Consider the following 72,089-nt stretch of genomic DNA (forward strand, 5'->3'; position numbering starts at 1 on the left):
AATAAGGCTAGCGAAGACATCCACGAAATACAGATGTAAGTCCGTGAGATGAATTAACAGAACACTAAGTAGTTTCTCAGAGAGCTTCTTTCCAGATTTCATCTCAGGATATTTCCTTTTTCACCATAGCCCTCTAAGGGATTCCAAATATCAATCTGCAAATTCCACAAGAACTGTCTTAGCGAAAGGCTTCTTGAGGGGAAAGCTGTAACTCTGTGAGATGATTTCACAGAACACGAAGAAGTTTCTCAGAAAGCTTCTTTCTCTTTGTTATCGGAGGGTATTTCCTTTGGCCCTATAGTCTCCAAAGGGATCCGAAATATCAGTTCTCAGATTCCACAGAAATAAGGCAAGAAAAGAGATCCACGAAATATAGATGTAACTCTGTGAGATGAATTAACAGAACACTAAGCAGTTTACCAGAAAGCTTCTTTCCAGATTTCATCTGAGGATATTTCCTTTTTCACCATAGCCCTCTATGGGCTTCCAAATATCACTTTGCCAATTCCACAAGAACTGTCTTAGCGAAAGGCTTCTTGAGGGGAAAGCTGTAACTCTGTGAGATGATTTCAGAGAACACAAAGAAGTTTCTCAGAAAGCTTCTTTCTCTTTGTTATCGGAGGATATTTCCTTTGGCCCTATATAATCCAAAGGGGTCCGAAATATCTGTTCTCAGATTCCACAGAAATACGGCTAGCAAAGAGATCCATGAAATACAGATGTCACTCTGTGAGATGAATGAACAGAACACTAAGCAGTTTCTCAGAAAGATTCTTTCCAGATTTCATCTGAGGATATTTCCTTTTTCACCATAGCCCTCTATGGGCTTCCAAATATCACTTTGCCAATTCCACAAGAACTGTCTTAACGAAAGTCTTCTTGCGGGGAGAGCTGTAACTCTGTGAGATGATTTCACAGAACAAAAAGAAGTTTCTCAGAAAGCTTCTTTCTCTTTGTTATCAGAGGATATTTCCTTTGTCCCTATAGTCTCCAAAGGGATGCGAAATATCTGTTCTCAGATTCCACAGAAATAAGGCTAGCGAAGACATCCACGAAATACAGATGTAAGTCCGTGAGATGAATTAACAGAACACTAAGTAGTTTCTCAGAGAGATTCTTTCCAGATTTCATCTCAGGATATTTCCTTTTTCACCATAGCCCTCTAAGGGATTCCAAATATCAATCTGCAAATTCCACAAGAACTGTCTTAGCGAAAGGCTTCTTGAGGGGAAAGCTGTAACTCTGTGAGATGATTTCACAGAACACGAAGAAGTTTCTCAGAAAGCTTCTTTCTCTTTGTTATCGGAGGGTATTTCCTTTGGCCCTATAGTCTCCAAAGGGATCCGAAATATCAGTTCTCAGATTCCACAGAAATAAGGCAAGAAAAGAGATCCACGAAATATAGATGTAACTCTGTGAGATGAATTAACAGAACACTAAGCAGTTTACCAGAAAGCTTCTTTCCAGATTTCATCTGAGGATATTTCCTTTTTCACCATAGCCCTCTATGGGCTTCCAAATATCACTTTGCCAATTCCACAAGAACTGTCTTAGCGAAAGGCTTCTTGAGGGGAAAGCTGTAACTCTGTGAGATGATTTCAGAGAACACAAAGAAGTTTCTCAGAAAGCTTCTTTCTCTTTGTTATCGGAGGATATTTCCTTTGGCCCTATATAATCCAAAGGGGTCCGAAATATCTGTTCTCAGATTCCACAGAAATACGGCTAGCAAAGAGATCCATGAAATACAGATGTAACTCTGTGAGATGAATGAACAGAACACTAAGCAGTTTCTCAGAAAGATTCTTTCCAGATTTCATCTGAGGATATTTCCTTTTTCACCATAGCCCTCTATGGGCTTCCAAATATCACTTTGCCAATTCCACAAGAACTGTCTTAGAGAAAGGCTTCTTGAGGGGAAAGCTCTAAATCTGTGAGATGATTTCACAGAACACAAGAAGTTTCTCAGAAAGCTTCTTTCTCTTTGTTATCGGAGGATATTTCCTTTGGCCCTATAGTCTCCAAAGGGATCCGAAATACCTGTTCTCAGATTCCACAGAAATACGGCTAGCAAAGAGATCCACGAAATACAGATGTAACTCTGTGAGATGAATTAACATTACACCAAGCAGTTTCTCAGAAAGCTTCTTTCCAGATTTCATCTGAGGATATTTCCTTTCTCACCATAGCCCGCTATGGGCTTCGAAATATCACTTTGCCAATTCCTCAAGAACTGTGTTAGCGAAAGGCTTCTTGAGGGGAAAGCTGTAACTCTGTGAGATGATTTCAGAGAACACAAAGAAGTTTCTCAGAAAGCTTCTTTCTCTTTCTTATCGGAGGATATTTCCTTTGGCCCTATAGTCTCCAAAGGGATCCGAAATATCTGTTCTCAGATTCCACAATAATAAGGCTAGCAAAGAGATCCACGAAAAACAGATGTAACACTGTGAGATGAATGAACAGAACACTAAGCAGTTTCTCAGAAAGCTTCTTTCCAGATTTCATCTGAGGATATTTCCTTTTTCACCATATCCCTCTATGGGCTTCCAACTATCACCTTGCCAATTCCACAAGAACTGTCTTAGGGAAAGGATTCTTGAGGGGAAACCTGTAACTCTGTGAGATGATTTCACAGAACACAAAGAAGTTTCTCAGAAAGCTTCTTTCTCTTCGTTATCGGAGGGTATTTCCTTTGGCCCTATAGTCTCCAAAGGGATCCGAAATATCAGTTCTCAGATTCCACAGAAATAAGGCTAACAAAGACATCCACGAAATACAGATGTAACTCTGTGAGATGAATTAACAGAACACTAAGCAGTTTACCAGAAAGCTTCTTTCCAGATTTCATCTCAGGATATTTCCTTTTTCACCATAGCCCCCTATGGGCTTCCAAATATCACTTTGCCAATTCCACAAGAACTGTCTTAGCGAAAGGCTTCTTGAAGGGAAAGCTGTAACTCTGTGAGATGATTTCAGAGAACACAAAGAAGTTTCTCAGAAAGCTTCTTTCTCTTTGTTATCGGAGGATACTTCTTTGGCCCTATAGAATCCAAAGGGGTCCGAAATATCTGTTCTCTGATTCCACAGAAATACGGCTAGCAAAGAGATCCATGAAATACAGATGTAACTCTGTGAGATGAATGAACAGAACACTAAGCAGTTTCTCAGATAGATTCTTTCCAGATTTCATCTGAGGATATTTCCTATTTCACCATAGCCCTCTATGGGCTTCCAAATATCACTTTGCCAATTCCACAAGGACTGTCTTAGCGAAAGGCTTCTTGAGGGGAAAGCTCTAAATCTGTGAGATGAATTCACAGAACACAAGAAATTTCTCAGAAAGCTTCTTTCTCTTTGTTATCGGAGGATATATCCTTTGGCCCTATAGAATCCAAAGGGATCCGAAATATCTGTTCTCAGATTCCACAGAAATACGGCTAGCAAAGAGATCCATGAAATACAGATGTAACTCTGTGAGATGAATTAACAGAACACTAAGCAGTTTCTCAGAAAGCTTCTTTCCAGATTTCATCTGAGGATATTTCCTTTTTCACCATAGCCCCATATGGGCTTCCAAATATCACTTTGCCAATTCCACAAGAACTGTCTTAGCGAAAGACTTCTTGAGGGGAAAGCTGTAACTCTGTGAGATGATTTCACCGAACACAAAGAAGTTTCTCAGAAAGCTTCTTTCTCTTTGTTATCGGAGGATATTTCCTTTGGCCCTATAGTCTCCAAAGGGATCCGAAATATCTGTTCTCAGATTCCACAGAAATACGGCTAGCAAAGAGATCCATGAAATACAGATGTAAGTCCGTGAGATGAATTAACAGAACACTAAGTCGTTTCTCAGAGAGCTTCTTTCCAGATTTCATCTCAGGATATTTCCTTTTTCACCATAGCCCTCTATGGGATTCCAAATATCAATCTGCAAATTCCACAAGAACTGTCTTAGCGAAACGCTTCTTGAGGGGAAAGCTGTAACTCTGTGAGATGATTTCAGAGAACACAAAGAAGTTTCTCAGAAATCTTCTTTCTCTTTGTTATCGGAGGATATTTCCTTTGGCCCTATATAATCCATAGGGGACCGAAATATCTGTTCTCAGATTCCACAGAAATACGGCTAGCAAAGAGATTCACGAAATACAGATGTAACTCTGTGAGGTGAATGAACAGAACACTAAGCAGTTTCTCAGAAAGATTCTTTCCAGATTTCATCTGAGGATATTTCCTTTTTCACCATAGCCCTCTATGGGCTGCCAAATATCACTTTGCAAATTCCACAAGGACTGTCTTAGCGAAAGACTTCTTGAGAGGAAAGCTGTAACTCTGTGAGATGATTTCACAGAACACAAAGTAGTTTCTCAGAAAGCTTCTTTCTGTTTGTTATCGGAGGATATTTCCTTTGGCCCTATACTCTCCAAAGGGATCCGAAATATCTGTTCTCAGATTCCACAGAAATGAGGCTAGTAAAGAGATCCACGAAATACAGATGTAACTCTGTGAGATGAATTAACAGAACACTAAGCAGTTTCTCAAAAAACTTCCTTAAAAATTTCATCTGAGGATATTGCCTTTTTCACCAGAGGCTCTATGGGCTTCCAAATATCACTTTGCCAATTCCACAAGAACTGTCTTAGCGAAAGGCTTCTTGAGGGGAAAGCTGTAACTCTGTGAGATGATTTCACAGAACACAAAGAAGTTTCTCAGAAAGCTTCTTTCTCTTTGTTATCGGAGGATATTTCCTTTGGCCCTATAGTCTCCAAAGGGATCCGAAATATCTGTTCTCAGATTTCACAGATAAGGCTAGCAAAGAGATCCTCGAAATACAGATGTAACTCTGTGAGATGAATTAACAGAACACTAAGCAGTTTCTCAGAAAGCTTCTTTCCAGATTTCATCTGAGGATATTTCCTTTTTCACCATACCCCTCTACGGGCTTCCAAATAACACTTTCCCAATTTCACAAGAACTGTCTTACCGAAAGACTTCTTGCGGGGAAAGCTGTAACTGTGTGAGATGATTTCACAGAACACAAAGAAGTTTCTCAGAAAGCTTCTTTCTCTTTGTTATCAGAGGATATTTCCTTTGTCCCTATAGTCTCCAAAGGCCTGCGAAATATCTGTTCTCAGATTCCACAGAAATAAGGCTAGCAAAGAGATCCACGAAACACAGATGTAAGTCTGTGAGATGAAGTAAGAGAACAGTAAGCAGTTTCTCAGAGAACTTCTTTCCAGATTTCATCTGAGGATATTTCCTTTTCCACCCTAGCACTCTATGGGCTTCCAAATATCACTTTGCCAATTCCACAAGAACTGTCTCAGCGAAAGGCTTCTTGAGGGGAAAGCTGTAACTCTGTGAGATGATTTCACCGAACACAAACAAGTTTCTCAGAAAGCTTCTTTCTCTTTGTTATCGGAGGATATTTCCTTTGGCCCTATAGTCTCAAAAGGGATTCGAAATATCTCTTCTCAGATTCCACAGAAATAAGGCTAGCAAAGAGATCCATGAAATACAGATGTAACTCTGTGAGATGAATTAACAGAACACTAAGCAGTTTCTCAGAAAGCTTCTTTCCAAATTTCATCTGAGGATATTTCCTTTTTCACCATAGCCCTCTATGGGCTTCCAAATATCACTTTGCAAATTCCACAAGAACTGTCTTAATGAAAGGCATCTTGAGGGGAAAGCTGTACTCTGTGAGATGATTTCACCGAACACAAAGAAGTTTCTCAGAAAATTTCTTTCTCTTTGTTATCGGAGGATACTTCCTTTGTCCCTATAGTCTTCAAAGGGATACGAAATATCTGTTCCCATATTCCACAGAAATAAGGCTAGCAAAGAGATTCACTAAATACAGATGTAACTCTTTGAGATGAATTAACAGAACACTCAGCAGTTTCTCAGAAAGCTTCTTTCCAGATTTCATCTGAGGATATTTCCTTTTTCACCATAGCCCTCTATGGGCTTCCAAATATCACTTTGCCAATTCCACAAGAACTGTCTTAGCGAGAAGCTTCTTGAGGAGAAAGCTTTAACTCTGTGAGATGATTTCACAGAACACAAACTAGTTTCTCAGAAAGTTTTTCTCTTCGTTATCGGAGAATATTTCCTTTGGCCCTCTAGTCTCCAAAGGGATCCGAAATATCTGTTCTCAAATTCCACAGAAATAAGGTAGTAAAGAGATCCACGAAATACAGATGTAACTCCGTGAGATGAATAAACAGAACACTAAGCAGTTTCTCAGAAAGCTTCTTTCCAGATTTCATCTGAGGATATTTCCTTTCTCACCATAGCCCTCTATGGGCTTCCAAATATCACTTTTCCAATTCCACAAGAACTGTCTTAGCGAAAGGCTTCTTGAGGGGAAAGGTGTAACTCTGTGAGATGATTTCACCGAACACAAAGAAGTTTCTCAGAAAGCTTCCTTCTCTTTGTTATCAGAGGATATTTCCTTTGGCCCTATAGTCTCCAAAGGAATCCGAAATATCTGTTCTCAGATTCCACAGAAATAAGGCTAGCAAAGACATCCACGAAATACAGATGTAACTCTGTGAGATGAATTAACAGAACACTAAGCAGTTTCTCAGAAAGGTTCTTTCCAGATTTCATCTGAGGATATTTCCTTTTTCACCATAGCCCTCTATGGGTTTCCAATTATCACTTTGCCAATTCCACAAGAACTGTCTTAATGAAAGGCTTCTTGAGGGGAAAGCTGTAACTCTGTGAGATGATTTCACCGAACACAAAGAAGTTTCTCAGAAAGTTTCTTTCTCTTTGTTATCGGAGGATGCTTCCTTTGGCCCTATAGTCTCCAAAGGGATCCGAAATATCTGTTCCCATATTCCACAGAAATAAGGCTAGCAAAGAGATCCACGAAATACAGATGTAACTCTTTGAGATGAATTAACAGAACACTAAGCAGTTTCTCAGAAAGCTTCTTTCCAGATTTCATCTGAGGATATTTCCTTTTTCACCATAGCCCTCTATGGGTTTCCAAATATCACTTTGCCAATTCCACAAGAACTGTCTTAGCGAAAAGCTTCTTGAGGAGAAAGCTGTAACTCTGTGAGATGATTTTTCAGAACACAAAGTATTTTCTCAGAAGGTTTTTTTCTTTGTTATCGGAGGAGATTTCCTTTGGCCCTATAGTCTCCAAAGTGATCCGAAATATCTGTTCTCAGATTACACAGAAATAAGGCTAGCAAAGAGATCCAGGAAATACAGATGTAACTCTGTGAGATGAATTAACAGAACACTAAGCAGTTTCTCAGAAAGCTTCTTTCCAGATTTCTTCTCAGGATATTTCCTTTTTCACCATAGCCCTCTATGGGCTTCCAAATATCACTTTGCATATAATACAAAATCTGTCTTAGGGAAACGCTTCTTGAGGGGAAAGCTGTAACTCTGTGAGATGATTTCAGCGAACACAAAGAAGTTTCTCAGAAAGCTTCTTTCTCTTTGTTATCGGAGGATATTTCCTTTGGCCCTATAGTCTCCAAAGGGATCAGAAATATCTGTTCTCAGATTCCACCGAAATAAGGCTAGCAAAGAGATCCGCGAAATACCAATGGAACTCTGAGAGATGAATTAACAGAACACTAAGCAGTTTCTCAGAGAGCTTCTTTCCAGAATTCATCTGAGGATATTTTCTTTTTCACCATAGCCCTCTATGGGCTTCCAAATATCACTTTGCAATTTCCACAATATCTGTCTTAGCAAAGGCTTCTTCAGGGGAAAGCTGTAACTCTGTGAGATGATTTCACAAAACACAAAGAAGTTTCTCAGAAACCTTCTTTCTCTCTGTTATCGGAGGATATTTCCTTTGACCCTATAGTCTCCAAAGGATTCCCAAATATCTGTTCTAAGATTCCACATAAATAAGGCTGGCCAAGATATCCACGAAATACAGATGTAAGTCTCTGAGATGAATTAACAGAACACTAAGCAGTTTCTCAGAAAGCTTCTTTCCAGATTTCATCTGAGGATATTTCCGTTTTCACCTTAATCCTCCATGGGCTTCCAAATATCACATTGATAATTCCACAAGAACAGTCTTAGCGAAAGGCTTCTTGAGGGGAAAGCTGTAAATCTGTGAGGTGATTTCACAGAACAGAAAGGAGTTTCTCAGAAAGCTTCTTTTCTTTGTTATCGGAGGATATTTCCTTTGGCCCTATAGTCTTCAAAGGGATCTGAAATATCAGTTCTCAGATTCCAGTGAAATAAAGGTTGCAAAGAGATGCACGAAATAGAGCTGTAACTCTGTGAGTGGAAGTGACACATCACAAAGTAGTTTCCCTGAAAGCTTCTTTCCAGTGTTTCTCTGAGGATATTTTCTTTTCCATTATAGACCTCTAAGGGCTTCCAAATATCACTTTGCAAATTTCACAAGAACAGGCTTAGAAAACGGCTTTTTGAGGAGAAAGCTGTTATTCTGTGAGATTATTTCACAAAACACGAAGGAGTTTCTCAAAAAGCTTCTTTATCTTTGTTATGGAAGTATATTTCCTTTGGCCCTATAATCCTCAAAGGGACCCGAAACATCCGTTCTCAGATTCCACAGAAATAAGGCAAGCAAAGAGATCCAAGAAATACAGCTGTAACTCTGTGAGTGGAAGTCACACATCACAAAGCAGTTTCTCAGAAAACTTCTGTAAAGTTTTTCTCTGAGGATATTTTCTCTTTCACCATTGTCTTCCATATTCTTCCAAATATCACTTTGCAAATTCCACAAGAATAGGCTTAGCGAACGGCTTCCTGAGAGGAAACCTGTAACTCTGTGAGATGAATTAGCAGATCACTAAGCAGTTTCTCAAAAGCTTTTTTCCAGTTTTTATCTGAGGATATTTCCCTTCTCACCATAGCCTTCCATGGTCTTCCAAGTATCACTTTGCAAATTCCACAGGAACAGTCTTAGCAAAAGCCTTCTTGAACGGAAAGCTGTAACTCTGTGAGATTATTTCACAGATCACAAAGAAGTTTCTCGGAAAGCTATTTCTCATTTTGATGAGAGGATATTTCCTTTGGCCCTATACTCTTCAAAGACATCCAAAATATCCGTTCTCAGATTCCACAGAAATAAGACTAGCAAACAACTCCATGAAATACAGCTGTAACTCAGTGAGTGGAAGTCACATATCACAAAGCAGTTTCTCAGAACACTTCTTTCCAGTTTTCATCTGAGCATATTTACTTTTTCACCATAGGCCTCCTTTGGCTTCCACATATCCCTTTGCAAATTTCACAAGAACAGTCGTAGCGAACGGCTTCAGGAGGGGAAAGTTGTAACTTTGTGAGATGAATTCACAGAACACAGAACAGTTTCTCAGAAAGATTCTTTCCAGTTTTCATCTGAGGATATTTTCTTTTTCACCATAGGCCTCTATGGGCTTCTAAATATCCCCTTGTAAATTCCACAGGAACACTCTTAGCGAACGGCTTCTGGAGGGGAAGGCTGTAACTCTGTGAGATGAATTCACAGAACACAGAGCAGTTTCTCAGAAATCTTCTTTCCAGTTTTTATGTGAGGATATTTCCCTTTTCACCATAGCCCTCCATGGGCTTCCAAATATCACCTTGCACATTCCACAAGAACAGTCGTAGTGAAAGGCTTCTTGAGGGGAAAGCTGTAACTCTGTGAGATGAATTCACAGATCACAAAGAAGTTTCTCAGAAAGCTTCTTTCTCATTTTGATCACAGGATATTTCCTTTGTACCTATACTCTTCAAAGGGATGCGAAATATCAGTTCTCAGATACCACAGAAATAAGGCGAGCAAACAGCTCCACGAAATACTGCTGTAATTCAGTGACTGGAAGTCACACATCACAAAGCAGTTTCTCAGAAACCTTCTTTCCAGTTTTCATCTGAGGATATTTTCTTTGTCACCGTAGGTCTCTATGGGCTTCCAAATATCCCTTTGCAAATTCCACAAGAACACTCTTAGCCAAGGGCTTCTGGAGTGGAAAGCTGTAAGTATGTGAGATGAATTCACAGAACACAGAGCAGTTTCTCGGAAAGCTTCTTTCCAGTTTTTATCTGAGGATATTTCCCGTTTCACCGTAGCCTTCCATGGGTTTCCAAATATCACATTGTAGATTCCACAAGAACAGTCTTAGCCAAAGGCTTCCTGCGGGGAAAGCTCTAACTCTGTGAGATGAATTCACAGATCACAAAGAAGTTTCTCAGAAAGCTTCTTTCTCCTTTTGATAGGAGTATATTTCCTTTGGCTCTATAGTCTTCAAATGGATCCTAAATATCAGTGCTCAGATTTCAAAGAAATGAGGCTAGCAAAGAGCTCCAAAAAACAGAGCCGTAACTCAGTGAGTGGAATTCACACATCACAAGGCAGTTTCTCAGAAAGCTTCTTTCCAGTTTTCATCTGAGGATATTTTCTTTTTCACCATAGATTTCTATGGGCTTCCAAATATCCCTCTGCAAATTCCACAAGAACAGTCTTAGCCAACGGCTTCTGGAGGGGAAAGCTGTAAGTCTGTGACATGAAATCACAGAACACAGAGCTGCTTCTCAGAAAGCTTCTTTCCAGTTTTTATCTGAGCATATTTCCCTTTTCAACATAGCCCGCCATGGGCTTCCAAACATAACTTTGGAAATTCCACAAGAAGAGGCTTAGCGAAAGGGTTCTTGAGGGGAAAGCTGTAACACTGTGAGATGAATTCACAAATCACAAAGAAGTTTCTCAGAAAGCTTCTTTCTCATTTGGATCGGAGGATATTTCCTTTGGCCCTATAGTCTTCAAAGGGATCCGAAATATCAGTTCTCAGATTCTACAGAAATAAGACTAGCAAACAGCTCCACGAAATACAGCTATAACTCAGTGAGTGGAAATCACACATCACAAAGCATTTTCTCAGAAACTTTCTTTAAAGTTTTTATCTGAGGATATTTTCTTTTTCACCATAGGCCTCTAGGGGCTTCCATATATCAATTTGCAAATTCCACAAGAACAGTGTTAACGAACGGCTTCTGGAGTGGAAAGCTGTAATTCTGTGTGATGAATTTACAAAACACCGTGCAGTTTCTCAGGAAGCTTCTTTCCAGTTTTTATGTGAGGATATTTCCCTTTTCACCATAGCCGTCCTTGGGCTTCCAAATATCACTTTGCAAATTCCATAAGAAGAGTCGTAGCGAAAGCCTTCTTGAGGAGAAAGCTGTAACTCTTTCAAGTGAATTCACAGATCACAAAGAAGATTCTCAGAAAGCTTCTTTCTCATTTTGATCTGACGATATTACCTTTGGCGCTATAGTTTAAAAGGATGCGAAATATCAGTTCTCAGGTTCCACAGAAATAAGGCTAGCAAACAGCTGCAAGAAATACAGCTGTAACTCACTGAGTGGAAGTCACACATCACAAAGCAGTTTCTCAGAAAGCTTCTTTCTAGTTTTCATATGAGCATATTTTCTTTTTCACCATATTCCTCTATGGGCTTCCAAATATCCCTTTGCAAATTCCACAAGAACACTCTTAGCGAACGGCTTCTTGAGGGGAAAGCTGTACCTCTGTGAGATGAATTCACAGAACAGAGAGCAGTTTCTCAGAAAGTCTTTCCAGTTTTCATCTGAGGATATGTCCCTTTTTACCGTAGCCTTCCATGGGCTTCCTAATATCACTTTGCAAATTCCAGAAGAACAGTCCTAACAAAAGGCTTCTTGAGCGGAAAGCTGTAACTCTGTGAGATGAATTCACAGATCACAAAGAAGTTTCTCAGAATGCTTCTTTCTCTTTGTTATCGGAGGATATTTCCTTTGGCCCTATAGTCTTCAAAGGGATCCGAAATATCAGTTCTCAGTTTCCACAGAAATAAGACTAGCAAACAACTCCATGAAATACAGCTGTAACTCAGTGAGTGGAAGTCACACATCACAAAGCAGTTTCTCAGAAAGCTTCTTTCCAGTTTTCATCTGAGCATATTTTCTTTTTCACCATAGGCCTCTTTGGGCTACCAAATATCCCTTTGCAAATTCCACAACAACACTCTTAGCGAAGGGCTTCTGGAGTGGAACGCTGTAATTCTTTGTGATGAATTCACAGAACACAGAGCAGTTTCTCAGGAAGCTTCTTTCCAGTTTTTATCTGAGGATATTTCCCTTTTCAACATAGCCGTCCATGGGCTTCCAAATATCACTTTGCAAATACCACCAGAAGAGTTTTAGCAAAAGGCTTGTCGAGTAGAAAGCTGTAACTCTGTCAGATGAATTCACAGATCACAAAGAAGTTTCTCAGAAAGCTTCTTTCTCATTTTGATAGGAGGATAATACCTTTGGCGCTATAGTTTCAAAGGGATCCGAAATATCAATTCTCAGGTTCCACAGAAATAAGGCTAGCAATCACCTCCACGAAATACAGCTGTAACTCAGTGCGTGGAAGTCACACATCACAAAGTAGTTTCTCAGAAAGCTTCTTTCCGGTTTTCTTCTTTCCAGTTTTCTAAATTTTTCACCGTAGGCCTCTATGGGCTTCCAAATATCCCTTTGCAAATTCCACAACAACACTCTTAGCAAAGGGCTTCTGGAGTGGAAAGCTGTAACTATCTGAGATGAATTCACAGAACACAGAGCAGTTTCTCAGAAAGCTTCTTTCCAATTTTTATCTGAGGATATTTCCCTTTTCAACATAGCCCTCCATGGGCTTCCAAATATCACTCTGGAAATTCCACAAGAAGAGTCTTAGCAAAAGGCTTCTTGCGGGGAAAGCTGTAACTCTGTGAGATGAATTCATAGATCACAAAGAAGTTTCTCAGAAAGCTTCTTATTCATTTGGATTGGAGGATATTTTCTTTGGCCCTATAGTCTTCAAAGGGATCCGAAATGTAAGTTCTCAGATTCTACAGAAATAAGCCTAGCAAACAGCTCCACGAAATACAGCTGTAACTCAGTGAGTGGAAATCACACATCACAAAGCAGTTTCTCAGAAACTTTCTTTCCAGTTTTCATCTCAGGATATTTTCTTTTTCACCATAGGCCTCTAGGGGCTTCCATATATCAATTTGCAAATTCCACAAGAACAGTGTTAACGAACGGCTTCTGGAGTGGAAAGCTGTAATTCTGTGTGATGAATTTACAGAACACCGTGCAGTTTCTCAGGAAGCTTCTTTCCAGTTTTTATGTGAGGATATTTCCCTTTTCACCATAGCCGTCCATGGGCTTCCAAATATCACTTTGCAAATTCCATAAGAAGAGTCGTAACGAAAGCCTTCTTGAGGAGAGAGCTGTAACTCTTTCAAGTGAATTCACAGATCACAAAGAAGTTTCTCAGAAAGCTTCTTTCTCATTTTGATCTGACGATATTACCTTTGACGCTATAGTATAAAGGAATGCGAAATATCAGTTCTCAGGTTCCACAGAAATAAGGCTAGCAAACAGCTACAAGAAATACAGCTGTAACTCACTGAGTGGAAGTCACACATCACAAAGCAGTTTCTCAGAAAGCTTCTTTCTAGTTTTCATATGAGCATATTTTCTTTTTCACCATATTCCTCTATGGGCTTCCAAATATCCCTTTGCAAATTCCACAAGAACACTCTTAGCGAACGGCTTCTTGAGGGGAAAGCTGTACCTCTGTGAGATGAATTCACAGAACAGAGAGCAGTTTCTCAGAAAGTCTTTCCAGTTTTCATCTGAGGATATGTCCCTTTTCACCGTAGCCTTCCATGGGCTTCCAAATATCACTTTGCAAATTCCAGAAGAACAGTCCTAACAAAAGGCTTCTTGAGCGGAAAGCTGTAACTCTGTGAGATGAATTCACAGATCACAAAGAAGTTTCTCAGAATGCTTCTTTCTCCTCTTGATCGGAGAATATTCCCTTTGGTCCTATAGTCTTCAAAGGGATCCGAAATATCAGTTCTCAGATTCCACAGAAATAAGACTAGCAAACAGCTCCACAAAATACAGCTGTAACTCAGTGAGTGGAATTCACACATCACAAAGCAGTTCCTCAGAAAGATTCCTTCCAGTTTTCATCTGAGGATATTTTCTTTTTCACCATAGGCCTTTATGGGCTTCCAAATATCCCTTTGCAAATTCCACAAGAACATTCTTAGCGAACGGCTTCTGGGGGGGAAAGCTGTAACTCTGTGAGATGAATTCACAGAACACAGAGTAGTTTCTCAGAAATCTTCTTTCCAGTTTTTATGTGAGGATATTTCCCTTTTCCCCACAGCCCTCCATGGGCTTCCAAATATCACTTTTCACAATCCACAAGAACAGTCTCAGCGAACGGATTCTGGAGGGGAAAGCTGTAACTCTGTGAGATGAATTCACAGAACACAGAGCAGTTTCTCAGAAATCTTCTTTCCAGTTTCTATGTGAGAATATTTCCCTTTTCACCGTAGCCCTCCATGGGTATCCAAATATCACTTTGTAGATTCCACAAGAACCGTCTTAGCCAAAGGCTTCCTGCGGGGAAAGCTCTAACACTGTCAGTTGAATTCACAGATCACAAAGAAGTTTCTCGGAAAGCTATTTCTCATTTTGATCGGAGGATATTTCCTTTGGCTCTATAGTCTTCAAAGGGATCCGAAATATCAGTTCTCAGTTTCCACAGAAATAAGACTAGCAAACAACTCCATGAAATACAGCTGTAACTCAGTGAGTGGAAGTCACACATCAAAAAGCAGTTTCTCAGAAAGCTTCTTTCCAGTTTTCATCTGAGCATATTTTCTTTTTCACCATAGGCCTCTTTGGGTTTCCAAATATCCCTTTGCAAATTCCACAACAACACTCTTAGCGAAGGGCTTCTGGAGTGGAAAGCTGTAACTATGTGAGATGAAATCACAGAACACAGAGCAGTTTCTCAGAAAGCTTCTTTCCAGTTTTTATCTGAGGATATTTCCCTTTTCAACATAGCCCTCCATGGGCTTCCAAATATCACTCTGGAAATTCCACAAGAAGAGTCTTAGCGAAAGGCTTCTTGCGGGGAAAGCTGTAACTCTGTGAGATGAATTCATAGATCACAAAGAAGTTTCTCAGAAAGCTTCTTTCTCATTTGGATCGGAGGATATTTCCTTTGGCCCTATAGTCTTCAAAGGGATCCGAAATGTAAGTTCTCAGATTCTACAGAAATAAGCCTAGCAAACAGCTCCACGAAATACAGCTGTAACTCAGTGAGTGGAAATCACACATCACAAAGCAGTTTCTCAGAAACTTTCTTTCCAGTTTTCATCTCAGGATATTTTCTTTTTCACCATAGGCCTCTAGGGACTTCCATATATCAATTTGTAAATTCCACAAGAACAGTGTTAGCGAACGGCATCTGGATTCGAAGGCTGTAATTCTGTGTGATGAATTTACAGAACACCGTGCAGTTTCTCAGAAAGCTTCTTTCCAGTTTTTATGTGAGGATATTTCCCTTTTCAGCATAGCTGACCATGGGCTTCCAATTATCACTTTGCAAATTCCACAAGAAGAGTCATAGCGAAAGCCTTCTTGAGGAGAAGCTGTAACTCTGTCAGATGAATTCACAGATCACAAAGAAGTTTCTCAGAAAGCTTCTTTCTCATTTTGATCTGAGGATATTACCTTTGGCGCTATAGTTTGAAGGGATCCGAAATATCAGTTCTCAGGTACCACAGAAATAAGGCTAGAAAACAGCTCCATGAAATACCGCTGTAACTCAGTGAGTGGAATTCACACATCACAAAGCAGTTGCTCAGAAAGCTTCTTTCCAGATTTCATCTGAGGATATTTCCATTTTCACAATAACCCTCTATGGGCTCCAAATATCACTTTGCCAATTCCACAAGAACACTCTTAGTGAAAGGCTTCTGGAGGGGAAAGCTGTAACTCTGGGAGATGAATTCACAGATCACAAAGAAGTTTCTCAAAAAGCTTCTTTCTCACTTTGATCAGAGGATATTTCCTTTGGTCCAATACTCTTCAAAGGGATGCGAAATATCAGTTCTCAGATTCCACAGAAATAAGGCGTGCAAACAGCTCCAAGAAATACAGCTATAATTCAATGACTGGAAGTCACACATCACAAAGCAGTTTCTCAGAAAGCTTCTTTCCAGTTTTCATCTGAGGATATTTTCTTTTTCACCATAGGCCTCTATGGGCTTCCAAATATCTCTTTGCAAATTCCACAAGAACAGTCTTAGCGAAAGGCTTCTTCAGGGGAAAGCTGTAACTCTGTGAGATGATTTCATAGTACGCGGAGCAGTTTCTCAGAAATCTTCTTTCCAGTTTTTATGTGAGGATATTTCCCTTTTCACCATAGCCCTACATGGGCTTCCAAATGTCACTTTTCATATTCCACAAGAACAGTCATAGTGAAAGGCTTCTGGAGTGGAAAGGTGTACCTCTGTGAGGTGAATTCACAGAACACAGAGTAGTTTCTCAGAAAGCTTCTTTCCAGTTTTTATCTGAGGATATTTCCCTTTTCAACCTAGCCTTCCATGGGTTTCCAAATATCACTTTGTAGATTCCACAAGAACAGTCTTAGCCAAAGGCTTCCTGCGGGGAAAGCTCTAACCCTGTGAGATGAATTCACAGATCACAAAGAAGTTTCTCAGAAAGCTTCATTCTCATTTTCATAGGAGGATAATACCTTTGGCGCTATAGTTTCAAATGGATCAGAAATATCAGTTCTGAGATTCCACAGAAATAAGGCTAGCAAACACCTCCACGAAATACAGCTGTAACTCAGTGAATGGAAGTCACATATCACAAAGCAGTTTCTCAGAAACCTTCTTTCCAGTTTTCATCTGAGGATATTTTCTTTTACACCGTAGGCCTCTATAGGCTTCCAAATATCCCTTTGCAAATTCCACAAGAACACTCTTAGCGAAGGGCTTCTGGAGTGGAAAGCTGTAAGTATGTGAGATGAATTCACAGAACACAGAGCAGTTTCTCAGAAAGCTTCTTTCCAGTTTTTATCTGAGGATATTTCCCTTTTCACCATAGCCTTCCATTGGTTTCCAAATATCACTTTGTAGATTCCACAAGAACAGTCTTAGCCAAAGGCTTCCTGCGGGGAAAGCTCTAACTCTGTGAGATGAATTCACAGATCACAAAGAAGTTTCTCAGAAAGCTTCTTTCTCCTTTTGATAGGGGTATATTAAACATGAACAGGCTTAGCGAAAGGATTCTTGAGGAGAAAGCTGTAACTCTTTGACATGATTTCACAGAACACAAAGAAGTGTCTCAGAAAGCTTCTTTTTCTTTGTTATTAGGGGATATTTCCTTTGGCCCTATAGTCTTCCAAGGGATCTGAAATATCAGTTCTCAGATTCCACAGAAATAAGACTAGCGAACAGATACATGAAATACAGATGTAACTCTGTAACTGGAAGTGACACATCACAAAGCAGTTTATCAGAAAGCTTCTTTCCAGTTTTTCTCTGAGGATATTTTCTTTTTCACCATAGCCCTCTATGGCCTTCCAAATATCAATTTGCATATTCCACAAGAACAGGCTTTCTGAACGACTTCTTGAGGGGAAAGTTGTAACTCTGTGAGGTGAATTAACAGAACACTAAGCAGTTTCTCAGAAAGCTTCTTTCCAGATTTCATCTGAGGATATTTCCTTTTTCACCGTAGCCCTCTACGATCATCGAAATATCACTTTACAAAATCCACAAGAACAGGCTTAGCGAAAGGCTTCTTGAGGAGAAAGCTGTAACTCTGTGAGATGATTTCACAGAACACCAAGAAGTTTCTCAGAACGATTCTTTCTCTTTGTTATCAGAGGATATTTCCTTTGGCACTACAGTCTTCACAGGGATCTGAAATATCAGTTCTGAGATTCCACAGAAATAAGGCTAGCAAACAGAGCCACGAAATAGAGATGTAACTCTATGAGTGGAAGTCTCACATCACAAAGCAGTTGCTCAGAGAGCTTCTTTCCAGTTTTTCTCTGAGGATATTTTCCTTTTCACCATAGCCCTCTATGGGCTTCCAAATATCATTTTGCAAATTCCACAAGAACAGGCTTAGCGAACGGCTTCTTGAGGGGAAAGCTGTAACACTGTGAGATGATTTCACAGAACACAAAGTAGTTTCTCATAAAGTTTCTTTCTCTTTGTTATCGGAGGATATTTCCTTTGGCCCTATAGTCTTCAAAGGGATCCGAAATATCAGTTCTTAGATTCCACAGAAATGAGGCTAGCCAAGAGATCCAGGAAATACAGACGTAACTCTGTGAGTGGAAGTCACACATCACAAAGCAGTTTCTCAGAAAGCTTCTTTAAAGTTTTTCTCTGAGGATATTTTCTTTTTCACCATAGCCCTCTATGGGCTTCCAAATATCACTTTGAATATTCCACAAGTAGGCTTCTTGAGGGGAAAGCTGGAACTCTGTGAGATGAATTAACAGAACACTAAGCAGTTTGTCAGAAAGCTTCTTTCCAGATTTCATCTGAGGCTACTTCCTTTTTCACCGTAGCCCTATATTGGCATCTCAATATCACTTTACATAATCCACAAGAACAGGCTTAGCGAAAGGCTTCTTGAGGGGAAAGCTGTAACTCTGTGAGATGATTTCACAGAACACAAAGTAGTTTCGCAGAAAGCTTCTTTCTCTTTGTTATCAGAGGATATTTCCTTTCGCCCTATAGTCTTCAAAGGGATTCGAAATATCAGTTCTGACATTCCACAGAAATAAGGCTAGCAAAGGGAACCACGAAATACAGATGTTACTATTTGAGTGGAAGTCACACATCACAAAGCAGTTTCTCAGAAAGCTTCTTTCCAGTTTTTCTCTGAAGATATTTTCTTTTTTTCCATAGCACCCTAGGGGCTCCCAAATATCATTCTGCAAATTCCACAAGAACATGGTAAGCGACGGCTTCTTGAAGGGAAAGCTGTAACTCTGTGAGATGAATTAACAGAACACTAATCCGTTTCTCAAAAAGCTTCTTTCCAGATTTCATCTGAGGATATTTCCTTTTTCTCCGTAGCCCTCTATTGACATTGAAATTAAACTTTGCAAATTCCACTAGAACAGGCTTAGCGAAAGGCTTCTTGAGGGGAAAGCTGTAACTCTGTGAGATGATTTCACAGAACACAAAAAAGTTTCTCAGAAAGCTTCTTTCTCTTTTTTATAGGAGGATATTTTCTTTGGCCCTATAGTCTTCAAAGGGCTCTGAAATATCAGTTCTGAGATTCCAAAGAAATAAGGCTAGCAAACAGACCCACGAAATACAGATGTAACTCTACGAGTGGAAGTCACACATCACAAAGCAGTTGCTCAGAGAGCTTCTTTCCAGTTTTTCTCTGAGGATATTTTCCTTTTCACCATAGCCCTCTATGGGCTTCCAAATATCATTTTGCAAATTCCACAAGAACAGGCTTAGCGAACGGCTTCTTGTGGGGAAAGCTGTAACTCTGTGAGATGATTTCACAGAACACAAAGTAGTTTCTCAGAAAGCTTCTTTCTCTTTGTTATCGGAGGATATTTCCTTTGGCCATATAGTCTCCAAAGGGATCCGAAATATCTGTTCTCAGATTCCACAGAAATAAGGCTAGCAAAGAGATCCACGAAATACAGATGTAACTCTGTGAGTGGAAGTCACACATCACAATGCAGTTTCTCAGAAAGCTTCTTTCCAGATTACATCTCAGGATATTTCTTTTTTCACCGTAGCCCTCTATGGGCATCGAAATATCACTTTGGAAATTCCACAAGAACAGTCTTAGCGAAAAGGTTTTGAGGGGAAAGCTGTAACTCTGTGAGATGATTTCAAAGAACACAAAGAAGTTTCTCACAAAGCTTCTTTCTCTTTGTTATCGGAGGATATTTCCTTTGGCCCTGTATTCTTCAAAGCGATCCGAAATATCTGTTCTCAGATTCCACAGAAGTAAGGCTAGTATACAGATCCACGAAATACAGCTATAACTCTGTGAGTGGAAGTGACACATCACAAAGCAGTTTCTCAGAAAGCTTCTTTCCATTTTTTCTCAGAGGATATTTTCTTTTTCAGCATAGCGCTCTATGGGCTTCCTAATATCACTTTGCAAATTCCACAAGAACTGGCTTAGCGAACGGCTTCTTGAGGGGAATGCTATAACTCTGTGATATGATTTCACAGAACACAGGGAGTTTCTCAGAAAGTTTCTTTCTCTTTGTTATCAGCGGATATTTACTTTGGCCCTGTAGTCTTCAAAGGGATGCGAAATATCAGTTCTCAGATTCCACAGAAATAAGGCTTACAAACAGATCCATGAAAGACAGATGTAACTCTGTGAGTGGAAGTCACACATCACAAAGCAGTTGCTTAGAAAGCTTCTTTCCACTTTTTCTCTGAGGATATTTTCTTTTTCACCATAGCCGTCTATGGGCTTCCAAATATCACTTTGCAAATTCCACAAGTAGGCTTCTTGAGGGGAAAGCTGGAACTCTGTGAGATGAATTAACAGAACCCTAAGCAGTTTCTCAGAAAGTTTCTTTCCAGATTTCATCTGAGGATATTTCCTTTTTCACCATAGACCTCTAAGGTTTTCAAAATATCACCTTGCAAATTCCACAAGAACAGGCTTAGCGAACGGCTTCTTGAGGGGAAAGCTGTAACTCTGTGCGATGATTTCACAGAACACAAAGAAGTTTCTCAGAAAGCTTCTTTCTCTTTGTTATCGGGGGATATTTCCTTTGGTCCTATAGTCTTCAGAGGGATCCGAAATATCTGTTCTCAGATTCCACAGAATTATGCTAGCAAACAGATCCACGAAATACAGCTGTAACTCTGTGAGGGGAAGTGTCACATCACAAAACAGTTGCTCAGAAAGCTTCTTTCCAGTTTTTCTCAGAGGATATTTTCTTTTTCAGCATAGCGCTCTATGGGCTTCCAAATATCACTTTGCAAATTCCACAAGAACTGGCTTAGCGTACGGCTTCTTGAGGGGAAAGCTGTAACTCTGTGAGATGAATTAACAGAACAATAAGCAGTTTCTCAGAAAGATTCTTTCCAGTTTTCATCTGAGGATATTTCCGTTTTCACCTTAATCCTCCATGGGCTTCCAAATATCACATTGATAATTCCACAAGAACAGTCTTAGCGAAAGGCTTCTTGAGGGGAAAGCTGTAAATCTGTGAGGTGATTTCACAGAACAGAAAGGAGTTTCTCAGAAAGCTTCTTTTCTTTGTTATCGGAGGATATTTCCTTTGGCCCTATAGTCTTCAAAGGGATCTGAAATATCAGTTCTCAGATTCCAGTGAAATAAAGGTTGCAAAGAGATGCACGAAATAGAGCTGTAACTCTGTGAGTGGAAGTGACACATCACAAAGTAGTTTCCCTGAAAGCTTCTTTCCAGTTTTTCTCTGAGGATATTTTCTTTTCCATTATAGACCTCTAAGGGCTTCCAAATATCACTTTGCAAATTTCACAAGAACAGACTTAGAAAACGGCTTTTTGAGGAGAAAGCTGTTATTCTGTGAGATTATTTCACAAAACACGAAGGAGTTTCTCAAAAAGCTTCTTTATCTTTGTTATGGAAGTATATTTCCTTTGGCCCTATAATCCTCAAAGGGACCCGAAACATCCGTTCTCAGATTCCACAGAAATAAGGCAAGCAAAGAGATCCAAGAAATACAGCTGTAACTCTGTGAGTGGAAGTCACACATCACAAAGCAGTTTCTCAGAAAACTTCTGTAAAGTTTTTCTCTGAGGATATTTTCTCTTTCACCATTGTCTTCCATATTCTTCCAAATATCACTTTGCAAATTCCACAAGAACACTCTTAGCGAAAGGCTTCTTGAAGGGAAAGCTGTAATTCTGTGAGATGAATTCACAGATCACAAAGAAGTTTCTTAGAAAGCTTCTTTCTCATTTCTATCGGAGAATATTTCCTTTGGCCATATAGTGTTCCAAGGGATTCGAAATATCAGTTGTCAGATTCCACAGAAATAAGGCTAGCAAACAGCTCCCCAAAATACAGCTGTAACTCAGTGAATGGAAGTCATACAGCACAAAGCAGTATCTCAGAAAGCTTCTTTCCAGTTTTTATCTGAGGATATTTCCCTTTTCACCATAGCCCTCCAAGGGCTTCCAAATGTCACTTTGCAAATTCCACAAGAACAGTTTTAGCGAAAGGCTTCTGGAGGGGAAAGCTGTATCTCTGTGAGATGAATTCACAGAACGCAGAGCAGTTTCTCAGAAAGCTTCCTTCCAGTTTTAACTGAGGATATTTCCCTTTCCACCACAGTCCTCCATTGGCTTCCAAATATCACTTTGGAAATTCCAGAAGAACAGTCTTAGCAAAAGTCTTCTTGAGGGGAAATCTGTAACTCTGTGAGAAGAATTCACAGATCACAAAAAAAGTTTCTCAGAAAGCTTGTTTCTCATTTTTATGGAGGATATTTCCTTGGGCACTATAGTCTTCCAAGTGATCAGAAATATCAGTTCTCAGATTCCACAAATATAAGGCTACCAAACAGCTCCAGGAAATACAGCTGAAACTCAGTGAGTGGAAGTCACACATCACAAAGCAGTTTCTCAGAAAGCTTCTTTCCAGTTTTTGTCTGAGGACATTTTCTTTTTCACCATAGGCCTTTATGGGCCTCCAAATATCCCTTTGCAAATTCCACAAGAACAGTCTTAGCGAACGGTTTCTTGAGGGAAATGCTGTAACTCTGTTAGATGAATTCAAAGAACACAAAGCCATTTCTCAGAAAGCTTCTTACCAGTTTTTATCTGAGGATATTTTCTTGTTCCTCATAGAACTCCATGGGCTTCCAAATATCACTTTTCAAATTCAACAAGAACACCCTTAACGAAAGGCTTCTTTAAAGGAAAGCTGTAACTCTGTGAGATGAATTCAGAGATAACAAAGAAGTTACTCAGAAAGCTTCTTTCTCATTTCTATCGGAGGATATTCCTTTGCCTATTAGTCTTCCAAGGGATTCGAAATATCTGTTCTCAGATTCCAGAGAAATAAGTCTGGGAAACAGCTCCACAAAATACACCTGTAACTCAGTGAGTGGAAGTCACACATCACAAAGCAGTTACTCAGGTCGCTTCTTTCCACTTTTTTTGAGGATACTTTCTTTTTCACCATAGCCATCTATGGGCTTCCAAATAGCACTTTGGAAATATCACAAGAACTGTCTTAGCGAACTGCTTCTTGAGGGGAATGCTGTAAATCTGTTAGATGAATTCACAGATCACGAAGAAGTTTCTCAGAAAGCTTCTTTCTCATTTCTATCGGAGGATATTTCCTTTGCCCCTATAGTATTCCAAGGAATCCGAAATATCAGTTCTCAGATACCACAGAAATAAGGCTGGCAAACAGCTCCAGGAAATACAGCTGTAACTCAGTGAGTGGAAGTAACACATCACAAAGCAGTTTCTCAGAAAGCTTCTTTCCAGTTTTTATCTGAGAATATTTCTTTTTTCACCATAGCCCTCTAATGGCTTCCAAATATCACTTAGCAGATTCCGCAAGAACAGTCTTAGCTAACGGCTTGTTGAAGGAAAAGCTGTAACTCCGTGAGATGAATTCACAGAACACAAAGCCATTACTCAGAAAGCTTCTTACCAGTTTTTATCTGAGGATATTTTCTTTTTCACCAAAGCCCTCTATGGGCTACCAAATATCACTTTACAAATTCCACAAGAACCGTCTTAGTGAGCGGCCTCTTGAGGGGAAAGCTGTAACTCTGTGAGATGATTTCACAGAACACTAAGCAGTTTCTCAGAAAGCTTCTTTCCAGTTTTCATCTGAGGATATTTCCTTTTTCACCATAGCCCTCTATGGGCTTCCAAATATCACTTTGCAAATTCCACAAGAACTGTCTTAGCAAAAGGCTTATTGAGGCTAAAGCTGTAACTCTGTGAGATTATTTCACAGAACACAAAGAAGTTTCTCAGAAAGCTTCTTTCTCTTTGTTATCGGAGAATATTTCCTTTGGCCCTATAGCCTTCCAAGGGATTCGAAATATCAGTTCTCAGATTCCACAGAAATAAGGCTAGCAAACAGCTCCCCAAAATACAGCTGTAACTCAGTTTGTGTAAGTCACACATCACAAAGCAGTTGCTCAGAACGCTTCTTTCCAGTTTTTATTGAGGATATTTTATTTTTCACCATAGCCCTCTATGGGATTCCAAATATCACTTTTCAAATATCATGAGAACTGTCTTAGCGAACTGCTTCTTGAGGGGAAATATGTAACGTTGTGAGTTGAATTAACAGAACACAAAGCAGATTCTCAGAAAGCTTCTTTCCAGTTTTTATTTCAGGATGTTTTCTTTTTTACGGTAGCCCTCAATGGGCTTCCAAATACCACTTTGCAAATCCCTCAAGAACAGTCTTAGCGAAAGGCTTCTTGAGGCGAAAGCTGTTACTCTGTGAGAAGAATTCACAGATCACAAAGAACAGTCTTAGCGAATGGCTTCAGTAGGGGAAAGCTGTAACTCTGTGGGATGAATTCAAAGACAACAAAATAGTTTCTCAGAAAGCTTCTTTCCTCTTTTTATGTGAGGATATTTCCCTTTTCACCATAGCCCTCAAAGTGATTCCAAATATAAGTTTGAAACTTCCACAAGAAGAGTCTTAGCGAAAGGCTTCTTGAGGGGAAAGCTGTAACTCTGTGAGATGAATTCACAGATGACAAAGAAGTTTCTCAGAGAGCTTCTTTCTCATTTTGAGCGGAGGATATTTCCTGTGGCCCTATAGTCTTCAAAGAGATCCGAAATATCAGTTCTCAGATTCCACAGAAATAAGGCTAGCAAACAGCTCCACGAAATACAGCTGGAACTCAGTGAGTGGAAGTGTCACGTCACAAAGCATTTTCTGAGAAAGATTCTTTCCAGTTTTCATCTGAGGATATTAAGTTTTTCACCATAGACCTCTATGGGCTTCCAAAGAACCCTTTGCAAATTCCACAAGAACAGTCATAGCGAACAGCTTCTGGAGGGGAAAGCTGTAACTCTGTGAGAAGAATTCACAGAACACAGAACAATTTCTCCGAAAGCTTCTTTCCAGTTTTTGTCTAAGCATATTTCCCTTTTCACCATAGTTCTCCATGGGGTTATGGAAAACAAAATATCCTGATATAAAAACTGGAAAGAAGCTTTCTGAGAAACTGCTTTGTGATCTGTGAATTCATCTCACAGAGTTACAGCTTTCCCTTCAAGAAGCCTTTCGCTAAGACTGTTCTTGTGGAATTTGAAAAGTGATATTAGGAAGCCCATAAAGGGCTATGATGAAAAAGAAAATATGCTCAGATAAAAACTGGAAAGAAGCTCTCTGAGAAACTGCTTTGGGATGTGTGACTTCCACTCACTTAGTTACAGCTGTATTTCGTGGAGCGGTTTTCTTTCCTTATTTCTCTGGAATCTGAGAACTGATATTTCGGATCCCTTGGAAGAGTATAGGGTCAAAAGAAATATCCTCCAATAGAAAAGAGAAAGAAAATTTCTGAGAAAACTTATTTGTGATCTGTGAATTCATCTCACGTAGTTACAGCTTTCCCCTCAAGAAGCCTTTTGCTAATACTGTTCTTGTGGAAATGGCAAAGTGATATTTGGAAGCCCAAGGAGTTCTATGGGGAAAAAGAAATATCCTAAGATAAAAACTGGAAAGAAGCTTTCTGAGAAACTGATTTGTGTTCTGTGAATTCATCTCACAGAGTTACAGCTTTCCCCTAAAGAAGCCGTTTGTTAAGACTGTTCTTGTGCAATTTGCAAAGGGATATGGGGAAGCCAATAGAGGGCTAAGGTGAAAAAGAAAATATCCTCAGATAAAAAGTGGAAAGAAGCTTTCTGAGAAACTGCTTTGTGATGTCTGACTTCCACTCCCTGAGTTACAGCTGTGTTTCCTGGAGCTGTTTGCTAGCCTTATTTCTGTGGAATCGGAGAACTGATATTTCGGATCCCTTGGAAGACTATAGGACCAAAAGAAATATCCTCCGATAGAAATGACAAAGAAGCTTTCTGAGAAACTTCTTTGTGATCTGTGAATTCATCTCACAGAGTTAGAGCTTTCCCCTGAAGAAGCCTTTCCTTAAGACTGTTCTTGTGGAATTTGCAAAGTGATATTTGGAAGTCCATGGAGAGTTATGGGGAAAAAGAAAATATCATCAGATAAAAACTGGAAAGCAGATTTCTGAGAAAATGCTTTATGTTCTGTGAAATGGTCTGACAGAGTTACAGCTTTCCCCTCCAAAAGCCGTTCGCTAAGACTGTTCTTGCGGAGTTTGTAAAGTGATATTTGGAAGCCCATAGGGGGCCATGGTGAAAAAGAAGATGTCCTCAGAGAAAAACTGGAAAGAAGCTTTCTGAGAAACTGCTTTGTGATGTGTGACTTCCACTCACTGAGTTACAGCTGTATTTCGTGGAACTGTTTGCTTTCCTTATTTCTGTGGAATCAGAGAACTGATATTTCGGATCCCTTGGAATACTATAGGGCCAAAGGAAATATCCTCCGATAGCAATGAGAAAAAAGCTTTCAGAGAAATTTCTTTGTGATCTGTGAATTCATCTCACAGAGTTACAGTTTTCCCCTAAAGAAGCCTTTCGCTAAGACTCTTCCTGTGGAATTTCCAAATTGCTATTCGGAAGCCCATGGTGGGCTATGGGGAAAAAGAAAATATCCTCAGATAAAAACTGGAAAGGAGCTTTCTGAGAAACTGCTATGTTTTCTGTGAATTCATCTCACAGAGTTACAGCTTTCTTCTCAAGAACCCTATGGCTAAGACTGTTCTTGTGGAATTGGCAAAGTGATATTTGGAAGCCCATAGACGGCTATGGTGAAAAAGAAAATTTCCTCAGAATAAAAGTGGAAAGAAGCTTTCTGAGAAACTGCTTTGTGATGTGTGACTTCCACTCATGATTTACAACTGTATTTCATGGAGCTGTTTGCTAGCCTTATTTCAGTGGAATCTGGGAAGTGATATTTCGGATCCCTTGGAAGACTATAGGGCGTAAGTAAATATCCTCCAATAGAAATGAGAAGGAAGTTTTCTGAGAAACTGCTTTGTGTTCCGTGAATGCATCTCAAAGAATTACAGCTTTCCCCTCAAGAAGCCATTCGCTAAGACTGTTCTTGAGGAATTTGCAAAGTGATATTTGCAAGCCATAGAGGGCTATGGTGAAAAAGAAAATATTCTCAGATAAAAACTGTAAAGAAGTTTCTGAGAAACTGCTTTGTGATGTGTGAATTCCACTCTCTAAGTTACAGCTGTATATCATGGAGCTGTTTCCTAGTCTTATTTCTGTGGAATCTGAGAACTGATATTTCCGATCCCTTGTAAGTCTGTAGGGTCAAAGAAAATACCCTCCGATACAAATGAGAAAGAAGCATTCTGAGAAACATCTTTGTGATCTGTGAATTCACCTCACAGAATGACAGCTTTTCCTTCAAGAAGGTTATCGCTAAGACTGTTCTTGTGGAATTTACAAAGTTATATTTGGAAGCCCTGGAGGGCTACGTGGAAAAAGAAAATATCCTAAGATAAAAACTGGAAAGAAGCTTTCAGAGAAACTGCTTTGTGATGTGTGACTTCCACTCACTGAGATACAGCTGTATTTCGTGCAGCTGTTTGCTAGCCTTAATTCTGTGGAATCTGGGAACAGATATTTCGGATCCCTTGGAAGCCTATAGGGCCAAAGCAAATATCCTCTGATAGAAATGACAAAGAAGCTTTTTGAGAAACTTCTTTGAGATCTGTGATTTGATCTCACAGAGTTGCAGCTTTTCCCTCATGAAGCCTTTTTCTATGACTGTTCTTGTGGAATTTGCAAAGTGATATTTGGAAGCCCATAGAGAGCTATGCGGAAAAAGAAAATATCCTCAGATGAAAATTCAAAAGATGCTTTCTGAGAACCTGCTTTGTGTTCTTTGAATTCATCTCATAGAGTTACACCTTTCTCATCGAAAACCCATTCGGTAAGAATGTTCTTGTGGAATCTGTAAGGTGATATTTGGAAGCCCATAGAGGGCAATGGTGAAAAAGAAAACATTCTCAGATAAAAACTGGAAAGAAGGTTTCTGAGGAACTGCTTTGTGACGTGTGACTTCCAGTCACTGAGTTACAGCTTTATTTCATGGAGCTGTTTTCTAGCCTTATTTCTCTGGAATCTGGGAACTGATATTAGGATCCCTTCGAGGACTATAGGGCCAAGGGAAATATCCTCCGATAGAAATGAGAAAGAAGCTTTCTGAGAAGCTTCTTTGTGATCTTTGAATTCATCTCACAGGATTACAGCTTTCCCCTCAAGAAGCCTTTCGCTAAGACTGTTCTTGTGGAATTTGCAAAGCAATATTTGGAAGCCCATGGAGGGCCAAGGGGAGAAAGAAAATATCCTCAGATAAAAGCTGGAAAGAAGCTTTCGAAGAAAATGCTTTGTATTTTTTGAATTCATGTCACAGATTTACACTTTTCCCCTCAAGAATCCATTCGCTAAGATTGTTCTTGTGGCATCTGCAAAATGACATTTGGAAGCCCATAGAGTTCTATGGTGAAAAAGGATATATCCTCAGATAAAACCTGGAAAGAAGCTCTCTGTGAAACTCTTTTGTGATGAGTGACTTCCACTCATTGTGTTACAACTGTATTTCGTGGAGCTGTTTTCTAGCCTTATTTCTGTGGAATCTGAGAACTGATATTTCAGATCCCTTGTAAGACTATAGGGTCAAAGGAAATATCCTCTGATAGAAATGAGAAAGAATCTTTCTGAGAAACTTCTTTGTGAGCTGTGAATTCATCTCACAGAGGTACAACTTTCCCCTCAAGAATCCTTTCGCTAAGACAGTTCTTGTGGAATTTGCAAAGTGATATTTGGAAGCCTATGAAGGGCTGTGGGGAAACAGAAAATATCCTCAGATGGAAAGTGGAAAGAAATTTTCTGAGAATCTGCTTTGTGTTCCGTGAATTAATCTCACAGAGTTACACATTTCCAGTCAAGATGCCATTTGCTAAGCCTGTTGTTGTGGAATCTGCAATGTGATATTTGGAGGCCCATAGAGGGCTATGGTGAAAAAGATTATATCCTCAGATAAAAACTAGAAAGAAGCTTTCTGAGAAACTGCTTAGTGTTCTGAGAATTCATCCCACACAATTACAGCTTTCCCCTCAAGATGCCGTTCGCTAAGACTGTTCTTGTGGAATTTGCCAAGTTATATTTGGAAGCCCTCAGAGGGCTACGGTGAAAAAGAATATATCCTCAGATAAAAACTGGAAACACGCTTTCTGAAAAAATGCTTTGTGATGTGTGACTTCCACTCACTGAGTTACAGCTGTATTTCGTGCAGCTGTTTGCTAACCTTATTTCTGTGGAATCTGAGAACTGATATTCCGGTTCGCTTGGAAGACTATAGGGCCAAAGGAAATATCCTCCGATATAAATGAGAAAGAAGATTTCTAGGAAACTTCTTCCTGTTCTGCGAATTCATCTCACAAAGTTACGGCTTTCATCTCAAGAAGCCGTGTGCTAAAACTGTTCTTGTGGAGTTTGTAAATTGATATTTGGAAGCCCATGGAGGGCTATGATGAAAAAGAAAATATCCTCTGATAAACTGGATAGTATATTTCTGAGAAATTGACCTGTGATGTGTGACTTCCACACACTGTGTTATAGCCAATATTCATGCAGTTCTTTGCTAGCCTTATTTCTGTTGAATCTGAGAACTGATATTTCAGATACCTTGCAAGACTATAGGGCCAAAGGAAATATCCTCCGATAGAAAGGAGAAAGAAGATTTCTTAAAAACAGCTTTGTGATCTGTGAATTAATCTCACAGAGTTACAACTTTGGCCTTAGGAAGCCTTTCGCTAAGACTGTTCTTGTGGAATTTGAAAAGGGATATGTGGAAGCCCATAGAGGGTTTTGGTGAAAAAGAATATATCCTCAGATAAACACTGGAAAAAAGCTTTCTGAGAAACTGCTTTGTGATGTGTGACTTCCACTTACTGAGTAAGAGCTCTATTTCGTGGCGCTGTTTGCTAGCCTTATTTCTGTGGAATATGAGAGCTGATATTTCGAATCCCTTGGAAGACAATAGGGCCAACGGAAATATGCTCCGATAGAAATGAGAAAGAAGCTTTCTGAGGAAATACTTTGTGATCTGAGAATTCATTTCACAGAGTTACAGCTTTACCCGCTAGAAGCCTTTCGCTAAGACTGTTCTTGTGGAATTTGCAAAGTGATATTTGGAAGCCCATGGAAGGCTATGGGGAAAAAGAAAATATCCTCAGATAAAAACTGGAAAGAAGCTTTCTGAGAAACTGCTTTGTGTTCTCTGAATTCATCTCACAGAATTACAGCTGTCCCCTCAAGAAGCCGTTCGTTAAGATTGATCTTGTGGAATTTGCAAAGTGATATTTGGAAGCCCATAGAAGACTAAGGTGGAATAGAAAATATCCTCAGATAAAAACTGGAATGAAGCTTTCTGAGAAACTGCTTTGTGATGCGTGGCTTCCACTCACTGAGTTACAGCTGTTATTCTTGGAGCTGTTTGCTAGCCTCATTTTTGTGGAATCTGAGAACTGATATTTCGAATCCGTTGGAATGCTCTTGGGCCAAAGGAAATATCCTCCGATAGAAATGAGAAAGAAGCTTTCCGAGAAACTTCTTTGTGATCTGTGAATTCATCTCATAGTTAGAGCATTTCCCTCAAGAAGTCTTTCGCTTAGATTGTTCTTGTGGAATTTTCAATCTGATATATGCAAGCTCATGGAGGGGTATGGGGAAAAAGAAAATATCCTCAGATAAAAACTGGAAAGAAGCTTTCTGAGAAACAGCTTTGTGTTCTGTGAATTCATCTCAGAGAGTTACAGCATTTCCCTCAAGAAGCCGCTCGCTGTGAATGTTCTTGTGTTATTTGCAAAGTGATATTTGGAAGCCCACTGAGGGCTATGGCGAAAAACAAAATATCCTCAGATAAAAACTAGAAAGAAGTTTTGTGAGAAACTGCTTTGTGATGTGTGACTACCTCTCCCTGAGTTACACCTGTTATTCGTGGAGCTTTTAGCTAGCCTCATTTCTGTGGAATCTGACAACTGATATTTAGGATCCCTTGGAAGACCAGAGGGCCAAAGGAAATATGCTCCGAAAGAAATGAGAAAAAAGCTTTCTGAGAAACTTCTTAGTGATCTCTGAATTCATCTCACAGAGTTACAGCATTCCTCTCCAGAAGCCTTTCGCTAAGACTGTTCTTGTGGAATTTGGAAAGTGATATTTGGAAGCCAATGGAAGGCTATGGGGAAAAAATATATATATCCTTAGATAAAAAGTGGAAAGAGGCTCTCTGAGAAACTGCTTTGTGTGCTGTGAATTCTTCTCACAGACGTACACCTTTCCCCTCAAGAAGCCATTCGCTAAGACTGTTCTTGTGGAATCTGCAAAGTGATATTTGGAAGCCCTTAGAGGGCTATGGTGAAAAAGAAAATGTCCTCAGTGGAAAACTGGAAAGAAGCTTTCTGAGAAACTGCTTTGTGATGTGTGACTTCCACTCACTGAGTTACAGCTGTATTTGGTGGAGCTGTTTGCTCTCCTTATTTCTGTGGGATCTGAGAACTGATATTTCGGATCCCTTGGAAGACTATAGGGCCAAAGGAAATATGCTACGATAGAAATGAGAAAGAAGCTTTCTGAGAAACTTCTTGGTGATCTGTGAATTCATCTCACAGAGTTACAGCTTTCCCCTCAAGAAGCCTTTCGCTAAGCCTGTTCTTGTGGAATTCGCAAAGTGATATTTGGAAGACCATGGCGGCTACTTGGAAAAAGAAATATCGTCAGATAAAAAATGGAAAGAAACTTTCTGAAAACGTGCTTTGTGTTCTCTTATTTTATCTCACAGAGTTACAGCTTTCCCCTCAGGAAGCCATTCGTGAGGACTGTTCTTGTGTTATTTGCAAAATGATATTTGGAAGCCCATGGAGTGTTATGGGGAAAAAGAAATTATCTTCAGAGAAAAACTGGAAAGAACTTTCGGAGAAACTGCTTTGTGTTCTGTGAATTCATCTCAAAGAATTACAGCTTTCCCCTCAAGAGGCCGATCACTCTGACTGTTCTTGTGTTATTTGAAAAGTGATATTTGGAAGCCCATTGATGGCTATGGTGAAAAAGAAAATATCCTCAGATAAAAACTGGAAAGAAGTTTTCTGAGAAACTCCTTTGTGATGTGTGTCTTCCACTCAGAGAGTTACAGCTGTATTTCGTGGATCTGTTTGCTAGCCTGATTACTGTGGAATCTTAGAACTGATATTTCGTATCCATTTGAAGAATACAGGGCCAAAGGAAATATCCTCCGAAAACAAAGAGAAAGAAGCTTTATGAGAAACTTCTTTGTGTTCTGTGAAATCATCGCACAGAGTTACAGCTTTCCCATCAAGAAGCCTTTCGGGAAGACTGTTCTTGTGGAATTTGCAAAGGGATATTTGGATGCCCAAGGAGGGCTATGAGGAAAAAGAAAATATCCTCAGTTAAAAACTGGAAAGAAGCTTTCTGAGAAACTGGATTGTGCTCTGTGAATTCATCTCACAGAGTTACAGCTTTCCCCTAGAAGCCGTTTGCTGGGCCTGTTCTTGTGGGTTTGTAAAGTGATAGATGGAAGCCGATAGAGGGCTATGGTGAAAAAATATCCTCAGTAAAAAACTGGAAAGAAGCTCTCTGAGAAACTGCTTTGTGAAGTGCGACTTCCACTCACTGATTTACAGCTGTTATTCGTGCATCTGTCTGCTAGCCTGATTTCTGTGGTTTCTGAGAACTGATATTTTGGATCCCTTGGAAGATTATAGGGCCAAAAGAAATATCCTCCGATAGAAATGAAAAAGAAGCTGTCTGAGAAACTTCTTTGTGATCTGTGAATTCATCTCACAGAGTTACAGCTTTCCCCTCCAGAAGCCTTTCGCTAAGACTGTTCTTGTGGAATTTGCAAAGTGATATTTGGAAGCACATGGTGTGCTAAGGGAAAAAAGAAATTATCTTCAGATAAAAACTGGAAAGAAGCTTTCTGAGAAACTGCTTTGTGATGTGTGACTTCCACTCACAGAGTTACATCTGTATTTCGTGGATCTCTTTGCTAGCCTTATTTCTGTGGAATCTGAGAACAGATATTTCGGATCCCTTTGAAGACTATAGGGCCAAAGGAAATATCCTCCGATAGAAATGAGAAAGAAGCTTTCTAAGAAATCTCTTTGTGATCTGTGAATTCATCTCACAGAGATACAGCTTTCCCCTTGAGAACCCTTTCGCTTACTGTTCTTGTCGAATTTGCAAAGTTGTATTTGGAAGCCCAAGGAGGGATATGGGGAAAAAGAAAATATCCTCAGATACAAACTGGAAAGAAGCTTTCTCGGAAACTGTTTTGTGATGTGCGACTTCCACTCACTGAGATAGCTGTATTTCTGGAGCAGTTTGCTATCCTTGTTTCTGTGGAGTCTGGAAACTGATATTTCGGATCCCTTGGAAGACTATAGGGCCTAAGGAAATATCCTCCGATATAAATGAGAAGGAAGCTTTCTGAGAAAATTCTTTGTGATATGTGAATTCATCTAACGCAGTTACAGCTTTCCCCTCAAGAACCCTTTCGCTAAGACTGTTCTTGTGGAATTTGCAAAGTGATATTTGGAAGCCCATGGAGGGTTATGGGGAAAAAGAAAATTTCCTCAGATACAAACTTGAAAGAAGCTCTCTGAAAAACTGCTTTGTGTTCTGAGAATTCATCTCATAGAGTTACAGCTTTCCCCACAAGAAGCCGTTCGCTAACACTGTTCTTGTGGAATCTGCACATTGATAATTGGAAGCCCATAGAGGGCTATGGTGAAAAAGAAAATATCCTCAGATAACAACTGAAATCAAGCTTTCTGAGAAATTGCCTTGTGATGTGTCACTTCCACTCCCTTAGTTACAGATGTTATTCGTGGAGCTGTTTCCTAGCCTGATTTCTGTGGTATCTGAGAACTGATATTTTGTATCCCTTGGAAGACTATAGGGCCAAAGGAAATATCCTCTGATAGAAATGAGAAGGAAGCTTTCCTAGGAACTTCTTTGTGATCTATGAATTCATCTCACAGAGTTTCAGCTTTCCCCTCAAGAATCCTTTTGCTGAGACGCTTCTTGTGGAATTTGCAAAGTGTTATTTGGAAACCTATGGAGGGCTATGGGGAAAAAGAAACTATCCTCAGATAAAAACTGCAAAGAAGACTTCTGAGAAACTGCTTTGTGATGTGTGACTTCCACTCACTGATTTACAGCGGTATTTCATGGAGCTCTTTGCTAGCCTTATTTCTGCGGAATCCGAGAACTGATATTTCGGATCGCTTGCAAGACTACAGGGCCAAAGGAAATATCCTCTCATAGAATTGAGAAAGAAGGTTTCTGAGAAACTTCTTTGTGATCTGTGAATTCATCTCACAGATTTACAGCTTTCCACTCAAGAACCCTTTCGCTAAGACTGTTCTTGTGGAATATGCAAAGTGATATTTGGAAGCCCTTGGAGGGCTAGGAGGAAAAAGAAAATATCCTCAGATAATAACTCAAAAGCTTTCTGAGAAACTGCTTTGTTTTCTGTGAATTCATCTCACAGAGTTACAACTTTCCTCTCAAGAAGCCATTCGCTAAGTCTGTTCTTGTGGGATTTGTAAAATGATATACGGAAGCCCATAGAGCGCTATGGTGAAAAAGAAAATATCCTCAGATAAAAACTGGAAACAAGCTTTCTGAGAAACTGCTTTGTGATGTGTGACTTCCACTCACTAAGTTACAGCTGAATTTCGTGGAGCCCTTTGCTAGCCTTATTTCTGTGGAATCTGAGAACTGATAATTCGCATCGCTTGGAAGAATATAGGGCCAAAGGAAATATCCTCCAATAGAAATGAGAAAGAAGCTTTCTGAGAAACTTCTTTGTAATCTGTGAATTCATCTCACAGAGATACAGCTTTCCACACAAGAAGCCGTGGACTAAGACTGTTTTTTTGGAAGTTGCAAAGTGAAATGTGGAAGCCCATAGACGGCTATTGTGAAATAGTTAATATCCTCAGATAAACACCGGAAAGAAGCTTTCTGAGAAACTGCTTTGTGTTCTGTGAATTCATCTCACAGAGTTACAACTTTCCCATCAAGAAGCCATTCGCTAAGTCTGTTCTTGTGGGATTTGTAAAATGATATATGGAAGCCCATAGAGGGCTATGGTGAAAAAGAAAATATCCTCAGATAAAAACTGGAAACAAGCTTTCTGAGAAACTGCTTTGTGATGTGTGATTTCCACTCACTGAGTAACAGCTGTATGTCGTGGAGCAGTTTGCTAGTCTTTTTTCTGTGGAATCTGAGAACTGATATTTCGGATCCCTTTGAAGACTATAGAGCCAAAGGAAATATCCTCCGATAGAAATGAGAAAGAGGCTTTCTGAGAAACTTGTTTGTGATCTGTGAATTCATGAAAGAGAGTTACAGCTTTTCCCTCAAGAAGCCGTTCACTAAGACTGTTCTTGAGGAATTTGCTAAGTAATATTTGGAAGCCTATAGAGGGCTTCGGTGAAAAAGAAAATATCCTCAGATAAAAACTGGAAACAAGCTTTCTGAGAAACTGCTTTGTGATGTTTGACTTCCACTCACTAAGTTACAGCTGAATTTCGTGGAGCCCTTTGCTAGCCTTATTTCTGTGGAATCTGAGAACTGATAATTCGCATCGCTTGGAAGAATATAGGGCCAAAGGAAATATCCTCCAATAGAAATGAGAAAGAAACTTTCTGATGAACTTCTTTGTAATCTGTGAATTCATCTCACAGAGATTCAGCTTTCCACACAAGAAGCCGTGGACTAAGACTGTTTTTGTGGAATTTGCAAAGTGAAATGTGGAAGCCCTTAGACGGCTATGGTGAAATAGTTAATATCCTCAGATAAACACTGGAAAGAAGCTTTCTGAGAAACTGCTTTGTGATGTGTGACTTCCATTTACTGTGTTACAGCTCTAATTCGTGGAGCTCTTTGCTAGTCTTTTTTGTGTGGAATATGGGAACTAATATTTCGAATCCCTTGGTAGACTATAGGGCCAAAGGAAATATCCTCCGATAGAAAAGAGAAATAAAGTTTCTGAGGAACTTCTTTGTGATCTGTGAATTCATTTCACAGAGTTACAGCTTTCCCCCCAGAAGCCTTTCGCTAAGACTGTTCTTGTGGAATTTGCAAAGTGATATTTGGAATCCCATGGAGGTTTTAGAGGAAAAAGAAAGTATCCTCACATAAAAACTGGAAAGAAGATTTCTGAGAAACTGCTTTGTGTTCTGTGAATTCACCTCACAGAGTTACAGCTTTCCCCCTCAAGAAGCTGGTCGCTAAGACTGATCTTGGGGAATTTGTAAAGTGATGTTTGGAAGCCCATAGAGGGCTACGGTGAAAAAGAAAATATCCTCAGATAAAAACTGGAAAGAGCTTTCTGAGAAACTGCTTTGTGATGTGAGACTTCCACGCACTGAGTTACAGCTGTATTTCATGGAGCAGTTTGCTAGACTTATTTCTGTGGAATCTGAGAACTGATATTTTGGATCCCTTGGAAGACTATAGGACCAATTGAAATATCCTCTGATAGAAATGAGATAGAAGCTTTCTGAGAAACTTCTTTGTGATCTGTGAATTCATCTCACAGCGTTAGAGTTTACCCCTCAAGAAGCCTTTCACTAAGACTGTTCTTGTGGAATTTGCAAAGTGACATTTGGAAGCCATGCAGCTCTAAGGGGAAAAAGAACATATCCTCAGATATTAACTGGACAGACGCTTTCTGAGAAACTGCTTTGTGTTCTGTGAATTCATCTCCCAGAGTTACAGCTTTTCCCTAAAGAAGCCGTTGTTTAAGACTGTTCTTGTGGAATTTTCAAAGGGATATTTGGAAGCCCTCACAGGGCTATGGTGAAAAAGAAAACATACTCAGATAAAAACAGGAAAGAAGCTTTCTGAGAAACTGCTTTGTGATGTGTGACTTCCACTCACTGAGTTACAGCTGTATTTCGTGGAGCTGTTTCCTAGCTTTATATCTGTGGAATCTGGGCACTGATATTTAGTATCCCTTGGAAGACTCTAGGGTCAAAGGAAATATCCTCTGATAGAAATTAGAAAGAAGCTTTCTGAGAAACTTCTTTGTGATCTGTGAATTCATCTCTCATAGTTTCAGCTTTCCCCTCAAGAAGCCTTTCGCTAAGACTGTTCTTGTGGGATTTGCAAAGTGATATTTGGAAGCCCATGTAGGAATATGGGGAAAAAGAAAATATCCTCAGATAAAAAGTGGAAAGAAGCTCTCTGAGAAACTGCTTTGTGTTCTCGGAATTCATCACACAGAGTTACAGCTTTTCGCTCAAGAAGCCGTTCACTAAGACTTTCTTCTGGAATTTGCAAAGTGATATTTGGAAGCCAGTAGAGGGCTACGGTGAAAAAGAAAATATCCTCAGATAAAAACTGGAAAGAAGCTTTCTGAGAAACTTCTTTGTACTGTGTGACTTCCACTCACTGAGTTACAGCTGTATTTCGTGGAGCTGTTTGCTAGCCTTATTTCTGTGGAATCTGGGAACTGTAATTTCAGATCCCTTGGAAGACAATAGACCCAAAGGAAATGTCCTCTGATAGAAATAAGAAAGAAGCATTCTCAGAAACTTTTTTTTGATCTGTGAATTCATCTCACATAGTTGCAGCGTTCCCCTCAAGAAGCCTTTCGCTAAGAATGTTCTTGTGGGATTTCCAAAGTGATATTTGGAAGTCCATGGAGGGCTTTGTGGAAAAAGAAAATATCCTCAGATAAAAACTGGAAAGAAGATCTCGGAGAAACTGCTTTGTGTTCTCTGAATTTATCTCACAGATTAACAACTTTTCCCTCAAGAAGTCGTTCGCTAAGACTGTTCTTGTGAAATTTGCAAAGTGATATTTGGAAGCCAGGAGAGTGCTAAGGTGAAAAAGAAAATATCCTCAGAAAAAAACTGGAGAGAAGCTTTCTGAGAAACGGCTTTGTGATGTGTGACTTCCACTCACTGAGTTACAGCTGAATTTCGTGGAGCTCTTTGCTGGCCTTATTTCTGTTTAATCTGATAACTAATATTTCGGATCCCTTGGAAGACAATAGAACCAAAGGAAATATCCTCCAACAGAAATGAGAAAGAAGCATTCTGAGAAACTTCTTTGTGATCAGTGAATTCATCTCATAGAGTTAGAGCTTTCCCCTCAAGAAGCCTTTCGCTAAGACTTTTCTTGTGGAATTGCAAAGTGATATTTGGAATCTCATGGAGGGCTATGGGGAAAAAGAAAATATCCTCACATAAAACGTGGAAAGAAGCTTTCGGAGAAACTGCTTTGTGTTCTGTGAATTCAACTCACACAGTTACAGCCTTTTCCTCAAGAAGCCGTTCGCAAAGACTGTTCTTGTGGAATTTCCAATGTGATGTTTGGAAGCCAATAGAGGGATATGATGAATACGAAACTATCCTCAGATAAAAACTGAAAAGAAGCTCTCTGAGAAACTGCTTTGTGATGTGTGACTTCCACTCACTGAGTTACAGCTGTATTTCGTGGAGCAGTTTGCTAGCTTTATTTCTGTGGAATCTGAGAACGGATATTTCGGATCCGTTGGAAGACTACGGCCAAAGGAAATATCCTCCGATAGAAATGCAAAGAAGCTTTCTGAGAAACTTCTTTGTGATCTGTGAATTAATCTCACAGAGTTACAGCTTTCCTCTCAAGAAGCCTTTCGCCAACACTGTTCTTGTGGAATTTGCAAAGTGATATTTGGAAGCCCATGGAGGGCTATGGGAAATAAGAAAGTATCCTCAGATAAAAACTATAAAGAGGATTTTGGAGAAAATGCTTTGTGGTCTGTGAATTCATCTCACAGAGTTACAACTTTCCCCTCAAGAAGCCTTTTGCTAAGACTGTTCTTGTGGAAGTTGCAAAGTGATATTTGGAATCCCATGGAGGGCTAGGGGGAAAAAAATATCCTCAGACAAAAACTGCAAAGAAGCTCTGTGAGAAACTGCTTTGTGTTCTGTGAGTTCACCTCACAGAGTTTCAGCTTTCCCCTCAAAAAGCCATTCGCTAAGACTGTTGTTGTGGAATCTGCAAAGTGATATTTGGAAGCCCTTAGTGGACAATTGTGAAAAAGAAAATATCCTCAGATATACACTGGAAATAAGCTTTCTGTGAAATTGCTCTCGGATGTGTGACTTCCACTCACTTAGTTACAGCTGTATTTCGTGGAGCTGTGTACTCGCCTTATTTCTGTGGGATCTGAGAACTGAATTTCGGACAACTAGGAAGACTACAGGGCCAAAGGAAATATCCTACGATAGAAATGAAAAAGAAGCTTTCTGAGAAACTTCCTTGTGATCTGTGAATTCATCTCACTGAGTTAGAGCTTTCCCGTCAAGAAGCCTTTCGCTAAGACAGTTTTTGTGGAATTTGCAAAGTGATATTTGGAAGCCCATGGAGGGCTATGGGGAAAAGGAAAATATCTTAAGATAAAAACTGGAAAGAAACATTCAGAGAAACTGCTTTGTGTTGTGTGAATTCATCTCACAGATTTACACCTTTCCCCTCAAGAAGCCATTCCCTAAGACTGTTTTTGTGGAATCTGCAAAGTGATATTTGGAAGCACATAGAGGGCTATGGTGAAAAAGAAAGTATCCTCAGATAAAAACTGAAAAGAAGTTTTCTGAGAAACTGCTTTGTGATGTGTGACTTCCACTCACTTAGTTACAGCTGTATTTGCTGGAGCTGTTTGCTCTCCTTATTTCTGTGGGATCTGAGAACTGAATTTCGGATAACTTGGAAGACTATAGGGCCAAAAGAAATATCCTCCGAAAGAAATGAGAAAGAAGCTTTCTGAGAAACTTCTTTGTGATCTGTGAAATCATCTCACAGAGTTAGAGCTTTCCCCTCAAGAAGCCTTTCGCTAAGACTGTTCTTGGAGAATTTGCAAAGTGGTATTTGGAAGCCCATGGAGGGCTACGGGGAAAAAGCAAATATCTTCAGATAAAAATTGGAAAGAAACTTTCTTAGAAATTGCTTTGTGTTCTGTGAATTCATCTCACAGAGTTACACCTTTATGGTCAAGAAGCCATTCGCTAAGACTGTTCTTGTGTAATCTGCAAAGTGATATTTGGAAGCCTATAGAGGGCTATGGTTAAAAAGAAAATAGTCTAAGATAAAAACTGGAAAGAAGTTTCTGAGAAACTGCTTTGTGATGTGTGACTTCCACTCACTGAATTACAGCTGTATTTCGTGGAGCCGTTTGCTAGCCTTATTTCTGTGGAATCTGAGAACTGATATTTCGGATCCCTAGGAAGACAATAGGGCCAAAGCAAATATCCTCCAATAGAAATGAAATGAAGCTTTCTGAGAAAGTTCTTTGTGATCTGTGAATTCATCTCACGGAGTTACAGCAATCCCCTGAAGAAGCCTTTCGCTAACACTGTTCTTGTGGAATTTGCAAAGGGATATTTGGAAGCACATGGAGGGCTATGGGGAAACAGAAAATATCCTCACATAAAAACTGGAAAGAAGCCTTCTGAGAAACTGCTTTGTGTGCTTTGAATTCATCTCACACAGCTACACCTTTCCCCTCAAGAAGCCATTCTCTAGGACCGTTTTTGTGGAATCTGCATGGTGATATTTGGAAGCCCATAGAGGGCTATGGTGAAAAAGAAAATATCCTCAGATAGAAACTGGAAAGGAGGTTTCTGAGAAACTGCTTTGTGATGTGTGACTTCCACTCACTGAGTTACAGCTGTATTTCGTGGAGCAGTTAGGTGACTTATTTCAGTGGAATCTGAGAACTGATATTTCGGATCCTTTGGAAGACTATACGGCCAAAGGAATTAACCTCCAATAGAAATCAGAAAAAAGCTTTCTGGAAACTTCTTCGTGATCTGTGAATTCCTCTCACAGAGTTACAGCATTCCCCTGAAGAAGCCTTTCGCTAAAACTATTCTTGTGGAATTTGCAAAGTGATATTTGGAATCCCATGGAGGGCTAGGGGTTAAAGAAATATCCTCAGATAAAAACTGCAAAGAAGCTCTCAGAGAAACTGCTTTGTGTTCTGTGAATTCATCTCACAGAGTTACAGCTTTCCCCTCAAGAAGCCGTTCGCTAAGAATGTTCTTGTGGAATTTACAAAGTGATATTTGGATGCCCTTACTGGGCTATGGTGAAAAAGGAAATATCCTCTAAAAAACACTGCAAAGAAGATTTCTGAGAAACTGCTTTGTGATGTGTTACTTCCAGTCACTGAGTTACAGCTGTATTTCTTGGACATGCTTGTTAGCCTCATTTCTGTGGATCTGAGAACTTGTATTTCGGATCCCTTAGAAGACTTCAAAGCCAAAAGGAATATCCTATGATAGAAATATGAAAGATGCTTTCTGAGAAACTTCTTTGTGATCTGTGAATTCATCACACAGAGTTCCAGATTTCCCCTCAAGAAGCCTTTCACTAAGACGGTTCTTGTGGAATTTGCAAAGTGATATTTGGAAGCCCATGGAGGGCTACGGGGAAAAAGAAATATCCCCAGTTAAAAACTGGAAAAAAGATTTCTGAGAGACTGCTTTGTGTTCTGTGAATTCATCTCACGGAGTTACAGCTTTCCACTCAAGAAGCCGTTCGCTAAGACTGTTCTTGTGTTATTTACTAAGTCATATTTGGAAGCCCATAGAGGGCTAGGGTGAAAAAGAAAATTTCCTCAGATAAAAAATGGAAAGAAGCTTTCTGAAATACTGCATTTTGATTTATGAATTCCATTCACTGATTTACATCTGTCCTTCATGGAGATGTTAGCTAGCCTCATTTCTGTGGAATCTGAGAAGTGATATTTCGGATCCCTTTGAAGAGTATAGGGCCAAAGGAAATATCCTCGGATAGAAATGAAAAGAAGCTTTCTGAAAAAATTCTTTGTGATCTGTGAATCCATCTCTCGGAGTTACAGCATTCCCCGGAAGAATCCTTTTGCTAAGACTGTTGTTGTGGAATTTGCAAGGTGATATTTGGAAGCCCGTGGAGAGCAATGGGGAAAAAGAAAATATCCTCATATAAAAAATGGAAAGAAACTTTCTGAGAAACAGCTTTGTGATGTGTCACTTCCACTCACTGAGTTACAGGTGTATTTCGTGAAGCAGTTTGCTAGCCTTATTTCTGTTGAATATGAGAACAGATATTTCGGATCCCTTTGAAGACTATAGGGCCAAAGGAAATATCCTCCAATAGAAATGAGAAAGAAGCTTTCTGGGAAACTTCTTCGTGATCTGTGAATTCATCTCACAGTGTTACAGCTTTCACCTCAAGAACCTTTTCGCTAAGACTTTTCCTGTGGAATTTCCAAAGTGATATTTGGAAGCCCGTGGAGGGTTATGGGGAAAAACAAAATATCCTCAGATAAAATTTTGAAAGAAGCTTTCTGAGAAACTGCTTTGTGATCTGTGACTTCCACTCACTGAGTTACAGCTGTTATTCGTGGAGCTATTTTCTAGCCTTATTTCTGTGGAATCTGAGAACAGATATTTTGGATCCCTTTGAAGACTATCAGGCAAAAGGTAATATCCCCCGATAGAAATGAGAAAGAAGCATTCTGAGAAATTTCTTTGTGATCGGTGAATTCTTCCCACAGAGTTACAGCTTTCCTCTCAAGAAGGCTTTCGGTAACATTGTTCTTGTGGATTTTGCAAATTGATATTTGGAATCCCATGGAAGGCTATTGGGAAAAAGAAAATATCCTCAGATAAAAACTGGAAAGAAACATTCTGAGGAACTGCTTTGTGATATGTGAATTCACCTCAGACAGTTACACGTTCCCCCTCAAGAAGCCATTCGCTAAGACTGTTTTTGTGTTATTTGCAAAGTGATATTTGGAAGCCCTTAGAGGGCTATGGTGAAAAAAATATATACTCAGATAAAAACTGGAAAGAAGCTTTCTGAGAAACTGCTTTGAGATGTGTGATTTCCACTAATTGAGTTACATCTGTATGTCATGGAGCTGTTTGCTCGCCTTGTTTCTGTGGAATCTGAGAAGTGATATTTCGGATCCCTTGGAAGACTACAGGGCCAAAGCAAATATTCTCCCATAGAAATGAGAAAGAAGGTTTCTGAGAAACTTTTTTGTGATCTGTGGATTCATCTCACAGAGTTTCACCTTTCCCCTCAAGAAGCCATTCGATAAGACTGTTCTTGGGGAATCTGCAAGTGATATTTTGAAGCCCATAGAGCGCTATGGCGAAAAAGAAAATATACTCAGATAAAAACTGAAAAGAAGATTTCTGGGAAAGTACTTTGTGATGTGTGACTTCCACACACTGAGTTATGGTTGTTTTTCGTGGAGCAGTTTGCTAGCCTTATTTCTGTGGAACCTGAGAAATGATATTTCTGATCCCTTTTTAAGACTACAGGGCCAAGGGAAATATCCTCCGATACAAATGAGAAAAGCGTTCTGAGAAACTTCCTTGTGCTCTGTGAATTCATCTCACAGAGTTACAGCTTTCCCCCCAGAAGAATTTCGCTCAGACTCTTCTTGTGGAATCTGCAAAGTGATATTTGGAAGCCCATAGAGGGCTAAGGTGAAAAAGAAAATATCCTCAGATAAAAACTGGAAAGAAGCTTTCTTAGAAACTACTTTGTTTTCTGTGAATTCATCTCAGAGAGTTACAGCTTTCCCCTTAAGTAAAGTTTCGCTGAGACGTTTCTTGTGGAATTTGCAAAGTGATATTCAGAAGCCCATGGAGGGCTATGGGGAAAAAGAAATATTCTCAGAAAAAACTGGAAAGAAGCTGTATGAGAAACTTCTCTGTGTTCTGTGAATTCATCTCACAGAGCTACAGCTTTCCCCTCAAGAACCCTTTCGATAAGCTTGTTCTTGTGGAATTTGCAAAGTGATATTTCGATACACATAGAGGGCTACTGTGAAAAACGAAATATCCTCAGATGAAATCTGGAAAGAAGCTTTCTGAGAAACTTCTTAGTGTACTGTTAATTCATCTCACAGAGTTACATCTGTATTTCGTGGATCTCTTTGCTAGCCTTATTTCTGTGGAATCTGAGAACAGATATTTCGGATCCCTTTGGACACTATAGGGCCAAAGGAAATATCCTCTGATAACAAAGAGAAAGAAGCTTTCTGCGAAACTTCTTTGTGTTCTGTGAAATCATCTCACAGAGTTACAGCTTTCCACTCAAGAAGCCTTTCGCTAAGACAGTTCTTGTGGAATTTGCAAAGTGATATTTGGAAGCCCATAGAGGGCTATGGTGAAAAAGGAAATATCCTCAGATGAAATCTGGAAAGAAGCTTTCTGAGAAACTGCTTAGTGTTCTGTTAATTCATCTCACAGAGCTACAGCTTTCCCCTCAAGAAGCCGCTCGCTAAGCCTGTTCTTGTGAAATTCGCAAAGTGATATTTGGAAGCCCATAGAGGGCTACGGTAAAAAAGAAAATATCTTCATTGAAAAACTGGAAAGAAGCTTTCTGAGACACGGCTTTGTGATGCGTGACTCCCACTCACAGAGTTACATCTGTATTTCGTGGATCTCTTTGCTAGCCTTATTTCTGTGGAATCTGAGAACAGATATTTCGGATCCCTTTGGACACTATAGGGCCAAAGGAAATATCCTCCGATAACAAAGAGAAAGAAGCTTTCTGCGAAACTTCTTTGTGTTCTGTGAAATCATCTCACAGAGTTACAGCTTTCCACTCAAGAAGCCTTTCGGTAAGACTGTTATTGTGGAATTTGCAAAGTGATATTTGGAAACCCTTAGAAGGCTATGGTGAAAAAGGAAATATCCTCAGATGAAATCTGGAAAGAAGCTTTCTGAGAAACTGCTTAGTGTTCTGTTAATTCATCTCACAGAGCTACAGCTTTCCCCTCAAGAAGCCGCTCGCTAAGCCTGTTCTTGTGAAATTCGCAAAGTGATATTTGGAAGCCCATAGAGGGCTACGGTAAAAAAGAAAATATCTTCATTGAAAACCTGGAAAGAAGCTTTCTGAGGCACTGCTTTGTGATGCGTGACTCACACTCACAGAGTTACATCTGTATTTCGTGGATCTCTTTGCTAGCCTTATTTCTGTGGAATCTGAGAAGAGATATTTCGGATTCCTTTGAAGACTAAAAGGCCAAAGGAAATATCCTCCGATAACAAAGAGAAAGAAGCTTTCTGAGAAATTTCTTTGTGTTCTGTGAAATCATCTCACAAAGTTACAACTTTCCCCTCAAGAAGCCTTTTGCTAAGACAGTTCTTGTGGAATTTGCAAAGTGATATTTGGAAGCCCATAGAGGGCTACGGTGAAAAAGGAAATATCCTCACATGAAATCTGGAGAGAAGCTTTCTGACACACCGATTAGTGTTCTGTTAATTCATCTCACAGACTTGCAGCTTTCCCGTCAAGAAGCCACTCGCTAATCCTTTTCCTGTGTAATTCACAAAATGCTCTTTGGAAGCTCATAGAGGGCTATGGTGAAAAAGAAAATATCCTCAGAGAAAAACTGCAAAGAAGCTTTCTGAGAGACTGCTTTGTGATGTGTGACCTCCACTCACAGAGCTACATCTGTATTTCGTGGATCTCTTTGCTAGCCTTATCTCTGTGGAATCTGAGAACAGATATTTCGGATCCATTTGAAGTCTATACGGCCAAAGGATATATCCTCCGATAACAAAGAGAAAGAAGCTTTCTGAGAAACTTCTTTGTTTTCTGTGAAATCATCTCACAGAGTTACAGCTTTCCCCTGAGGAAGCCTTTCGGTAAGACTGTTATTGTGGAATTTGCAAAGTGATATTTGGAAAGCCATAGAGGGTTACGGTGAAAAAGGAAATATCCTCAGATGAAATCTGGAAAGAAGCTTTCTGAGAAACCGCTTAGTGTTCTGTTAATTCATCTCACAGAGCTACAGCCTTCCCCTAAAGAAGCAGCTCGCTAAGCCTGTTCTTGTGGAATTCGCAAAGTGATATTTGGAAGCCCAAAGAGGGCTATGGTGAAAAAGAAAATATCCTCAGAGATAAAATGGAAAGAAGCTTTCTGGGACACTGCTATGTGATGTGTGACTTCCACTCACAGTGTTACATCTCTTTCGCGTATCTCTTTGCTAGCCTTATTTCTGTGGAATGTGAGAACAGATATTTCGGATCCCTTTGAAGACATTAGGGCCAAAGGAAATATCCTCCGATAACAAAGAGAAAAGCGCCTTCTGAGAAACTTCTTTGTGTTCTGTGAAATCATCTCACAGAGTTACAGCTTTCCCCTCAAGAGGCCGCTCGCTAAGCCTATTCTTGTGGAAGTCGCAAAGTGATATTTGGAAACTCATAGAGGGCTACGATGAAAAAGAAAATATAATCAGAGAAAACTGGAAAGAAGCTTTCTGAGAAACTGCTTTGTGATGTGTGACTTCCAATCACAGAGTAACATCTGTATTTTGTGGATCCCTTTGCTAGCCTTATTTCTGTGGAATCTGAGAACGGATATTTCGGATCCCTTTGAAGACTATAGGGCCAAAGGAAATACCCTCCGATAACAAAGAGAAAGAATCTTTCTGAGAAACTTCTTTGTGTTCTGTGAAATCATCTCACAAAGTTACAGCTTTCCCCTCAAGAAGCCTTTCGCTAAGATTGTTAATGTGGAATTTGCAAAGTGATATTTGGAAGCCCATAGAGGGCTATGGTGAAAAAGGAAATATCCTCTGATGAAAACTCGAAAGAAGCTTTCTGAGAAACTGCTTAGTGTTCTGTTAATTCATCTCACTGAGTTACATCTATCCTCTCAAGAAGCCACTCGCTAAGCCTGTTCTTCTGGAATTTGTAAATTGATATTCAAAGCCTATAGAGGGCTATGGTGAAAAAGAAAATATCCTCAGAGAAAAACTGGAAAGAAGCTTTCTGAGAAACTGCTTTGTGAAGTGTGACTTCCACACAGAGAGTTACATCTGTATTTCGTGGATCTCTTTGCTAGCCTTATTTCTTTGGAATCGGAGAATAGATATTTCAGATCCCTTCGAGCACTATAGGGCCAAAGGAAATATCCTCAGATAACAAAGAGAAAGAAGCTTTCTGAGAAACTTCTTTGTGTTCTGTGAAATCATATCACAGAGTTACAGCTTTCCCCTCAAGAACCCTTTCGCTAAGTCGGTTCTTGTGGAATTTGCAAAGTGATATTTGGAAGCCCGTAGAGGGCTACGGTAAAAAAGAAAATATCTTGATTGAAAAACTGGAAAGAAGCTTTCTGAGACACTGCTTTGTGATGTGTGACTTCCACTCACAGAGCTACATCTGTATTTCGTCGATCTCTTTGCTAGCCTTATTTCTGTGGAATGTGAACACAGATATTTCGGATCCCTTTGAAGATTATAAGGCCAAAGGAAATATCCTCCGATATCAAAGAGAAAGAAGCTTTCTGAGAAATTTCTTTGTGTTCTTTGAAATCATCTCACAGAGTTACAGCTTTCCACTCAAGAAGCCTTTCGCTAAGACAGTTCTTGCGGAATTTGCAAAGTGATATTTGGAAACCCATAGAGGGCTATGGAGGAAAGGGAAATACCCTCAGATGAAAACTCGAAAGAAGCTTTCTGTCAAACTGCTTAGTGTTCTGTTAATTCATCTCACAGAGTTACAGCTTTCCCCTCAAGAAGCCGCTCGTTAAGCCTGTTCTTGTGGAATTTGCAAAGTGATATTAGGAAGCCCATAGAGGTCTACGGTGAAAAAGGAAACATCCTCAGAGAAAAACTGGAAAGAAGCTTTCAGGGAAACTGCTTTGTGATGTGTGACTTCCACTCAAAGAATTACGTCTGTATTTCGTGGATCTCTTTGCTAGCCTTATCTCTGTGGAATCTGAGAACAGATATTTCGAATCCATTTGAAGTCTATACGGCCAAAGGGTATATCCTCCCGTAACAAAGAGAAAGAAGCTTTCTGAGAAACTTCTTTGTTTTCTGTGATATCATCTGACAGAGTTACAGCTTGCCCCTGAGGAAGCCTTTCGGTAAGACTGTTATTGTGGAATTTGCAAAGTGATATTTGGAAGCCCATAGAGGGCTATGGTGAAAAAAGAAATATCCTGAGATGAAATCTGGAAAGAAGCTTTCTGAGAAACTGCTTAGTGTTCTGTTAATTCATCTCACAGAGTTACAGCTTTCCCCTCAAGAAGCAGCACGCTAAGCCTGTTCTTGTGGAAATCGCAAAGTGATATTTGGAAGCCCAAAGAGGGCTATGGTAAAAAAGAAAATATCCTCAGGGAAAAACTGGAAAGAAGCTTTCTGGGACACTGCTCTGTGATGTGTGACTTCCACTAACAGTGTTACATCTCTAATTCGTGTATCTCTTTGCTAGCCTTATTTCTGTGGAATCTGAGAACAGATATTTCGGATCCCTTTGAAGACTATAGGGCCAAAGAAAATAACCTCCGATAACAAAGAGAAAGAAGCTTTCTGAGAATCTTCTTTGTGTTCTGTGATATCATCTCACAGAGTTACAGCTTTCCCCTCAAGAAGCCTTTCGCTAAGACAGTTCGTGTGGAATTTGCAAAGTGATATTTGGAAGCTCATAGAGGGCTATTGTGAAAAAGGAAATATCCTCAGATGAAAACTCGAAAGAAGCTTTCTGAGAAACTGCTTAGTGTTCTGTTAATCACCCCACAGAGTTCCAGCTTTCCCCTCAAAAAGCCGCTCGCTAAGCCTGTTCTTGTGGAATTCGCAAAGTGATATTTGGAAGCCTATAGAGGGCTATGGTGAAAAAGAAAATATCCTCAGAGAAAAACTGGAAAGAAGCTTTCTGAGAAACTGCTTTGTGATGTGTGACTTCCACTCACAGAGTTACATCTGTATTTCGTGTATCTCTTTGCTAGCCTTCTTTCTGTGGAATCTGGGAATAGATATTTCGGATCCCTAGAGCACTATACGGCCAAAGGAAATATCCTCAGATAACAAAGAGAAAGAAGCTTTCTGAGAAACTTCTTTGTGTTCTGTGAAATCATCTCACAGAGTTACAGCTTTCCCCTCAAGAAGCCTTTCGCTAAGACAGTTCTTGTGGAATTTGCAAAATGATATTTGGAAGCCCATAGAGGCCTACCGTGAAAAAGGAAATATCCTGAGATGAAAAGTCGAAAGAAGCTTTCTGAGAAACTGCTTAGTGTTCCGTTAATTCATCTCTCAGAGTTACAGCTATCCCCTCAAGAAGTCGCTCGCTAAGCCTGTTCTTGTGGAATTCGCAAAATGCTATTTGGAAGCCCAGAGAGGGTTAAGGTGAAAATCAAAATATCCTCAGTGAAAAACTGCAAAGAAACTTTCTGAGAGACTGTTTTGTGATGTGTGACTTTCACTCACAGAGTTACATCTGTATTTCGTGGATCTCTTTGCTAGCCTTATTTCTGTGGAAACTGAGAACAGATAATTCGGATCCCTTTAAAGACTATAGGGCCAAAGGAAATATCCTCCGATAACAAAGAGAAAGAAGCTTTCTGAGAAACTTCTTTGTGTTCTGTGAAATCATCTCACACAGTTACAACTTTCCCCTGAAGAAGCCTTTCGCTAATTCAGTTCTTGTGGAATTTGCAAAGTGATATTTGGAAGCCCATAGAAGGCTACGGTGAAAAATCAAATATCCTCAGATGAAATCTGAAAAGAAAGTTTCTGAAAAACTGCTTAGTGTTCTGTTAATTCATCTCACTGAGTAACAGCTTTCCACTCAAGAAGCTGCTGGCTAAGCCTGTTCTTGTGGTATTCGCAAATTGATATTTGGAAGCCCTTAGAGGGCTATCGTTAGAAAGAAAATATCCTCAGAGAAAAACTGGAAAGAAGCTTTCTGAGAAACTCCTCTGTGATGTGTGAATTCCACTCACAGAGGTACATCCCTATTTCGTGGATCTCTTTGCTAGCCTTTTTTCTGTGGAATCTGAGAACAGATATTTCGGATCCCTTTGAAGACTATAGGGCTAAAGGACATATCCTCAGATAATAAAGAGAAAGAAGCTGTCTGACAATCTTCTTTGTGTTCTTTGAAATCATCTCACAGAGTTAAAGCTTTCCCCTCAAGAAGCCTTTCCCTAAGACAGTTCTTGTGGAATTTGTAAGGTGATATTTGGAAACCCAAAGAGGGCTATGGAGGAAAGGGAAATATCCTCAGATGAAAACTCGAAAGAAGCTTTCTGTCAAACTGCTTAGTGTTCTGTTAATTCATGTCACAGAGTTACAGCTTTCCTCTCAAGAAGCCTTTCGCTAAGACAGTTCTTGTGGAATAGGCAAAGTAATATTCGGAAGCCCATAGAAGGCTATGGTGAAAAAGAAAATATCCTCAGACAAAACCTGGAAAAAAGCTTTTTGGGAAACTGCTTTGTGATGTGTGACTTCCACTCACAGATTTACCGCTGTATTTCGTAGATCTCTTTGCTAGCCTTATTCTGTGGAATCTGAGAACAGATATTTCGGATCCCTTTAAAGTCTATAGGGCCAAAGGAAATAGCGTGCGATAACAAAGAGAAAGAAGCTTTGTGAGAAACTTCTTTGTGTTCTGTGAAATCATCTCACAAAGTCACAGCTTTCCTCTCAGAAGCCTTTCGCTAAGACAGTTCTTCTGTAATTTGCATTGTGATATTTGGAAGCCCATTGAGGGCTATGGTGAAAAAGGAAATATCCTCAGATGAAAACTCGAAAGAAGCTTTCTGAGAAACTGCTTAGTGTTCCGTTAATTCATCTCACAGAGTTACAGCTATCCCCTCAAGATGCCGCTCGATAAGCCTGTTCTTGTGGAATTCGCAAAGTGTTATTTGGAAGCCCATAGATGGCTATGGTGAGAAAGAAAATATTCTTAGAGAAAAAGTGGAAAGAAGCTTTCTGAGAAACTGCTTTGTGATGTGTGACTTCCACTCACACATTTTCCTCTGTTTTTCGTGGATCTCTTTGCTATCCATATTTCTGTGGAATCTGAGAACAGATATTTCGGATCCCTTTGAAGACTATAGGGCCAAAGGAAATATTCTCTGATAACAAAGATAAAGAAGTTTCCTGAGAAACGTCTTGGTGTTCTGTGAAATCATCTCACAGAGTTACAGCTTTCCCCTCAAGAAGCCTTTCGTTAAGACAGTTCTTGCGGAATTTGCAAAGTGATATTTGCAAGCCCATAGAGGGCTATGGTGAAAAACGAAATATCCTCAGATGAAAACTCGAAAGAAGCTTTCTGAGAAACTGCTTAGTGTTCTGTTACTTCATCTCACAGAGTTACAGCTTTCCCCTCAAGAAGCCGATCGCTAAGCCTCTTTTTCTGGAATTCGCAAAGTGGTATTTGGAAGCCCTTACATGGCTATGGTGAGAAAGAAAATATCCTCAGAGAAAAACTGGAAAGAAACTTTCTGAGAAACTGCTTTGTGATGTGTGACTTCCACTCACAGAGTTACATCTGTATATCGTGGATCTCTTTGGTAGCCTTATTTCTGTGGAAGCTGAGAACAGGTATTTCGGATCCCTTTAAAGACTGTAGGGCCAAAGGAAATATCCTCCAATAACAAAGAGAAAGAAGCTCTCTGAGAAACTACTTTGTATTCTGAGAAATCATCTCTCAGAGCTACAGCTTTCCCCTCAAAAGCCTTTCGCTAAGACAGTTCCTGTGGAATTTACAATGTGATATTTGGAAGCACATAGAGGGCTATGGTGAAAAAGGAAATATCCTCCGATGAAAACTCGAAAGAAGCTTTCTGAGAAACTGCTTAGTGTTCTGTTAATACCTCTCACAGAGTTACATCTGTATTTCGTGGATCTCTTTGCTAGTCTTATTTCTGTGGAATCTGAGAACAGATATTTCGGATCCCTTTGGAGACTATAGGGCAAAAGGAAATATTCTCCGATAACAAAGAGAAAGAAGCTTTCTGAGAAACTTCTTTGTGTTCTGTGAAATCATCTCACAGAGATACAGCTTTCCCCTCAAGAAGCCTTTCGCTAAGACAGTTCTTGTGCAATTTGCAAAGTGATATTTGGAAGCCCATAGAGGGCTATGGTGAAAAAGCTCAGATGACATGTGGAAAAAGCTTTCTGAGAAACTGCTTAGTGTTCTGTTAATTCATCTCACAGAGTTACAGCATTCCCCTCAAGAAGCCGCTCGCTAAGCCTGTTCTTGTGGAATTCACAAACTGATATTTGGAAGCCCAGATATGGCTATGGTGAGAAAGAAAATATCCTCCAAGAAAAAATGGAAAGAAGCTTTCTGAGAAACTGCTTTGTGTTGTGTGACTTCCACTTGCAGAGTTACAACTGTATTTCGTGGATCTCTTTGCTACCCTTGTTTCTGTATAATCTGTGAACAGATATTTCGGATCCCTTCGAAGACTATAGGGCCAAAGGGAATATCCTCAGATAACAAAGAGAAAGAAGCTTTCTGAGAATCTTCTTTGTGTTCTGTGAAAACACCTCACAGAGTTACAGCTTTCCCCTCAAGAAGCCTTTCGCTAAGACAGTTCTTGTGAAATTGCAAAGTGATATTTGGAAGCCCATACAGGGCTATGGTGAAAAAGAAAGTATCCTCAGATGAAAACTCGAAAGAAGCTTTCTGAGAAACTGCTTAGTGTTCTGTTAATTCATCTCACAGAGTTACACCTTTCCCCTCAAGTAGTCGTTCGCTAAGCCTGTTCTTGTGGAATTCGTAAAGTGATATTTGGAAGCCCAGAGAGGGCTATGGTGAAAAAGAAAATATCCGCAGAGAAAAACTGGAGAGAAGCTATCTGAGAAAATGCTTTGTGATGTGTGAATTCCCCTCACAGAGTTACATCGGTATTTCGTGGATCTCCTTCCTAGCAATATTTCTGAGGAATCTGAGAACAGATATTTCGGATCCCTTTCAAGACTATAGGGCCAAAGGAAATATCCTCTGATAACAAAGAGAAAGAAGCTTTCTGAGAAAATTCTTTGTGTTCTGTGAAATCATCTCACAGAGTTACAGCTTCCCCCTTAAGAAGCCTTTTGCTAAGACAGTTCTTGTGGAATATGCAAACTGACATTTGGAAGCCCATAGAGGGCTATGTTGAAAAAGGAAATATCCTCAGATGAAAACTCGAAAGAAGCTTTCTGAGAAACTACTTAGTGTTCTGTTAATTCATCTCACAGAGTTACAGCTTTTCCCTCAAGAATCCGCTCGCTAAGCCTGTTTTTGTGGAATTCGCAAAGTGATATTTAGAAGCCCATAGATGGCTATGGTGAAAAATAATATATAATCAGAGAAAAACTGGAAAGAATCTTTCTGAGACAATGCTTTGTGATGTCTGATTTCCACTCACAGAGTTACATCTGTGTTTCGTGGATCTCTTTGCAAGCCTTATTTCTGTGGAATCTGAGAACAGATATTTCGGATCCCTTTGAGGTCTATAGGGCCAAAGGAAATATCCTCCGATAACAAAGAGAAAGAAGCTTTCTGAGAAATTTCTTTGTGTTCTGTGAAATCATCTCACAAAGTTACAACTTTCCCCTCAAGAAGCCTTTTGCTAAGACAGTTCTTGTGGAATTTGCAAAGTGATATTTGGAAGCCCATAGAGGGCTACGGTGAAAAAGGAAATATCCTCACATGAAATCTGGAGAGAAGCTTTCTGACACACCGATTAGTGTTCTGTTAATTCATCTCACAGACTTGCAGCTTTCCCGTCAAGAAGCCACTCGCTAATCCTTTTCCTGTGTAATTCACAAAATGCTCTTTGGAAGCTCATAGAGGGCTATGGTGAAAAAGAAAATATCCTCAGAGAAAAACTGCAAAGAAGCTTTCTGAGAGACTGCTTTGTGATGTGTGACCTCCACTCACAGAGCTACATCTGTATTTCGTGGATCTCTTTGCTAGCCTTATCTCTGTGGAATCTGAGAACAGATATTTCGGATCCATTTGAAGTCTATACGGCCAAAGGATATATCCTCCGATAACAAAGAGAAAGAAGCTTTCTGAGAAACTTCTTTGTTTTCTGTGAAATCATCTCACAGAGTTACAGCTTTCCCCTGAGGAAGCCTTTCGGTAAGACTGTTATTGTGGAATTTGCAAAGTGATATTTGGAAAGCCATAGAGGGTTACGGTGAAAAAGGAAATATCCTCAGATGAAATCTGGAAAGAAGCTTTCTGAGAAACCGCTTAGTGTTCTGTTAATTCATCTCACAGAGCTACAGCCTTCCCCTAAAGAAGCAGCTCGCTAAGCCTGTTCTTGTGGAATTCGCAAAGTGATATTTGGAAGCCCAAAGAGGGCTATGGTGAAAAAGAAAATATCCTCAGAGATAAAATGGAAAGAAGCTTTCTGGGACACTGCTATGTGATGTGTGACTTCCACTCACAGTGTTACATCTCTTTCGCGTATCTCTTTGCTAGCCTTATTTCTGTGGAATGTGAGAACAGATATTTCGGATCCCTTTGAAGACATTAGGGCCAAAGGAAATATCCTCCGATAACAAAGAGAAAAGCGCCTTCTGAGAAACTTCTTTGTGTTCTGTGAAATCATCTCACAGAGTTACAGCTTTCCCCTCAAGAGGCCGCTCGCTAAGCCTATTCTTGTGGAAGTCGCAAAGTGATATTTGGAAACTCATAGAGGGCTACGATGAAAAAGAAAATATAATCAGAGAAAACTGGAAAGAAGCTTTCTGAGAAACTGCTTTGTGATGTGTGACTTCCAATCACAGAGTAACATCTGTATTTTGTGGATCCCTTTGCTAGCCTTATTTCTGTGGAATCTGAGAACGGATATTTCGGATCCCTTTGAAGACTATAGGGCCAAAGGAAATACCCTCCGATAACAAAGAGAAAGAATCTTTCTGAGAAACTTCTTTGTGTTCTGTGAAATCATCTCACAAAGTTACAGCTTTCCCCTCAAGAAGCCTTTCGCTAAGATTGTTAATGTGGAATTTGCAAAGTGATATTTGGAAGCCCATAGAGGGCTATGGTGAAAAAGGAAATATCCTCTGATGAAAACTCGAAAGAAGCTTTCTGAGAAACTGCTTAGTGTTCTGTTAATTCATCTCACAGAGTTACATCTATCCTCTCAAGAAGCCACTCGCTAAGCCTGTTCTTCTGGAATTTGTAAATTGATATTCAAAGCCTATAGAGGGCTATGGTGAAAAAGAAAATATCCTCAGAGAAAAACTGGAAAGAAGCTTTCTGAGAAACTGCTTTGTGAAGTGTGACTTCCACACAGAGAGTTACATCTGTATTTCGTGGATCTCTTTGCTAGCCTTATTTCTTTGGAATCGGAGAATAGATATTTCAGATCCCTTCGAGCACTATAGGGCCAAAGGAAATATCCTCAGATAACAAAGAGAAAGAAGCTTTCTGAGAAACTTCTTTGTGTTCTGTGAAATCATATCACAGAGTTACAGCTTTCCCCTCAAGAACCCTTTCGCTAAGTCGGTTCTTGTGGAATTTGCAAAGTGATATTTGGAAGCCCGTAGAGGGCTACGGTAAAAAAGAAAATATCTTGATTGAAAAACTGGAAAGAAGCTTTCTGAGACACTGCTTTGTGATGTGTGACTTCCACTCACAGAGCTACATCTGTATTTCGTCGATCTCTTTGCTAGCCTTATTTCTGTGGAATGTGAACACAGATATTTCGGATCCCTTTGAAGATTATAAGGCCAAAGGAAATATCCTCCGATATCAAAGAGAAAGAAGCTTTCTGAGAAATTTATTTGTGTTCTTTGAAATCATCTCACAGAGTTACAGCTTTCCACTCAAGAAGCCTTTCGCTAAGACAGTTCTTGCGGAATTTGCAAAGTGATATTTGGAAACCCATAGAGGGCTATGGAGGAAAGGGAAATACCCTCAGATGAAAACTCGAAAGAAGCTTTCTGTCAAACTGCTTAGTGTTCTGTTAATTCATCTCACAGAGTTACAGCTTTCCCCTCAAGAAGCCGCTCGTTAAGCCTGTTCTTGTGGAATTTGCAAAGTGATATTAGGAAGCCCATAGAGGTCTACGGTGAAAAAGGAAACATCCTCAGAGAAAAACTGGAAAGAAGCTTTCAGGGAAACTGCTTTGTGATGTGTGACTTCCACTCAAAGAATTACGTCTGTATTTCGTGGATCTCTTTGCTAGCCTTATCTCTGTGGAATCTGAGAACAGATATTTCGAATCCATTTGAAGTCTATACGGCCAAAGGGTATATCCTCCCGTAACAAAGAGAAAGAAGCTTTCTGAGAAACTTCTTTGTTTTCTGTGATATCATCTGACAGAGTTACAGCTTGCCCCTGAGGAAGCCTTTCGGTAAGACTGTTATTGTGGAATTTGCAAAGTGATATTTGGAAGCCCATAGAGGGCTATGGTGAAAAAAGAAATATCCTGAGATGAAATCTGGAAAGAAGCTTTCTGAGAAACTGCTTAGTGTTCTGTTAATTCATCTCACAGAGTTACAGCTTTCCCCTCAAGAAGCAGCACGCTAAGCCTGTTCTTGTGGAAATCGCAAAGTGATATTTGGAAGCCCAAAGAGGGCTATGGTAAAAAAGAAAATATCCTCAGGGAAAAACTGGAAAGAAGCTTTCTGGGACACTGCTCTGTGATGTGTGACTTCCACTAACAGTGTTACATCTCTAATTCGTGTATCTCTTTGCTAGCCTTATTTCTGTGGAATCTGAGAACAGATATTTCGGATCCCTTTGAAGACTATAGGGCCAAAGAAAATAACCTCCGATAACAAAGAGAAAGAAGCTTTCTGAGAATCTTCTTTGTGTTCTGTGATATCATCTCACAGAGTTACAGCTTTCCCCTCAAGAAGCCTTTCGCTAAGATTGTTAATGTGGAATTTGCAAAGTGATATTTGGAAGCCCATAGAGGGCTATGGTGAAAAAGGAAATATCCTCTGATGAAAACTCGAAAGAAGCTTTCTGAGAAACTGCTTAGTGTTCTGTTAATTCATCTCACAGAGTTACATCTATCCTCTCAAGAAGCCACTCGCTAAGCCTGTTCTTCTGGAATTTGTAAATTGATATTCAAAGCCTATAGAGGGCTATGGTGAAAAAGAAAATATCCTCAGAGAAAAACTGGAAAGAAGCTTTCTGAGAAACTGCTTTGTGAAGTGTGACTTCCACACAGAGAGTTACATCTGTATTTCGTGGATCTCTTTGCTAGCCTTATTTCTTTGGAATCGGAGAATAGATATTTCAGATCCCTTCGAGCACTATAGGGCCAAAGGAAATATCCTCAGATAACAAAGAGAAAGAAGCTTTCTGAGAAACTTCTTTGTGTTCTGTGAAATCATATCACAGAGTTACAGCTTTCCCCTCAAGAACCCTTTCGCTAAGTCGGTTCTTGTGGAATTTGCAAAGTGATATTTGGAAGCCCGTAGAGGGCTACGGTAAAAAAGAAAATATCTTGATTGAAAAACTGGAAAGAAGCTTTCTGAGACACTGCTTTGTGATGTGTGACTTCCACTCACAGAGCTACATCTGTATTTCGTCGATCTCTTTGCTAGCCTTATTTCTGTGGAATGTGAACACAGATATTTCGGATCCCTTTGAAGATTATAAGGCCAAAGGAAATATCCTCCGATATCAAAGAGAAAGAAGCTTTCTGAGAAATTTCTTTGTGTTCTTTGAAATCATCTCACAGAGTTACAGCTTTCCACTCAAGAAGCCTTTCGCTAAGACAGTTCTTGCGGAATTTGCAAAGTGATATTTGGAAACCCATAGAGGGCTATGGAGGAAAGGGAAATACCCTCAGATGAAAACTCGAAAGAAGCTTTCTGTCAAACTGCTTAGTGTTCTGTTAATTCATCTCACAGAGTTACAGCTTTCCCCTCAAGAAGCCGCTCGTTAAGCCTGTTCTTGTGGAATTTGCAAAGTGATATTAGGAAGCCCATAGAGGTCTACGGTGAAAAAGGAAACATCCTCAGAGAAAAACTGGAAAGAAGCTTTCAGGGAAACTGCTTTGTGATGTGTGACTTCCACTCAAAGAATTACGTCTGTATTTCGTGGATCTCTTTGCTAGCCTTATCTCTGTGGAATCTGAGAACAGATATTTCGAATCCATTTGAAGTCTATACGGCCAAAGGGTATATCCTCCCGTAACAAAGAGAAAGAAGCTTTCTGAGAAACTTCTTTGTTTTCTGTGATATCATCTGACAGAGTTACAGCTTGCCCCTGAGGAAGCCTTTCGGTAAGACTGTTATTGTGGAATTTGCAAAGTGATATTTGGAAGCCCATAGAGGGCTATGGTGAAAAAAGAAATATCCTGAGATGAAATCTGGAAAGAAGCTTTCTGAGAAACTGCTTAGTGTTCTGTTAATTCATCTCACAGAGTTACAGCTTTCCCCTCAAGAAGCAGCACGCTAAGCCTGTTCTTGTGGAAATCGTAAAGTGATATTTGGAAGCCCAAAGAGGGCTATGGTAAAAAAGAAAATATCCTCAGGGAAAAACTGGAAAGAAGCTTTCTGGGACACTGCTCTGTGATGTGTGACTTCCACTAACAGTGTTACATCTCTAATTCGTGTATCTCTTTGCTAGCCTTATTTCTGTGGAATCTGAGAACAGATATTTCGGATCCCTTTGAAGACTATAGGGCCAAAGAAAATAACCTCCGATAACAAAGAGAAAGAAGCTTTCTGAGAATCTTCTTTGTGTTCTGTGATATCATCTCACAGAGTTACAGCTTTCCCCTCAAGAAGCCTTTCGCTAAGACAGTTCGTGTGGAATTTGCAAAGTGATATTTGGAAGCTCATAGAGGGCTATTGTGAAAAAGGAAATATCCTCAGATGAAAACTCGAAAGAAGCTTTCTGAGAAACTGCTTAGTGTTCTGTTAATCACCCCACAGAGTTCCAGCTTTCCCCTCAAAAAGCCGCTCGCTAAGCCTGTTCTTGTGGAATTCGCAAAGTGATATTTGGAAGCCTATAGAGGGCTATGGTGAAAAAGAAAATATCCTCAGAGAAAAACTGGAAAGAAGCTTTCTGAGAAACTGCTTTGTGATGTGTGACTTCCACTCACAGAGTTACATCTGTATTTCGTGTATCTCTTTGCTAGCCTTCTTTCTGTGGAATCTGGGAATAGATATTTCGGATCCCTAGAGCACTATACGGCCAAAGGAAATATCCTCAGATAACAAAGAGAAAGAAGCTTTCTGAGAAACTTCTTTGTGTTCTGTGAAATCATCTCACAGAGTTACAGCTTTCCCCTCAAGAAGCCTTTCGCTAAGACAGTTCTTGTGGAATTTGCAAAATGATATTTGGAAGCCCATAGAGGCCTACCGTGAAAAAGGAAATATCCTGAGATGAAAAGTCGAAAGAAGCTTTCTGAGAAACTGCTTAGTGTTCCGTTAATTCATCTCTCAGAGTTACAGCTATCCCCTCAAGAAGTCGCTCGCTAAGCCTGTTCTTGTGGAATTCGCAAAATGCTATTTGGAAGCCCAGAGAGGGTTAAGGTGAAAATCAAAATATCCTCAGTGAAAAACTGCAAAGAAACTTTCTGAGAGACTGTTTTGTGATGTGTGACTTTCACTCACAGAGTTACATCTGTATTTCGTGGATCTCTTTGCTAGCCTTATTTCTGTGGAAACTGAGAACAGATAATTCGGATCCCTTTAAAGACTATAGGGCCAAAGGAAATATCCTCCGATAACAAAGAGAAAGAAGCTTTCTGAGAAACTTCTTTGTGTTCTGTGAAATCATCTCACACAGTTACAACTTTCCCCTGAAGAAGCCTTTCGCTAATTCAGTTCTTGTGGAATTTGCAAAGTGATATTTGGAAGCCCATAGAAGGCTACGGTGAAAAATCAAATATCCTCAGATGAAATCTGAAAAGAAAGTTTCTGAAAAACTGCTTAGTGTTCTGTTAATTCATCTCACTGAGTAACAGCTTTCCACTCAAGAAGCTGCTGGCTAAGCCTGTTCTTGTGGTATTCGCAAATTGATATTTGGAAGCCCTTAGAGGGCTATCGTTAGAAAGAAAATATCCTCAGAGAAAAACTGGAAAGAAGCTTTCTGAGAAACTCCTCTGTGATGTGTGAATTCCACTCACAGAGGTACATCCCTATTTCGTGGATCTCTTTGCTAGCCTTTTTTCTGTGGAATCTGAGAACAGATATTTCGGATCCCTTTGAAGACTATAGGGCTAAAGGACATATCCTCAGATAATAAAGAGAAAGAAGCTGTCTGACAATCTTCTTTGTGTTCTTTGAAATCATCTCACAGAGTTAAAGCTTTCCCCTCAAGAAGCCTTTCCCTAAGACAGTTCTTGTGGAATTTGTAAGGTGATATTTGGAAACCCAAAGAGGGCTATGGAGGAAAGGGAAATATCCTCAGATGAAAACTCGAAAGAAGCTTTCTGTCAAACTGCTTAGTGTTCTGTTAATTCATGTCACAGAGTTACAGCTTTCCTCTCAAGAAGCCTTTCGCTAAGACAGTTCTTGTGGAATAGGCAAAGTAATATTCGGAAGCCCATAGAAGGCTATGGTGAAAAAGAAAATATCCTCAGACAAAACCTGGAAAAAAGCTTTTTGGGAAACTGCTTTGTGATGTGTGACTTCCACTCACAGATTTACCGCTGTATTTCGTAGATCTCTTTGCTAGCCTTATTCTGTGGAATCTGAGAACAGATATTTCGGATCCCTTTAAAGTCTATAGGGCCAAAGGAAATAGCGTGCGATAACAAAGAGAAAGAAGCTTTGTGAGAAACTTCTTTGTGTTCTGTGAAATCATCTCACAAAGTCACAGCTTTCCTCTCAGAAGCCTTTCGCTAAGACAGTTCTTCTGTAATTTGCATTGTGATATTTGGAAGCCCATTGAGGGCTATGGTGAAAAAGGAAATATCCTCAGATGAAAACTCGAAAGAAGCTTTCTGAGAAACTGCTTAGTGTTCCGTTAATTCATCTCACAGAGTTACAGCTATCCCCTCAAGATGCCGCTCGATAAGCCTGTTCTTGTGGAATTCGCAAAGTGTTATTTGGAAGCCCATAGATGGCTATGGTGAGAAAGAAAATATTCTTAGAGAAAAAGTGGAAAGAAGCTTTCTGAGAAACTGCTTTGTGATGTGTGACTTCCACTCACACATTTTCCTCTGTTTTTCGTGGATCTCTTTGCTATCCATATTTCTGTGGAATCTGAGAACAGATATTTCGGATCCCTTTGAAGACTATAGGGCCAAAGGAAATATTCTCTGATAACAAAGATAAAGAAGTTTCCTGAGAAACGTCTTGGTGTTCTGTGAAATCATCTCACAGAGTTACAGCTTTCCCCTCAAGAAGCCTTTCGTTAAGACAGTTCTTGCGGAATTTGCAAAGTGATATTTGCAAGCCCATAGAGGGCTATGGTGAAAAAGGAAATATACTCAGATGAAATCTGGAATGAAGCTTTCTGATAAACTGCTCAGTGTTCTGTTAATTTATCTCACAGATTTACATCTGTAGTTCGTGGATCTCTTTGCTAGTCTTCTTTCTGGGGAATCTGAGAACAGATATTTCGGATCCCTTTGGCGACTCTAGGGCCAAAGGAAATATCCTCCGATAACAAAGAGAAAGAAGCTTTCTGAGAAACCTCTTTGTGTTCTGTGAAATCAACTCACAGAGTTAGAGCTGTCCCCTCAAGAAGCCTTTCGCTAAGACAGTTCTTGTGCAATTGGCAAAGTGATATTTTGAAGCCCATAGAGGGCTATGGTGAAAAAGTAAATATCCTCAGATGAAATCTGGAAAGAACCTTTCTGAGAAACTGCTTAGTGTTCTGTTAATTCATCTCACAGAGTTAAATCTGTATTTCGTGGATCTCTTTGCTAGCCTTCTTTCTGTGGAATCTGAGAACAGATATTTCGGATCCCTTTGGAGACTATAGGGCCAAAGGAAATATCCTCCGATAAAAAAGAGAAAGAAGCTTTCTGAGAAACTTCTTTGAGTTCTGTGAAATCATCTCAAAGAGTTACAGCTTTCCCCTCAAGAATACTTTCGCTAAGACAGTTCTTGTGGAATTTGCAAATTGATATTTGGAAGCCCATAGAGGGCTACGGTGAAAAAGGAAATATCCTCAGATGAAATCTGGGAAGAAGCTTTCTGAGAAACTGCTTAGTGTTCTGTTAATTCATCTCACAGAGTTACATCTGTATTTCGTGGATCTCCTTGCTAGCCTTATTTCTGTGGAATCTGAGAACACATATTTCGGATCCCTTTGAAGACTATAGGGCCAAAGGAAATATCCTCCGATAACAGAGAGAAAAAAGCTTTCTGAGAAACTTCTTTGTGTTCTGTGAAATCATCTCACAGAGTTACACCTTTCCCATCAAGAAGCCTTTCGCTAAGACAGTTTTTGTGGAATTGGCAAAGTGATATTTGGAAACCCGTAGAAGGCTATGGTGAAAAAGGAAATATCCTCAGATGAAATCTGGAAAGATGTTTCTGAGAAACTGCTCTGTGATGTATGACTTCCACTCACAGGGTTACATCTGTATTTCGTGGATCTCTTTGCTAGCCTTATTTCTGTGGAATCTGAGAACAGATATTTCGGATACCTTTGAAGACTATAGGGCCTAAGGAAAGATCCTCCGATAACAAAGAGAAAGAAGCATTCTGAGAAACTTCTTTGTGTTCTGTGAAATGATCTCACAGAGTTACAGCTTTCCCTTCAAGAAGCCTTTCGCCAAGATAGTTCTTGTGGAATTGGCAAAGTGATATTTGGAATCCCAAAGAGGGCTATGGTGAAAAAGGAAATATCCTCAGATGAAATCTGGAAATAATCTTTCTGAGAAACTGCTTAGTGTTCTGATAATTCATCTCACACAGTTTCATCTGTATTTCGTGGATCTCTTTGCTAGCCTTATTTCTGTGGAATCTGAGAACACATATGTCGGATCCCTTTGAAGACTATAGGGCCAAAGGAAATATCCTCCGATAACAAAGAGAAAGAAGCTTTCTGAGAAACTTCTTTGTGTTCTCTGAAATCATCTCACAGAGTTACAGCTTTCCCCTCAAGAAGCCTTTCGCTAAGACAGTTCTTGTGGAATTGGCAAAGTGATATTTGGAAGCCCATAGAAGGCTATGGTGAAAAAGGAAATATCCTCAGATGAAATCTGGAAAGAAGCTTTCTGAGAAACTTCTTAGTGTTCTGTTAATTCATCTCAGAGAGTTACATCTGTATTTTGTGGATCTCTTTGCTAGCCTTATTTCTGTTGAATCTGAGAGCAGATATTTCGGATCCCTTTGGAGACTATAGGGCCAAAGGAAATATCCTCCGATAACAAAGAGAAAGAAAGTTTCTGAGAAACTTCTTTGTGTTCTGTGAAATCATCTCACAGAGTTACAGCTTTCCCCTCAGGAAGCCTTTCGCTAAGACAGTTCTTGTGGAATTGGCAAGATGATATTTGGAAGCCCATAGAGGGCTATGGTGGAAAAGGAAATATTCTCAGATGAAATCTGTAAAGAAGCTTTCTGAGAGACTGCTCTGTGATGTGTGAGTTCCACTCACAGAGTTACATCTGTATTTCTTGGATCTCTGCTAGCCTTATTTCTGTTGAATCTGAGAACAGATATTTCGGATCCCTTTGAAGACTATAGGGGCAAAAGAAATATCCTCCGATAACAAAGAGAAAGAAGCTTTCTGAGAAGCTTCTTTGTGTTCTGTGAAATCATCTCACAGAGTTACAGCTTTCCCCTCAAGAAGCCTTTCTCTAAGACAGTTCTTGTGGAATTGGCAAAGTGATATTTGGAAGCTCATAGAGGGATATGGTGAAAAAGGAAATATTCTCAGATGAAATCTGGAAATAAGTTTTCTGAGAAACTGCTTAGTGTTGTGTTTATTCATTGCCCAGAGATACATCTGTATTTCTTGGATTTCGTTGCTAGCCTTATTTCTGTGGAATCTGAGAACAGATATTTCGGATCCCTTTGGAGACTATAGGGCCAAAGGAAATATCCTCCGATAACAAAGAGAAAGAATCTTTCTGAGAAACTTCTTTGAGTTCTGTGAAATCATCTCACAGAATTACAGCTTTCCCCTCAAGAAGCCTTTCGCTAAGACACTTCTTCTGGAATTGGCAAAGTCATATTTGGAAGCCCATAGAGGGCTATGGTGAAAAAGGAAATATCCTCAGATGAAATCTGGAAAGAAGATTTCTGAGAAACTGCTTAGTGTTCTGTTAATTCATCTCACAGAGTTACATCTGTATTTCGTGGATCTCTTTGCTAGCCTTATTTCTGTGGAATCTGAGAACAGATATTTCGGATCCATTTGAAGTCTATACGGCCAAAGGATATATCCTCCGATAACAAAGAGAAAGAAGCTTTCTGAGAAACTTCTTTGTTTTCTGTGAAATCATCTCACAGAGTTACAGCTTTCCCCTGAGGAAGCCTTTCGGTAAGACTGTTATTGTGGAATTTGCAAAGTGATATTTGGAAAGCCATAGAGGGTTACGGTGAAAAAGGAAATATCCTCAGATGAAATCTGGAAAGAAGCTTTCTGAGAAACCGCTTAGTGTTCTGTTAATTCATCTCACAGAGCTACAGCCTTCCCCTAAAGAAGCAGCTCGCTAAGCCTGTTCTTGTGGAATTCGCAAAGTGATATTTGGAAGCCCAAAGAGGGCTATGGTGAAAAAGAAAATATCCTCAGAGATAAAATGGAAAGAAGCTTTCTGGGACACTGCTATGTGATGTGTGACTTCCACTCACAGTGTTACATCTCTATTTCGTGTATCTCTTTGCTAGCCTTATTTCTGTGGAATGTGAGAACAGATATTTCGGATCCCTTTGAAGACATTAGGGCCAAAGGAAATATCCTCCGATAACAAAGAGAAAAGCGCCTTCTGAGAAACTTCTTTGTGTTCTGTGAAATCATCTCACAGAGTTACAGCTTTCCCCTCAAGAGGCCGCTCGCTAAGCCTATTCTTGTGGAAGTCGCAAAGTGATATTTGGAAACTCATAGAGGGCTACGATGAAAAAGAAAATATAATCAGAGAAAACTGGAAAGAAGCTTTCTGAGAAACTGCTTTGTGATGTGTGACTTCCAATCACAGAGTAACATCTGTATTTTGTGGATCCCTTTGCTAGCCTTATTTCTGTGGAATCTGAGAACGGATATTTCGGATCCCTTTGAAGACTATAGGGCCAAAGGAAATACCCTCCGATAACAAAGAGAAAGAATCTTTCTGAGAAACTTCTTTGTGTTCTGTGAAATCATCTCACAAAGTTACAGCTTTCCCCTCAAGAAGCCTTTCGCTAAGATTGTTAATGTGGAATTTGCAAAGTGATATTTGGAAGCCCATAGAGGGCTATGGTGAAAAAGGAAATATTCTCTGATGAAAACTCGAAAGAAGCTTTCTGAGAAACTGCTTAGTGTTCTGTTAATTCATCTCACTGAGTTACATCTATCCTCTCAAGAAGCCACTCGCTAAGCCTGTTCTTCTGGAATTTGTAAATTGATATTCAAAGCCTATAGAGGGCTATGGTGAAAAAGAAAATATCCTCAGAGAAAAACTGGAAAGAAGCTTTCTGAGAAACTGCTTTGTGAAGTGTGACTTCCACACAGAGAGTTACATCTGTATTTCGTGGATCTCTTTGCTAGCCTTATTTCTTTGGAATCGGAGAATAGATATTTCAGATCCCTTCGAGCACTATAGGGCCAAAGGAAATATCCTCAGATAACAAAGAGAAAGAAGCTTTCTGAGAAACTTCTTTGTGTTCTGTGAAATCATATCACAGAGTTACAGCTTTCCCCTCAAGAACCCTTTCGCTAAGTCGGTTCTTGTGGAATTTGCAAAGTGATATTTGGAAGCCCGTAGAGGGCTACGGTAAAAAAGAAAATATCTTGATTGAAAAACTGGAAAGAAGCTTTCTGAGACACTGCTTTGTGATGTGTGACTTCCACTCACAGAGCTACATCTGTATTTCGTCGATCTCTTTGCTAGCCTTATTTCTGTGGAATGTGAACACAGATATTTCGGATCCCTTTGAAGATTATAAGGCCAAAGGAAATATCCTCCGATATCAAAGAGAAAGAAGCTTTCTGAGAAATTTCTTTGTGTTCTTTGAAATCATCTCACAGAGTTACAGCTTTCCACTCAAGAAGCCTTTCGCTAAGACAGTTCTTGCGGAATTTGCAAAGTGATATTTGGAAACCCATAGAGGGCTATGGAGGAAAGGGAAATACCCTCAGATGAAAACTCGAAAGAAGCTTTCTGTCAAACTGCTTAGTGTTCTGTTAATTCATCTCACAGAGTTACAGCTTTCCCCTCAAGAAGCCGCTCGTTAAGCCTGTTCTTGTGGAATTTGCAAAGTGATATTAGGAAGCCCATAGAGGTCTACGGTGAAAAAGGAAACATCCTCAGAGAAAAACTGGAAAGAAGCTTTCAGGGAAACTGCTTTGTGATGTGTGACTTCCACTCAAAGAATTACGTCTGTATTTCGTGGATCTCTTTGCTAGCCTTATCTCTGTGGAATCTGAGAACAGATATTTCGAATCCATTTGAAGTCTATACGGCCAAAGGGTATATCCTCCCGTAACAAAGAGAAAGAAGCTTTCTGAGAAACTTCTTTGTTTTCTGTGATATCATCTGACAGAGTTACAGCTTGCCCCTGAGGAAGCCTTTCGGTAAGACTGTTATTGTGGAATTTGCAAAGTGATATTTGGAAGCCCATAGAGGGCTATGGTGAAAAAAGAAATATCCTGAGATGAAATCTGGAAAGAAGCTTTCTGAGAAACTGCTTAGTGTTCTGTTAATTCATCTCACAGAGTTACAGCTTTCCCCTCAAGAAGCAGCACGCTAAGCCTGTTCTTGTGGAAATCGCAAAGTGATATTTGGAAGCCCAAAGAGGGCTATGGTAAAAAAGAAAATATCCTCAGGGAAAAACTGGAAAGAAGCTTTCTGGGACACTGCTCTGTGATGTGTGACTTCCACTAACAGTGTTACATCTCTAATTCGTGTATCTCTTTGCTAGCCTTATTTCTGTGGAATCTGAGAACAGATATTTCGGATCCCTTTGAAGACTATAGGGCCAAAGAAAATAACCTCCGATAACAAAGAGAAAGAAGCTTTCTGAGAATCTTCTTTGTGTTCTGTGATATCATCTCACAGAGTTACAGCTTTCCCCTCAAGAAGCCTTTCGCTAAGACAGTTCGTGTGGAATTTGCAAAGTGATATTTGGAAGCTCATAGAGGGCTATTGTGAAAAAGGAAATATCCTCAGATGAAAACTCGAAAGAAGCTTTCTGAGAAACTGCTTAGTGTTCTGTTAATCACCCCACAGAGTTCCAGCTTTCCCCTCAAAAAGCCGCTCGCTAAGCCTGTTCTTGTGGAATTCGCAAAGTGATATTTGGAAGCCTATAGAGGGCTATGGTGAAAAAGAAAATATCCTCAGAGAAAAACTGGAAAGAAGCTTTCTGAGAAACTGCTTTGTGATGTGTGACTTCCACTCACAGAGTTACATCTGTATTTCGTGTATCTCTTTGCTAGCCTTCTTTCTGTGGAATCTGGGAATAGATATTTCGGATCCCTAGAGCACTATACGGCCAAAGGAAATATCCTCAGATAACAAAGAGAAAGAAGCTTTCTGAGAAACTTCTTTGTGTTCTGTGAAATCATCTCACAGAGTTACAGCTTTCCCCTCAAGAAGCCTTTCGCTAAGACAGTTCTTGTGGAATTTGCAAAATGATATTTGGAAGCCCATAGAGGCCTACCGTGAAAAAGGAAATATCCTGAGATGAAAAGTCGAAAGAAGCTTTCTGAGAAACTGCTTAGTGTTCCGTTAATTCATCTCTCAGAGTTACAGCTATCCCCTCAAGAAGTCGCTCGCTAAGCCTGTTCTTGTGGAATTCGCAAAATGCTATTTGGAAGCCCAGAGAGGGTTAAGGTGAAAATCAAAATATCCTCAGTGAAAAACTGCAAAGAAACTTTCTGAGAGACTGTTTTGTGATGTGTGACTTTCACTCACAGAGTTACATCTGTATTTCGTGGATCTCTTTGCTAGCCTTATTTCTGTGGAAACTGAGAACAGATAATTCGGATCCCTTTAAAGACTATAGGGCCAAAGGAAATATCCTCCGATAACAAAGAGAAAGAAGCTTTCTGAGAAACTTCTTTGTGTTCTGTGAAATCATCTCACACAGTTACAACTTTCCCCTGAAGAAGCCTTTCGCTAATTCAGTTCTTGTGGAATTTGCAAAGTGATATTTGGAAGCCCATAGAAGGCTACGGTGAAAAATCAAATATCCTCAGATGAAATCTGAAAAGAAAGTTTCTGAAAAACTGCTTAGGGTTCTGTTAATTCATCTCACTGAGTAACAGCTTTCCACTCAAGAAGCTGCTGGCTAAGCCTGTTCTTGTGGTATTCGCAAATTGATATTTGGAAGCCCTTAGAGGGCTATGGTTAGAAAGAAAATATCCTCAGAGAAAAACTGGAAAGAAGCTTTCTGAGAAACTCCTCTGTGATGTGTGAATTCCACTCACAGAGGTACATCCCTATTTCGTGGATCTCTTTGCTAGCCTTTTTTCTGTGGAATCTGAGAACAGATATTTCGGATCCCTTTGAAGACTATAGGGCTAAAGGACATATCCTCAGATAATAAAGAGAAAGAAGCTGTCTGACAATCTTCTTTGTGTTCTTTGAAATCATCTCACAGAGTTAAAGCTTTCCCCTCAAGAAGCCTTTCCCTAAGACAGTTCTTGTGGAATTTGTAAGGTGATATTTGGAAACCCAAAGAGGGCTATGGAGGAAAGGGAAATATCCTCAGATGAAAACTCGAAAGAAGCTTTCTGTCAAACTGCTTAGTGTTCTGTTAATTCATGTCACAGAGTTACAGCTTTCCTCTCAAGAAGCCTTTCGCTAAGACAGTTCTTGTGGAATAGGCAAAGTAATATTCGGAAGCCCATAGAAGGCTATGGTGAAAAAGAAAATATCCTCAGACAAAACCTGGAAAAAAGCTTTTTGGGAAACTGCTTTGTGATGTGTGACTTCCACTCACAGATTTACCGCTGTATTTCGTAGATCTCTTTGCTAGCCTTATTCTGTGGAATCTGAGAACAGATATTTCGGATCCCTTTAAAGTCTATAGGGCCAAAGGAAATAGCGTGCGATAACAAAGAGAAAGAAGCTTTGTGAGAAACTTCTTTGTGTTCTGTGAAATCATCTCACAAAGTCACAGCTTTCCTCTCAGAAGCCTTTCGCTAAGACAGTTCTTCTGTAATTTGCATTGTGATATTTGGAAGCCCATTGAGGGCTATGGTGAAAAAGGAAATATCCTCAGATGAAAACTCGAAAGAAGCTTTCTGAGAAACTGCTTAGTGTTCCGTTAATTCATCTCACAGAGTTACAGCTATCCCCTCAAGATGCCGCTCGATAAGCCTGTTCTTGTGGAATTCGCAAAGTGTTATTTGGAAGCCCATAGATGGCTATGGTGAGAAAGAAAATATTCTTAGAGAAAAAGTGGAAAGAAGCTTTCTGAGAAACTGCTTTGTGATGTGTGACTTCCACTCACACATTTTCCTCTGTTTTTCGTGGATCTCTTTGCTATCCATATTTCTGTGGAATCTGAGAACAGATATTTCGGATCCCTTTGAAGACTATAGGGCCAAAGGAAATATTCTCTGATAACAAAGATAAAGAAGTTTCCTGAGAAACGTCTTGGTGTTCTGTGAAATCATCTCACAGAGTTACAGCTTTCCCCTCAAGAAGCCTTTCGTTAAGACAGTTCTTGCGGAATTTGCAAAGTGATATTTGCAAGCCCATAGAGGGCTATGGTGAAAAACGAAATATCCTCAGATGAAAACTCGAAAGAAGCTTTCTGAGAAACTGCTTAGTGTTCTGTTACTTCATCTCACAGAGTTACAGCTTTCCCCTCAAGAAGCCGATCGCTAAGCCTCTTTTTCTGGAATTCGCAAAGTGGTATTTGGAAGCCCTTACATGGCTATGGTGAGAAAGAAAATATCCTCAGAGAAAAACTGGAAAGAAACTTTCTGAGAAACTGCTTTGTGATGTGTGACTTCCACTCACAGAGTTACATCTGTATATCGTGGATCTCTTTGGTAGCCTTATTTCTGTGGAAGCTGAGAACAGGTATTTCGGATCCCTTTAAAGACTGTAGGGCCAAAGGAAATATCCTCCAATAACAAAGAGAAAGAAGCTCTCTGAGAAACTACTTTGTATTCTGAGAAATCATCTCTCAGAGCTACAGCTTTCCCCTCAAAAGCCTTTCGCTAAGACAGTTCCTGTGGAATTTACAATGTGATATTTGGAAGCACATAGAGGGCTATGGTGAAAAAGGAAATATCCTCCGATGAAAACTCGAAAGAAGCTTTCTGAGAAACTGCTTAGTGTTCTGTTAATACCTCTCACAGAGTTACATCTGTATTTCGTGGATCTCTTTGCTAGTCTTATTTCTGTGGAATCTGAGAACAGATATTTCGGATCCCTTTGGAGACTATAAGGCAAAAGGAAATATTCTCCGATAACAAAGAGAAAGAAGCTTTCTGAGAAACTTCTTTGTGTTCTGTGAAATCATCTCACAGAGATACAGCTTTCCCCTCAAGAAGCCTTTCGCTAAGACAGTTCTTGTGCAATTTGCAAAGTGATATTTGGAAGCCCATAGAGGGCTATGGTGAAAAAGCTCAGATGACATGTGGAAAAAGCTTTCTGAGAAACTGCTTAGTGTTCTGTTAATTCATCTCACAGAGTTACAGCATTCCCCTCAAGAAGCCGCTCGCTAAGCCTGTTCTTGTGGAATTCACAAACTGATATTTGGAAGCCCAGATATGGCTATGGTGAGAAAGAAAATATCCTCCAAGAAAAAATGGAAAGAAGCTTTCTGAGAAACTGCTTTGTGTTGTGTGACTTCCACTTGCAGAGTTACAACTGTATTTCGTGGATCTCTTTGCTACCCTTGTTTCTGTATAATCTGTGAACAGATATTTCGGATCCCTTCGAAGACTATAGGGCCAAAGGGAATATCCTCAGATAACAAAGAGAAAGAAGCTTTCTGAGAATCTTCTTTGTGTTCTGTGAAAACACCTCACAGAGTTACAGCTTTCCCCTCAAGAAGCCTTTCGCTAAGACAGTTCTTGTGAAATTGCAAAGTGATATTTGGAAGCCCATACAGGGCTATGGTGAAAAAGAAAGTATCCTCAGATGAAAACTCGAAAGAAGCTTTCTGAGAAACTGCTTAGTGTTCTGTTAATTCATCTCACAGAGTTACACCTTTCCCCTCAAGTAGGCGTTCGCTAAGCCTGTTCTTGTGGAATTCGTAAAGTGATATTTGGAAGCCCAGAGAGGGCTATGGTGAAAAAGAAAATATCCGCAGAGAAAAACTGGAGAGAAGCTATCTGAGAAAATGCTTTGTGATGTGTGAATTCCCCTCACAGAGTTACATCGGTATTTCGTGGATCTCCTTCCTAGCAATATTTCTGAGGAATCTGAGAACAGATATTTCGGATCCCTTTCAAGACTATAGGGCCAAAGGAAATATCCTCTGATAACAAAGAGAAAGAAGCTTTCTGAGAAAATTCTTTGTGTTCTGTGAAATCATCTCACAGAGTTACAGCTTCCCCCTTAAGAAGCCTTTTGCTAAGACAGTTCTTGTGGAATATGCAAACTGACATTTGGAAGCCCATAGAGGGCTATGTTGAAAAAGGAAATATCCTCAGATGAAAACTCGAAAGAAGCTTTCTGAGAAACTACTTAGTGTTCTGTTAATTCATCTCACAGAGTTACAGCTTTTCCCTCAAGAATCCGCTCGCTAAGCCTGTTTTTGTGGAATTCGCAAAGTGATATTTAGAAGCCCATAGATGGCTATGGTGAAAAATAATATATAATCAGAGAAAAACTGGAAAGAATCTTTCTGAGACAATGCTTTGTGATGTCTGATTTCCACTCACAGAGTTACATCTGTGTTTCGTGGATCTCTTTGCAAGCCTTATTTCTGTGGAATCTGAGAACAGATATTTCGGATCCCTTTGAGGTCTATAGGGCCAAAGGAAATATCCTCCGATAACAAAGAGAAAGAAGCTTTCTGAGAAACTTCTTTGTGTTCTGTGAAATCATCTCACAAAGTCTCAACTTTCGACTCAGAAGCCTTTTGCTAAGACAGTTCTTGTGGAATTAGCAAAGTGATATTTGGAAGCCCATAGAGGACTATGGTGAAAAAGGAAATATCCTCAGATGAAATCTGGAAAGAAGCTTTCTGAGAAACTGCTTAGTGTTCTGTTAATTCATCTCACAGAGTTACAGCTTTCCCCTCAAGAAGCCACTCGCTAAGCCTGTTCTTGGGGAATTCGCAAAGTGCTATTTGGAAGCCCTTAGATCACTATGGTGAGAAAGAAA

The 72,089-nt window shown here is 39.8% G+C and overlaps 2 pseudogenes; one reads left to right on the top strand and one right to left on the bottom strand.

Moving 5' to 3' along the window:
- Positions 1-12,947: 12,947 nt before the first annotated feature.
- On the bottom strand, positions 12,948-13,765 carry LOC144337764 (uncharacterized; annotated as a pseudogene).
- A 17,887-nt stretch (positions 13,766-31,652) lies between these two features.
- LOC144337765 (uncharacterized) lies at positions 31,653-56,680 on the top strand (annotated as a pseudogene).
- Positions 56,681-72,089: the final 15,409 nt, after the last annotated feature.

The sequence above is a fragment of the Macaca mulatta genome, chromosome 20 (assembly GCF_049350105.2).
Source record: "Macaca mulatta isolate MMU2019108-1 chromosome 20, T2T-MMU8v2.0, whole genome shotgun sequence".
NCBI lineage: Eukaryota > Metazoa > Chordata > Mammalia > Primates > Cercopithecidae > Macaca > Macaca mulatta.